The sequence below is a fragment of the Sesamum indicum genome, linkage group LG2, assembly GCF_000512975.1.
Source record: "Sesamum indicum cultivar Zhongzhi No. 13 linkage group LG2, S_indicum_v1.0, whole genome shotgun sequence".
NCBI classification, from domain to species: Eukaryota; Viridiplantae; Streptophyta; class Magnoliopsida; order Lamiales; family Pedaliaceae; genus Sesamum; species Sesamum indicum.
This window is the reverse complement of record NC_026146.1, coordinates 8,142,398-8,205,879: the sequence shown is the minus strand read 5'-3', so window position 1 is coordinate 8,205,879 and position 63,482 is coordinate 8,142,398. Positions and strand designations below refer to the sequence as shown.

Below are 63,482 nucleotides of genomic sequence, written 5' to 3'. Positions count from 1 at the left end.
TTTTTTTAATTTCCAAAAATATTCCTTATGTATTTTTCCATCACTCCTACTCAAATTCTTCTTCTTATCTATATATTTATATTGTCTATCTATACTAATCTATATCTATACTTCTATACTAATAAAAAAAACTTCATTTTTACTCACAAATAGCGGTTATTTACACTGTGCCACTAACTTTTTAGATAATCTTAAAAATGAATTGAATTATTTTTTCTTTTCTTTTTAGAAAAGAGATACCATTATTTTAATACCACTACACCAATTTAGTTATTGTGCCAATGATACATTAAGTTTTTTTTCTTTTGTTTTTTTGGGTAAAATGTGATTTGTTGGTTTATATGTTTTATTCTTATTTATAATATATTTTAAAGTGTTGAAAATTATTTATTATATGCACGTAGGGATGGCGTGCTGCGACAACTAGTATATAAAACTATTTCAATAGTCCTCATTACTCTAAACTACTTAGAGAATACTTAGCTTATCCAACTAAAAATAAATAAATATGCAAACAATATTTCAACGCAATTATATTGCTAGAAAAAATCTTGAATATTTAAAGAAAAATTAATTTATCATGGCGCAGTAATATTTAAAATAAAAACACATAAAATAATATATAGAATATTAAATTTAAATTTAAAAACTCTTACATAAATACTCCTTTTGATAATATATAAATATTAGTTATAAAATAAAAAAATTCTATCAAAAAAGACACCTATATTTAGTAGTCCTAATTTTCTAATTTCTCTAAACTACTTAGATAATGTATAACACATCCAATTAAAAATAAATATGCAAATAATATCTTAGATGAAATATTAATTGTATATTTAAAAAAGATAATTTTCTATAGCACATAAATAAATAACACATGAATAATATATAAATATTAATCGAAACTTTTATCTATATATGTGATGTCGCTCAAATATTTTCCTTCAAAACCCAAGAAAATAAGTAATATGCCCTACTGAGTAGCCCAGTAGGCCGAGCTTGGCAAGGCCAAGAGTCAAGTTGCACAGCCGGCTGAGCCCAGGACCACCAAAGACCGGTCTAAGAACAACCCGAAAAAACCTGACCTAGGAACATCCCACTACTGCTCATGGCCGATCTTAGGGCAGCCCTGAGCCTCTGAGTGGACCCTAATTAGGTCCATTTCTAAATCAAAGCCCAGCCCATGCACCGGCACAATTGAGGCCCAGACCAGAACCACATCAAGCCAAGATGTACTTATTTTATTTATCTTATCAAATAAATAAGCAATTATTAAATCAAACAAATATAATGAACTTAAATAATAATTTGACTAACAAGCTCACAACGATAAACTTAGATGATAATAAATTAAAAAAGGACTTAAAATAAATTTGAAAGAAAAGAATAAAACAAAGAGTATTAATGAATTAAAGTACCAAAACTTTAGAAGTAGAACAATAAAGATAAAAATTTTAGAGTTTCAAAAATCCAAAAAAAAAAACTAAAAATCTTAGAATAGTCAACTCAAAAGAATAAAATAAAAATTATATGTCATACATTATTAAAAAGAGAAGGCCCAATAGGTCTGATTTAGGACGAAGTGGTCTTGGGCCACTGAGCTGGAATGGTCCTAGGTATTGAATTTTGGGACCAGCTCAAGACCGGCCCAATTGGAAGTGAGCTTGGTCTGGACCAGCATAGTTTTTTATTCAATTCGGTCCTAAGTTGGGTTAGTCCAATCTGGCCTATTGTGCATCTTGAGCCAAGAACAATGTATAAAGCTCATATATTGCTTCTTCTTTCTAATCTGGTAGGCTCGAGAAGCTAACCCAATCCAGAGTCAGCGTACAACAAGAACGACACACTATACTAAAAATCTTCGACTAGCTACAACTAATCCAGCTGAAATCAACTCTTGATGCAACATTTAACAAATTTCTGGATTCTTTGGCAGGTTGGACCGGTAAAATGATCATATCTTCATCTAGATAATTTTAAATCGCGACCGAATTTTTTTGTTAAGTAGCTAACACTTTCAGCTTTCCAACGGTGTATGATTTAACGTAACCACCTTCCGGATCTTGCTTCACAGTCACCTATAAATGGACTATTTGTGTAGTCATTTTGGAGAGACAAGCTATCCACTCACACTCTCTCTCCCTTGATTTTTAGACTATTTTTCTGCATATTTTTACACTTCACATGAATTACATCACATTAACATCATTTTCAACCATTATTCTTGTAACATCCATAATTTTTTTTTATTATGACATAATTGAGAGCCTAATTGATAAATAATAAAAAAATCTGTATTAAGTAGTAAATAAGTTATAAACTGAAGTTTGAATATATTAAAGTTTTAAAACACTACATTGAAATTTTATAAAGTTTTTGGGGTTGAACTACTTAGATTTAAAAGTTTGGGGGCCAAATTACAATTTTAACAAAGTTATTAATTATGAATACCCCTCGTTGTTTAAAAAATTACAAATTCCCCATAATGTTTGATAAAATTATGTAATCCTTGGATTGAGGTATGAAATTATCAACTATGCCCTTATTGTATTTTTTCTTTTTTTATAAAAATAAAAGTTTGTAAAAAAATCTAATAGAGTGGATGAAATTTTTTTAAAAATTATAAAAAAATTATCCACTTGATCCATAAAAAATTAATTTTTTTTAAAAAACAAATAAAATTATAATCCTTAGGCCATAAGGATATTTTGATCAATTTATCAAAAATAGATTAAAAAACTAATAAAACTAACGGGATATGCTAACTGTTAGACAATCATTAAAATTAGGGGATATTAATAATTTTTTAAATAACGACGGAGTATTTATAATTATGCAAAATCTTAGGGAAGATCATTGTAATTTTACCATATATATAAAAACAAGGATAAAAATGAATTTGTGGTGATATGTGTCGCACGTGTCATCCATGTAAGAAAGCAAACTCATCTTTGTTATGCTGACAAGAGTTATGTGTTGTAACTATATATATATATATGTATATATACACACACATATAGAATTAATTAAGGCATATATATCTTTTAAACTATTAGGTATTATCTATATAATTAAGCTTTCTTTCCTTGTGATAGTATTTTTATGAAGGTCTGTGATTTGTGCTGAAACTAAATTATTTGTAATTGTATGTCAGGTAGATGATTTGATTTGAATGATTATGTTATGAAAGAGAGTAATGAGGAAATGCATTGAAATATTTCTATTATTGAATAATATATTGTTAGTATTTGCAAATAAATATACTTGGGCATGTTCTCAATAAAATTAATAAAATTTAATTTAATTAATTAATTTTTATTATCACATAACTAGAAATACACGTTGCCCTGAGCGGCCGTCTAACAACAGTCCACGATATTAGAGACTAGGTGAATAATAGCATGAACATTTAGGCTCCTGAATTCATACGATAATGATCCTTCTATCAACCGTCTCCCCGCCTTAGCTTAGGACATGAAATTAGGCATTGGTTCTTATCCTAGACTAGGCATCTATACTCACTTACTCGAGGCATTTCATTACCCTCCTGAATAATCACGTGAAAACTTATTCCATCCATTCAGTCACATGGCCACAGATTCTAAGGGATTAAACGAGTCTTTGAGCGTATAGGAGATACTGCTATCACAATACTGACACGGGATGCATTCGTTCTTGGAACCCACCATCCTTACTACACATTCTAACTGCACTAAATAAAAATTACTACATCTCATGACATAGTCATTGTTTGCTAAATCTAAGCTATAGACATCATATGCATGCGACTTCCATGGTTTCTCAAGTCTGAAGACTAATCTCGTACCATCGGAGTTGGGAATCCTAGTCATACTGACCAAGCCTTGAAGGCTTCTATATTCCCACGAGTTAGTCCACTCAATCGACTACTTTGCCAACCAACCCACTTAAATTGCATAAACAGTCTGCATCTCCCACCGATGAAGCGACTACATTAGATAGTGCAACTCTCTATAGGATACTCGATGCCTAGTCTCGAAGTCCTTGACTTGAAATATTTCAAATCAATCCACAAAAATTGGTTTTATTGTTGTCAACCTATGTGCAACCCAGCTTTTTGGATTAACTGTTTGGTCTGTGGGCTTTGTCATGAAGTTAAGATCATTTTAACATAAAGAAGTAAACATAACAAGGTATAATGTCATTAATTGAATATTTACTTTTATTCAAAACAATATTACATTACATCAAAAGTTGTGAAATAGATTACAAAAAAGTCCAATCAAATTGCCTTTCCGATCACCTATTCTAACAAAACATACATAAAATGGCATGTAAATCATGCTTTAACAATTAAATGTAGATTCGCATCAAGTTCCACATGCTTTAACAGTTAAAACATGTAAAATTACGATTCACGAGAGAATATTTTTCAAAATATTATCAATACACAAAATAAAAAATTCATCAAGAAACGACTAGTGTTTTGTTCATCAAGGATATGAAAACAGTTGGGGCATTTATTAACCCAAACGGCATATATAATAATAAGGATTCATAACGCTCATACCTTGTATTAAAAGTTTTCTTTGAAATAGACCTTTCTTCAATTAGTAGTTTCTAATATACTAATCTCAGATAAATTGTAGTGAACATAGTTGCACCCTTCAATTGATCAAGTAGATCTAAAGGATATTTGTTTTAACTATGATCCTATTCAGTTGCCTACAATCAAGACATAATCGCATATTGTCATTTTCAACTTTATAAATAACCACTCCTATTCTTCATCCTCAGCTGGTGGAGAAGCCTTAAGCAAACACCACACCTAACTCTTATTACTAGGTAATAATTTTAGAAATGAAATCAACTATGACCCATTTGATCATTGTTCCTAAGGATTTGTCAAAAGGGATAATTACTATCGGGTGGAGAGAAAGTATGGTTGCAGCTTAAATGTTGTTACCACTAGAGCATATCCCAGTTTTTCTATTTCTAGGTACCTCAGCTCACTTCCATGTGTATATAGACTTGTACAAGCATTTCACCTCCTTGAGTAGCACTGAGCTGACTGTGTGCATCATTCCATTATCATGTAGCTAAGGAAACTTCCACTTGATGCCTTGAGGAAACTTGCACTTGGTACCTTGAATGCGCATTTAGGGGTTCAAAACTTCAAAAGTTTTAGCTAGGTTGATATTGTGATCCTTAGCAAATCATGTCCACCAACCTCTGCTATGTAGCTACTGCATTTTTTGGCATAATAGGTTGTTACCATATATCAGTACATCCTTAAGGAGGTGATAATGTTAATTCTTCTTTTTATCAACAAGGTTTAGGAGATCTGATCATACTTTTATGATGTGTCATTAAGCTTAGAAGCTCGTGCCCTGACGTAGAATCCACTAGTTAAATCACCTAATATCCTTCTACTCACCTCTTTCAGCTCCTGACCCATGTCAGCTACATTATCATTGAGATCAGTGCTGGTCTGAATAGTTCACGTGGGGGTGTTCAATATCCTCAATGTTAGAATAGGTGACAAAAAAAATCAATTATATTGACTATTTTGGAAAGTATTCGTCGCCCTTTATCAGTAAATGGTCTTGAGTGTTGAAATATAGAGATCTGTTAGTATAGGTGATTGCTAAAATATGTTTAGGTCCCTAGCAAGTGTACTAGCTATCAAATAGTATAATAAATATTGTTCTCACGAGGATTTAAATGAAATAGTTATCAAAACTATAATTAATCTAGGATTATTCGGACGATCGTAAAACATGTGATAGACTACTATTACGAAAAATAACTACTAACGAAAATAAATCAAACCAATGTGTTGGAGAAGATTTATGAGTGAGAAAGATGCTAAGGCTATAGGTCCACCTAATTGATGCAATGAATGCTGAATTTCACAAATTAATTTAGTAGGCAAATTTTCATACATTGCGTCTTTCTCAAGTTAATATAATAGATTCTCTCCAGTTATATCAAACCTATTATTATCAAAGAAATAGTATATTTCTCCAATTTAAAATTCGTGACAATAATGCATTAAGATCTGTGAGAAACCTTTATACTAGATGAATCACATTTATGTATGTCTATATATCATTTAATTTACACCATAATTATGTTTTCCACTATGTCGAATTCCTCTCTGTTCATCATCATAATTAATTAAATCTAAAAGTGTATCAGACTCTCAAATTATAAAAACAAGCACAGTAATACATGGATATATATGAAAACAACGTTGTGGATTAATTCAATAAAATACTCAAAATATTTTCTCAATTAGTTTTCCAAAAGCCCTAGTAAAAAGTAAATTAATTCATCCTAACTAAATAAAACACAAAGAAGAAAGATAGAGAGAGGAGGGTGAGAGGAGGCATGGCGCAGGGCGGTGGACGAGAGAGGATGGCCTGGGAGAGAGTGAGGGAGGAGAAGAAGCCACATCATTAGCCACGCAAGCTCTTAGGTGTTTAAATTGCGCACATAGACATCGGAACCCTAAGCCCCAAATCTCTCTGCCGCGTTTTTAGACAATTTTGGTCGGAAGGACCAAAATTACTAAAAAATCAATACTTATGGTACTAAAATTGCCAGTTCTGTAGCTATGGTCCCAATTTTTCCAACCTCCCCCCATACTTACGGGACCAATTTTGCAATTTTGCCTTTATGTAGGCTTAACAAAATGTTTTGGTTAAATCCTAATGCCCTTATCACTCTCACCACACCCAACTCAACAATGCAGCCTCAACATGTATAATCGAGCAAGTTCTAAAAAATCAAACCAGAGATGACAATCACACAACTAAAAAGAATATTAGAGCAATAAGATGTGCTCATAAGGCCCAAAAGCTCACAAAATTTTGGCTCGTGTGTTACTCACAGGCATTCATCATTCATAACAATTATCAAGACAATCAAAACAAGTGCTGCAAGTTTGAATTAGTTCCTATTTATCTCCATTATCTCTTGCAATCCTAATAGTATATTCACTTATCATGTCAGGAAAGGTCAAAATTAGGGTGTAGCATACAAGACTCAACGCATAAGTAAAAAAAAGGATTCACCACATCATGCTGACTAATATAATCATGAAAGCATAGAATTTCAACTTCCCACACTTAAAAATGACATTGGCCTCAATATTTTATATCCCAGGAAGAATAATGAAAATGAAGGAGTAGAAAACTTCACTGAGTGTGCGGGCTGGGAAATGCCTAACGAGGAGCGGAGAAGGGTGGCTAAAACTATCTTGATGTCGCTAAAATGAGAGAGCATGGTGGAGTCCATATGGCAAGGTAGTTGACTGACTGAACTAACTTGCTGGAACCATCATATGGAAGCCTTGAGGGCTTGCTAAGTATGACTGAAATTCTCGATTCCGATAGTACGATGGTAGTCCTTGGACTTTAGAAATCATGACAATCACAATTCATACGAAAATTGTATCTTGGATATGACGAGTAGTGACTATGTCGTGAGGCATAGTCATTATAAGCTTTGTCCAGTGTAGTTTGTGTATGTAGTGAGTATGGTAGATTCCAAGATAGAATCCATCCTCTATTAGTATTATGACAGTACTACCTCCTAAACTCTCTGAGATCCGTTTATATCCTGAATTTGTGGCCACAATGACTGAATAAATGGGATTTTCCAGTTCAATCTACAGGGTAAACGAGAACTCGGATTATAAGTATAGATGATTAGTCCAAGATGACAATCGATGCCCTAAATTAAAGTCCGGAGATGGTTGATGGAAGGACCGTACTCGCACGGAATTTGGAGCTTAAATGTTACGCCACAATTCACCTAATCTCTAGTGCATGTACTGTTGTTATACAGTCACCTATGGTAATGAGTTATTTCTGGTTATTGGTTAATCAAAAATAAATTAATTAATTGTGTTGGTTACACATGCTCAAGTCGGGTGAACCTAAAGAGTCACTCACTCATCACTCAAATGTGATGGAATTAATTTTGAAAGAAATGGATTAATTAAAATTTTTTAATGTTGATTTTACTAATTTTGCTTTCATTGAGAGTCGAACTCAAGACCTCCCGCTTACTAAACGGGTGCTCTAACCAACTGAGCTACAAAAGCAGATATAATATAAAATTACCTCAAGTTTATTTGTGCAAATATAAGGGAAACTAAAGTACAAATTCATTAGGATTGGTGTACTTGATATACAGTATAATTTGCCTTTCAATATCTATATATACTAGTCATTGTGATACGTGGTTTTTATGTACAAATAAAAATAGTATTTCATATTTTAAAATATATTATAAATAAGAATAAAATATATAAAACAGTACATTACATTAATAAAAAGAAAGAAATAAAAACATAATAACTATCAATTAATGTAAATTAAAGTTTTGCATTTTCTATTCACTAATGATTATATTTTATTATCCTGTATCAAATCAATTAATATAAAAATAAAAATAATAACATCAAAAAATCCAATCTTAAAATAAAATTAATTAGTCAAGCCCCGCATTTTGAATTGTTTTAGAAATTTATCAATTTTTATTTTTAAATTTTATTATACCTATTTACTGCTCTTTTAATTTTGTTTTAGTTTTTATTATATTATGTCTATATATGTTATAGTTTTTCTTGAACTACTATATCTTGAATATTATTTATTTTTAATTTATTGACATTGAATGATTTTAAATTAATTATTTATTAACTATTGTTAATCAAAATGTAATCTAATTGAATCATATATAGTATCAGAATTTGTATCTCAAGTATATTTTGGTACCAACCTTAATTTAAATATAGCCAAAGTATAGTTTACATGTTTTACTAACTTCTAACTTTTTAAATATTATTGCATAAAATTTTATTTTTCATCTTTATATTGAAAACTTTAATTTCGTAATTTTAATTTTATTCATAGGCATCTATTGATAGAATATATTTCTTACTCAAGAGTATATTATGTTACAATTTAATTTTTTATATCATATTTGTTGTTGTAATACTTGTATGCTGGTAATATTAAAAGCAATAGATGTAAAAATAATGTGCATCCAAATTATCTAATACTAAAAAAATCAAAAAGTAAGAGATTCACTAATATTGAATTTTCATAAGTAATTTTAATTTAATAAAATTAGTGTTTTTATTTTCATATATCAATTTTTATTCCTAGTACTCACACTATTTTGAAGTTTTAAGTATATAAAGATAGACGAGTAGAAAACAACCAATTTAATTGGCTTTATGGTCTCAATTGGATAAGTGATCAGAAAACCAATTAGATTGAGGTCTTGTATAAATAATTTGAAAATTTTGATGTAATGTAATATTATTTTGAATAAAAGTAAATATTAATTTAATGGCATTGGACTTTGTAGTGTTCACTTATTTATGTTAAAATAATCTTAACTTCACAACAAACTCCACAGACTACATGGTTAATCTAAGAAGTTGGATTTAGAGGTTGGCGGCCATGAAATCAATTTCTGTCAATTGATCTAAAATGTTCCAAGTCGAGTACCTTGAAATAGGACATCGAGTGTTATATAGAGACTTGTACTAAATATTGTAACCTTGTTTTATCGACAAGAACATATGTCGTCTATGCAATTTTAGTGGGTTAGTAAGATAGTCGACTGATTGAACCGACTTGTAGGAATAATCATATAGAAGCCTTGAAAGGTTGGTCGATATGACTGAGATTTTTTAGGCTCTGATAGTACGAGATTAGTCCTTGGACTTGAGAAACCATGGCAGTCACTTATATACGAAAACTATATTTTGGAATATCTAGCGAGTAGTGTGTGTCATAAGATATGGTCAATATATGCCTTGTTTAGTGTATGTAGCGAGGAAGGTGGATTTCAAGAGAGAATCTGCTCCCTGTCAGTATTTGACTGTAGTTCTCCTATGTGTTCTGAGATGATTTAGACTCTCACCAAAGCAATTGACCAATTATGGATGGGTTCCCTAAATCGAATCAATAGAACAAACATATTTAGAGTATGAAGCAAGTTTCCTAATCAAGAATAGAAAACGACGCTCAATTTTATGCTCTATATGAAGGCTGTGAAACAGTCGACAGAAGGACCATACCTATAAGGAACTTGGAGCCTAAATGTTTACACTAAATTTCATCTAGTCTCTAGTGATATGGACAATTGCTAGACAACCACCTATTGTGACGGGTTTTTCTAGTTATTGGATAATCAGAAATAACTGATTAAATTAGATTTAATTAATTATATGAGACACAAGCTCAAATCTAGCTGGGAGTGGACACAAATCATTGTGAATGATGGAATTAATTTAAAATTAATCTCAAAAGAAACAAATTAATTTAATTGAATTAAATTAATTCATGGGGAACAATAAATAATTGGATCATTTATTTGGGACAATCTATTGTATGGATGACCAAAATATTTAATTAATTGAATTAATTAAATTTTGGATTCAGCCAAAGAGACTTGGATTAATTAATTGGTTGGATTAATTGTTTAGTAGATGAGTTTGTTTAATCAATGGATTGAATTCATTATTTAGTGGAGATGGGCTAGAAATTAAATAATTAGACTAATTAATAATTTAAGTTTGATTAATAGATTACATTTATTAATTAAATATATTTGGGCGTGTGTATATTTAATTAGATTAAATATTAACATAAATTTTCTATTGGGTTTATTTAATTGGATTAAATAGTACCCTAATAAATAAATTAATTAATTATTGGGTTTGAATTAATTTATTGAACAAATTAATATAATTCCGGTTCAAATGCGGAAACCCTAGCCACCACTTGGTTGACTCCAAGTCAACAATTGAGAGAGAATAATTGAAATTAGAGGCCGAGACCCTTAATAGTGTATTTGGAAATTGGTTTCTTTCGTCGATCTACTCCTTTATAGCAAGAGGATTAAATCCATCTTTTCGGTGTGGTGCGGATTAGCTTTAAAGGAGTTCTGCACTTTACTATCAATTTTTTTTTTGTGTCAACTTATTATCTCAATTTTATGAAATTTGCACTGTACCATATATGATCGATTTTTTGTTGATTTTCTACCGGAAAAAAACATAACATATTGTGCATATGTGAAAATATCAAATCGCATAACCCTTAAATATCACATTTGCACTGCATGCAATATTTTTTCGACAAAAAACATATATAAATGGCAAAATGTAAAATTTCATAAAGTTGAGATGATAAGTTGATATAAAGAAAAAATTTAAATGTCAAATTGTAAAAGTAATTATAGTTCGAATAATAAAATATAATTAACCCCTTATATTATATAGTTTAATTAGCCGGTAGTTGCACCACTGGGGTAAGGGTAACCCGTGGGCGACTACCCGAACATTAACTCAGCAGCATCTCTTGGTTGTCTCGCTAACCATCGTATAGGATAATTAGGTACTACGGATGTTTTATTTTCTCCAACGGGTTCGTTTCCTTTTTTATTTTCAAGATTCGTCAATCTCATACCTCGATACGATTTTCCAGTAGATAGCGTCAATCATATGAAAAATGTATCGCAAAAATCATTGCAAAATTTGCGATTGGGATATTGCAAAGGAAAGTTTGTCGCGTTTCATCAAAATTAAAATTGTTTATAGTAGATGGCTTTTGCTAATTTTGTTTTCGTTGAGAGTCGAATTCAAAAGCCTCCCGCTTACCAAATGAGTGCTCTAACCAACTGAGCTACGAAAACAGTTGTTAAATAAAATTATCTCAAGTTTTAATGTAAAAGAATAAGGGAAATTAAAGTACAAATTCATTACTATTGGTGTATTTTGTATACTGTATAGTTTCTCTTTCAATATATATATACATATTAGCCGTTGTGGCACGTTGTTTTTTACATGCAAATAATAAATATTTTTTTATATTTTAAAATATAAATAAAAATAAAATATATAAATTAGTACATTGCATTAATAAAAAAAATAATTTATCATAAATTTGGATATTTAAAATTCGTAGGATAAAAAGGTTTCTTTTTATATAATAATTAATCGTTATGGCATGTTGTTTCTGAGTGCATATAACAAATAATCTTTCATATTTTAAAATATATTATAAATAATAATAAAATATATAAATCAGTATATTATATTAATACAAAGAAAAAAATTAATTTATCAATTAACGTAAAATTTAAAAAATTGAATAAGTTAGTTATTTTATCATGAAGGGCATTTTTTACTTTATAAAAAATTGGTACAGTGGTGTCATTAATCGTTATTTGTGAGTGTGGAGGGACTTTTCTTTTTATATTACTACGTGTATATATATATATATATATATTATGAAGTTTGATGTATGTTTCTTTCCTTAAACATTAATTAGTTCTACAATTATATTTTCAAATAAATTAATATTAATTTAATTGATAAGAGAACTACTTAATTCTGTTGTTTGTAATTCACTTTTTAAATTAATTGGTACAATTAAATAAAATCAATATTACCCAAAGTTCAAATTTTGCATTTCCTTTTCACTATGGATTATATTTCATTATCCTGTATCAAATCAATTAATATGAAAATAAAAATAATAACATTGTTCAATTTTTATTTGTAGGTTTTATTTATACCTATTTGCTATTTTTTTTGTAATTTTGTTTTAGTTTTTGTTATATTAACTCTGTATATGTGATATTATCTTGAATATTACTCTTTTTAATTTATTGACATTGAATAATTTTAAATTAATTATTTATTAAACTATTGTTGATAAAAAATTAATCTAATTGAATCATATATAGTATCAGTACTTGTATTATTGAATCATATATAGTATCAGTACTTGTATTGCAAGTGCTATAAAATCTGCTAAGTATATTTTAGCATCAACCTTTAAATATTTTTTAGATGTTTTATTATCAACTTCTAAATATTCAAATATTATTGCATAAAATTATACTTTTTGTCTTTATATTGAAATTTTTACTTTCTTAATTTTAGTACGCATTAATTTGATATAATCTATTTCTTCTTCAAGAATATATTATGTTACAACTTAATCTTTTATGTCATATTTTGTTGTTGTAATAATTTTAAGTTGGTAATATTAAAAGCAATAGATGTAAAAATACTAATGTGCATTCAGAATTATCTAATACTAAAAAAATGAAATTGTAAGAGATCCACTCAATAGTTGAATTTCATATGCAATAATTAATAAAAATTAGTACTTTTTATTTTCATATATCAATTTTTATTATTAGTATTCACACTTTTTAAACTTTTAAGTTACTTATAAAAAATTATCCTAAAAAAAATATATTTATCTTAGGTTTATTTATTTATCATCATTTATTTCTAGTTTCAATGTAATTAACTTATTTTTTATCTACTATTTTGTTGTTACTATGTTGATTCTCAAAATTTATTAATTTTCTTAATACGAATATAATGATACTTAATCTATAACTAATGTGTTAGTAAACATTAATTATTTTAAAAATCGTACTTTTAGTTGTTATTATTTTAATATATTTTGCACCATTTGACTTTTCTTATTTTTTTTAACATAAATTATATGCTATATATTTTACTTTTGGTTTTGTATAAAAATATTTATGTTTCAAAATATTTTTTAAAAGCCATTGATATACAAATTGTTAGTTATATATAAGAAAAAATAATTCAAATTGATTAAACCCTTAGTATCAAAATAATAATAGTTTACATCTAGAGGCTCAATAGTTATGTTCATTATTCTTCAATAGAACTACAATATTTAGATTTTAAATTTAGTTATTTTATTGTAATATTGTTTAAACTATTATTCTACCTCTACCCATTTAAATATTTTTTTCATTATTTTACTTATATAATTGTGAAGAGATAAACAAAACTAATTTATACTTTTATGATCTTAGAGAAAGAACTTTATTAACTTATATTCTATCCTTTAGTTCCAATTAAAATAAAATAAAAAAAGCTAATTCATGTGGGAATTCGATCTTAATAATAGAATAGAAAATTCATAAATTTATGGTACTATTTTTTTTTATTGTTATTAAGTCAAATTTAAAATGTAAACAGAACTTTGAGGTAAAAGGGAGAAAAAATTCCATGAATCCTGTGTGTTGACGGCAGTTGCACAACCCATTTAATTATTCTACATAAAGCTTCAAATTTCCCTAGCATTTGTCGCAGGAAAGTGTTGGTACGTACAATAATAGAATGAGATACAAAGTAAGGATATAATTTTCTAGCTGTTGTTACTAGCGCTAAGGCTAGCATTTGAATTTTCGGGTAGCATTGTTATCCATCGTGGGATACCTGATTAACATGATAGAAAGGTTTGTGTGTCCCATCCTCCTCTTTGATTAGCATGAGACTTACTCTTTGATTAGCATGAGACTTACTGTGTGCTTACTTATAAAGGGTATAGTGAGCCAGGTTTAGTGAGCAAAAGGAGTGTATATACTTTCTAGTCTTGGAATGCTTGCTAACAGTTTTCATCCCAAGTGGAATTTTTTATTTCTGTAACACTTCGAATTGTTGGAGTAAAATCATATTCTTTAATGTGAAGTTTGAATGTATCTTTTTTTGTTTGTGTTGGTCAAAGTATCTCTTAGAATTTCTTGCTGTCCTTCAAAATACTAGTACTATAAATAAGTGATGTATTGTAAAGCTTTAGATAACAAATAAAAAAATGAAAACAGAAAAATTCTAAATCCCAACAAACTGGTACTAGAGCAAGGTTGAAAAAAAAAATGGCTAACAACCTTGTTTGTCTTGTTCCTAAATTCAATGGTGAAATGTACGATTATTGGAGAAACAGAGGCCGTGGTTCTTATCGTGGACGTGGCAGAGGTCGTAGTGGAAGCGGTGCTAGACAATCTGGGCATTCTCAAGATAGAAGAAATAATGAATCAAAAAAGGAAGAAAGAGCTCCCTTCCAAAACTCTCAAAGAGGAAGTGGTCGGGAAACGTATAAAGGTACAAAACCTTACTTCAAATGCAATTATTGCCACAAGCCGGGTCATAAAGAAAGTGATTGTTTGGAGAAACATCCTGAAAAGAAACCAGTTGTTGGGTTCATGCATGAAAATAAAGGTGAGTGTTCGAAAACATTGTTGATAGCCTCGGATGGAAATGTTGAAAATATTTAGTATTTAGATAGTAGTGCAAGTAAACACATGACAGGAAACAAAATTCTATTTTCTACTCTTAAAGAAGCTAACCATGGGCAGGTGACTATTGGGGATGCAAAATCCTACAAAATTGAAGGTGTTGGTGAAATAGCTTTCAAAACAAAAGCAGGAAAAAATGAAGAAGATGGTTGAGGTATTCTATGTACCTGGTTTACAAAGTAATCTCTTGAGTGTTGGTCACTTGGTAAGAAAGGATTTTGATATCAAATTTTTTAGAGATAAGTGTATCATAAAAAAAAAAATCTGCATGATGCAAACATTGCTTTTGGGTCAAATAATTGTTCCCTATCAAGCTAAATGTTGTTAATGATTCATGTTATCTTTCTACTTCTAATGACAAAGTCTCGAAGTTGTGGCACGATTGGTATGGTCATTTGAATTATCGAAGTTTGAAAGAATTGTCCAACAAAAGCATTGTTCAAGGATTGCCAAGAATTAATGCTAGCTATGAAGTATGTGAGGAATGTCAATTGGGAAAGCATCATGGTGACTCTTTTCTATCAAAATCAAAATGGCAAGCACAATCACCTTTGGAAGTTGTTCATACAGATCTTTGTGGACCTATGCAAGTATCATCACTTGGAGGAAACAAATACTTTTTGCTATTTGTTGATAATTATACAAGGAAGATTTAGATTCATTGTGTGAAAGAAATCAGAAGCACTTATACATTTCAAAGAATTCAAGTTGCAAGTTAAAAAGTCATCTGGGTTTCAAATAAAGAATTTGCGTAGCGATCGTGGAGGAGAATACATGTCTTCTTTATTTGGAGATTTTTCTCGAAACCAAGGAATTCAGCATGAAGTTACAACACTCTATTCGCCATATCAAAATGGTGTTGCAGCATGAAAGAATCAAACAATTATCGAGATGGTTCGATGCATGTTGAAAAAGAAAAATCTTCCATTGAATTTTTCGGCTGAAGCAGTTTCTTATGTTGTTTATTTGATCAACAGATAACATACAAAGAAGCTGGATGATGCCACGCCAAATGAGGTTTGGTATGGTAAAAATCTAAATGTTAATCATTTGAAAATTTTTAATGTCTTGCATATTCTCACATTCCTGATGCATTAAGATCAAAGTTTGATGATAAATTCGAAAAGTGCATATTTATTGGCTACAACCAAATAACTAAAGCTTAGAAGCTTTGCAATCCAAGAACAAAGAAAATTATGATAAGTAGGGATGTTTGCTTTGATAAAAAGACTTGCTATGATTTTTCAGAATCTATTAGAGTGCAAGAATCGAAGACTCTTTGCAGCAGGATTCTAATACAGTTGTTGAAGATTCTAATATAGTTGTTGAAGAGTTGCAAAATTCCCCGGCTTCGCCGAAAAGAAGAACGAGATCGTTGCAGGAAATATATTATACAACTGAAGAAATGAGTATTGGAGATCAAGTATACTTTGCTTTTTTATTGGAGAGGATCCTGTTAGTTATGAAGATGCATCATCTGATGAAAAATGGGTTCATGCTATGAAGGAAGAATTTAACTCAATAGAAAAGAATGAAACATGGGAGCTTATTATGTTGCCTCCGCACAAATCTGCCATTGGTGTAAAGTGGATTTTCAAAACGAAAAACCAATTTGGATGGCACAATAAATAAATATAAAGCTTGATTGGTTTCAAAGGGATACAAACAAAAGGAAGGAGAAGATTTCAGTGAAGTGTTTGCTCTTGTTTCAAGACTTGATACAGTTCAACTGGTGATTTCAATTGCTGCTCAAATTGGTTGGAAATTATTCCAAATGGATGTAAAATCGGCATTCTTAAACGGTTTTCTTCAAGATGAAAATTTATCTTAAGCAGCCTCTCGGGTTCATAAGAAAAGGAGAAGAAGAAAAGGTGTACAAACCCGGGCTAAAGCAATCACCCCATGCGTGGTGTGATCGAATCAATGATCATTTTCTAAAGAATGGCTTTGATAGGTGTCCATATGAGCACATTCTTTACATAAAAAACGGTTCCAGAGGAGATATTATGTTTGTGAGTTTATATGTTGATGATCTCTTTTTCACAAGAAATAATATGGAGATGCTAACAGATTTTAAGAAATCTATGATGAATAAATTTGAGATGACTAATTTGGGAGAGTTGTACCACTTTGTTGGTATAAATATTCAACAATCAAATAGAGAAATTTTCATTTCTCAAGAAAAATATGCTGCTGAATTATTGAGAAAATTCAAAATGAAAAATGCAAATCCAGTTACAACTCCATGTGTTGCAGGTTTAAAGTTGTGCAAGAAGGGTGAAGGAAAGCCAGTTGATACAACAATGTTCTAAAGTCTTGTTGGGAACTTGATGTACCTCACAGCAACAAGACCCATCTAATTTTGCATTAAGTTTGCTCAGCAGATTTATGGAGAAACCATATTCAAATCATTGGGAAGATGCAAAAAGGATATTGCGATATATCAAAGAAATGGTGAATTACGGTATTTTCTACAAAACTCATGAACCGGTAAAATTTGCTGGATATACTGATAGTGAACTTGGTGGAAGTATTGATGATTCAAGGAGTACATCTGGTTATGTGTTCAATCTTGGAAGTGGAGTAATTCCACGGAGTTCCAAGAAATAACCAACTGTGACACTTTCCACCACCGATTTTTCAAAATTTTAAATTTATATTTGATGAAAGCAAAAAATTTGTGGTTGGGTCTAATTAGGTTATAAAATAATAAAATAAAATACTAGAAAATAAAAGAGTTTAAATGAGTTAAATTGTTAGTGTATTTCCTTAATTTTGTATACAAGGAAGAGATTGACATTAAAGTAAAACTCTTAAGTACGAAATTAAATTGTTCTTTTCAGGTAAAGTTCTAGTATGAGGGTGAAATTTATAGTACGAAGATAAAACTTATAACATCAAGTTCTAGTTACCTTCTCCACTAAGGGAGCTCTCAATTTATAGACAATCATCAATCGGTTAGAGAAGACTGAATCTCCTGCATATTCAGTGGAGGACTCTCACAAATTTTATGTATAATTATCTCACAGTGGTTCGATAAGATTGAATCCTTCATGAATTTGGTAGAACGTCATCTCCCAGCAGTTAGGGAATTCCCCCGGACTCGGTGGAGGGTCATCTCCTAGCAATTGGAGGATCCCCATCCTTGGGCACAGTTGGATCCCGCTGTAGATGGGTGTATTTGAGGGTTGAGGAGACACCTTTCCCAGCTTGAGTCAAAGCTTTTAGAGTTTAAAGGTTACTTCCGACTAGGAGTGCCACATGTCCTTATGGGGCAGTTGGTCGTAATTTGATGCTGTGGAGACACCCTCACATATCCTAGGTGATATCCACCCAAGCCACCCATGAATACCATGTGATATTGGTTTTGACATTATGAAAATTTCAAGTTCCTAAACTCTTTTGTGGCCCTGTAAGATCTTCTTAGATCTATGCCCCTCTTGAAAATGGACCAATTAAGTTTTTTTTGACCAATTTATTTCTTGGGTCAGCTCCTAGCTAACTCCCTTGGGGCTCTACCCAAATTGGACTTCCTAGGGCCACCATAGGCCCTTACATGAACTGGCCCTCCTCAAGTGAACATTGGGTCTTGCATTCCTTTAGAATCTTGCAATTTTTTTCTTCCTTTAGGATCATTTAGCCTTTTTGGTCAATCCATTTTATAAACATCACTATTATATGTATAATATATAAACTAAACAAAATAATATAATTATTTCTAAAAAACAAATCTAATAAAATTAAATCCCCAGCCTCCACCTCCCCCCGCCCCAAACCGCCAGCCTCCAATTCCCCATTGCAATCCGTCCCCCCACTCCAGCCCACGCCCGGCCCGATCTACGATGATGGCTACAGTTTGTCAAAGCTCTCAATCTTGGCTACCGTATATTCATATAAATATTTAAAGTTTATATATATTATATTTTGATATTTAATTGAATATTTTAGAAAAAAAATTATTTAAATTTTTTATAAGATGAAGAAAAATAAAAAAGGAAGTTCAAAACAGTAATTTGATGATGCCATCAAATGAACATTTAGTCAACAAAGGGCAAAAAATGAGTCCAAACACGTCAAAAAAAATGTCAAATCACACTAAGGGTGCATGTTTCCTATCTTCCTTTTGTTTCTAATAGAAGGAGGATTTCGCACAGAGTTTTGTAGAATGTAAGTTGTATAATCTTAGTTGAACTCTTCTGTTTTTTGGCTATTACAGACATGTCCCAGAAATAGTCTCAAGTCACAACAAAACAAAATTACGGGTAAAGTTGCATTAACACCACCTTATTTACCATAAAATTTTATGTTATTTTGCAAACTTATAAGTATACTTTTGATATTATAGTTATAATTACAAGTAGACTACTTATTCAATAATAGAAATTTACACAAACACCCCTTGGTATGCATTACACTAATGGGTGAACCTATAATTTTACAATGGACGGGATGGTTGTGTCAATAGACATAACACTAGGGAGTGTCGATGTAATTTATCAAAAATTAAATTATTCTCTATATTATAAATAATTACAACTTAATATTCATGATAAATAAATATTATATAGTATAAGTAAACAAAATCAATGTGAAAACCTAAGTTTTGACTATGATTGATTAAAATTTTTCATGATTTTAGTTAAGACGAAAGCATGGCTAAGGTTTTCGGGCCATAATTCATGCATTCGCCCCATTTGCGAAACTGACGACTAATAGTCATTGTTTAGTCATAATTGATTAGCATTAATTGTTCGTCAAAAATTTTAATTTCGATCATAGGTTTTAATTATGACAAAATACTGTATTTTTTTCGAGCGAGAAAAATTCATGAGAATGTATACTATATCGAATAAACATAGTTTTTCACTATAGCTAATTACTACAGTGAAAATAAAAAAAATCATGGTGAATATATATTAACTACAATCCTCCAATGACAATTAGCCGTTGTTTCTCCAAGTGTGGTATTAATTAGCTATAACTATACCCATGACAAATATTTTAGTCATAACTAAAAATCATGATAAATATCAATTAGTCATAGTAAAAAAATTTAGTTTTGCAATAATTTATGTAATTGTAATTAATAGGGATAATTACACTCCCTTCCCATTGAGATTTGGTGTATTTACGTGTAGCCCTTGAAATTTAAAAAATTACATGTAGTACCTTTAAGGTTTGTTTCTGTCTAACAAATAAGACATTTTTTTAGTCAAAATTCACTGAATTTACTAATATTAATAAAAAAATTGAAAAAAGATTATATAATCTCCCACTGGCTTATTGCAAGTCCAATAAATCTTTTTATGATCACACTACCCTCGTACATTTTCACATGTTAATGAATGTAAGCAAGTATATCTTCACCATTATAAGGGTAGTTTAGTTTGAAAAATAATTAATTAACTTGCAATAAGTCAGTAATAAGTCAATCGAAGGTACATATCAAATTTTCATTCAATTTTTAGTTTATATCAACAAAATCCAGTCAATTTTGTTCAATTAGAGGACTTATTTATTAGATAAAAATAAATTTCATAAGTCCTGTATATAATTTTTCAAACAACGGGACATTTACGTGTAATAAACCAACCTCAGGGAAGAGGAGTGTAATCATCTCTAATTCATAATATTCATTTATCATCATTTCTAAGTCGCGATCATTTATAATATAAAAAAAAATCATTTTTTTTTCCTTATAGTGCGAATTCCACCGTACCCTGTCTTCATCATGGAGATGAAATTGTTGAGTTGAATTTAAATATCTTTAAATATGTGTTTGGCTTTTAGCAAAGTGGTGTTGAAAGTGAGAATTGATTGAGGAAGCAAGTGGACAAAAAATCTGAAGCACATGGCGGGCAACAGCACACGTGTGGGGCTTGACTCAACCTATTCATAAAAGCTCTAATTCTGCTCCACCTCATCACTACTCTTACACATTTCAAATATTTGATGAGTTTAAAAATATTAATATATAAGTTTGATTGTATTATTATAATATATTTTAATAAAAGAAAGGATTTTCGAAACATTGGCCTTAATTGTTAGGTTTTGTTTTCATTCCTAATGTTTAATTTTTAATATTTTCAAATACTAAAAAAATACTTTCTATCGACCGTTACATAAAAAAGATTGATATGAAAACTTAATTTTTGAATACGGGTAATCAATATTTTCAATGGTTTTCGCTATGATCAAAAATATATTTGCTACGATTATTAAATATTGCTAATATTTTGATCTCGACTGCAGAAATAACGGCCGATAGTAATTGAGTAATCGTAATTAGTTTTACTATGAATTTTTGTATTTGGTAATAAACCATAATAGAAAGTAATACTTCTTCTAGTGTAATCAGCTCTGAATTTATACGTTTTGTGATGGTTTCTTATAAATATAAAAAAAGACATTGTAAAATAAAAATGTATTTGAATATACTTTGTGATGCTATTTTTTTATGAAAGTATTGATACTTTTTATTTATTTTTGTACGTAAAAATGTGATAGAATGATTTTTTTTAAAAAAGAATATAATCAAACATCGTCCCGTAATTTAAAATAATATAAAATTGAAAATCGACCTTGGAGAATAAATCAAAACAAGGTCTTTTTTTTTTCTGTAAAAAAATAAATTATTGAGAGAGTGAATTTAAAATACCTACTATTTCCTGGAAGAATAAATGCTCTCGATCTCTGGATGCGTAAATTTGCTAATTTTAGTGAGACAAATTGAACTACCACTCTTGCACTTGCATCTCACTGGCCTTCTCACATACTCCACTCTTAGCAAATTTTACTGTCTTTTTTTCACAACCCTTGTCATTTTTCTCTAAATTTGGAGGGGGAAATGGATAAATTATATGGATACTTTCTAACACTAGGTTTAATTATATAAATATTTTCTGACTTTTGTAAAATTGGCGTAGATACGTCCTATAAAAGAGTGTCAGTGTAATGTACCGTAGGAGGTGTTGGTATAAAATTTCGTCCCTGAATATGGAATGTATTTATAGTTACATTAACTACAACCTCAAAAGACGTACATGTATACTTTGCAATAGCCAATCACTAGAAACACCGTTGTTTGTTCTTTAAATGCTCCTTCTCTAGGAGGGTGTTTGGGGGTTTGGGGTATGAAAGTCGAGCTTCGTTGACGTTGTTTGCAATGGCAACAGGGTGTTGAATGGGCTAGTAGGAGGTGGAGAGATAAACAATTGTTGAATGCAGTAGGAAAAATTACAATTTACATCCCATAACTTATCATATTTGCAACTTTGGTTCTATCGTTTTATGACTCAGTAGATTTAGTCCCACAAATTTATAATTTACGTCCTATTATCCACCTCCATTAAATTGTTAACGGAAGAAGCACGTGCATCCATCCATTATCAATTTAACGAAAATGAGTAAGGGGACAAAAGTTGTAATTTTTCTGGACTTGTGGGATTAAATGTATTGAATGATCAAAATCTCCTTTACCATTTGAGTGGTGACCTTCAATTTAGTTTTGTATAGACTATGGAGGATAGCATGGGCTTGATGTAATAGATTGACAGGTGTTGGTTTTTTTGTGTTGCAGCCCTTGGGGTTTGGACAAGCTATAGTGTTGTACACTTTACATTTTTCTGAATGAAAAGGGGTTCTATAATTAAATCTAATTTCATGGGATGTCAATATAATTTATACAAAAATAAAATGATAAAAACCACATGTGTACGCAGTAGTTTTCTTTTTTTTTTTTTCGGGGGGATAAGTTAAAAACGATAAACTATTATTTCTTTAGTAAATCAATTATAGTTATTAACATTAAGTATAGTTTATACAAAAATAAAATGATAAAAACCACATGTATACGCAGTAGTTTTCTTTTTATTTCGGGGGATAAGTTAAAAACGATAAACTATTATTTCTTCAATAAATCGATTATAGTTATCTAACAACAACCGACAACGATAACAATCATATACTAATCATCAATATCAGATAATTATATACAATCAACAACTACTATTAAAGTAAAATAACATTCAACACGTTAGTGGGATTCGAAAAGCCAAAATTTTACTTTCCATAGAAACAAACATGTCGGTATTAATATAATTAGGGTTAATGCAAAATTACCCCATTGTGTTATATGAAATGAGCAAATACCTCTCTATAAAATAAGATTTAACAAATTAACCCCCTGTGTTTCATAAAATGAAGCAAATTACCTCCTAGCAGTGGTTTAAATAGGGGATAATTAGCTTCTTTTTCCAAAATACAGGGAATAATTTATTATTTTTTTTTATAAAAAATTATTTTACTCATTTCTCATATCACATGTAAATTGCATAGTTCATGTTTACGAATATCAAGACTAATGTTTTGATAGCAAGTGTGTTGTAGTGGTACTAGAAAACACAGCACTATAGGGGCCAAGATATTAAAGTGGGAAAACAGTATAAATATATTAGTAGATGGAATTTAACGTTACCTTTGGGCATTGTCAGTTTGAAATTGACAAGGGGTCCTGCCCTTTTTTGTCCGGGCTGTTCGGCTGAGTTTATAATTTTTTTTAAATATTTTAGAGCATATAAAATGTTTTAAAGTATATAATATTTTTTTTGGTAAAATGGGCTTATAAAATAAAAAAATAAAAAGAAAAATGTTCCGGGCTCATAAATTTTACGAAAAGTAAAGAATTCTCAATTTATTTTCAAAATTATAGCAAGCTACTTCGATTTTTTTCTAAATTAATTGCAAATTTGATGTTGGTAACTATTATAAGTTACGTAATTTTATTTTATCCAAATATTTTTAAAATAAATCTTTAAAACTCAAAAGAACATTAAACACACACTTATGTTTCCATGGATGCAAATTGGCTGTCACTCTGAGAATGATAGTCCTCTTTTCTGTGGTGTTTTTTTGTTAGGTCCACTCATGCATTTATTGTTCAGATGCCATTGCATTATTGAGCCCAGCCCCTTGGGGTTTTTTATCCTTTGATGTGTTGTTATTTTTCATACTGTACATTGTGGTCAGTTTACCAAAAAAAAATGGATGGAAATCTAATGGAGATAATGAAATGGGCTAATTGTTAGATGATCGTTAAAATCAAGGAAAGTATTGGTAATTTTCGAAACAACGACGGAGTATTCGTAATTCTGTTAAACTTTAGAGAAGGTCATTGTAATTTGTCCAATTCGTTTGTAAAATTATAGGTACATTTCCAAGGGGGTGTAAATATAATATATCTCAAGGAATATTTGTCTAAATTTTTATCACTGAATAGAGGATGTACTTGTAATTACAATTACAACCTCAAAAATTGTATCTGTTACTCTGTAAAAGACATAAAATCTTTGTGTATTTAAATATAATCTCAGCTGGTGTTAATATACTTAATAGTTAGACATATACAGCGAGATAGAGGCACTAAGGTTCACAACTCAAGACCAGATATATAACTTGAATAAACGGGTAAATATACATGGACACTCCATGAGGTAAGTATAATTACATGAATACCTCTCATCTTTTATAAAATTATAACTACACCTCTGAAGGGATGTCAACACAGAGTATCTCAGGGTGTGTTTGTGTAATTATTTCCCCTTAAAAATGTACTGTTGCAAATTATAATTATGAATGAATGTATTTATAATTTTGCAAAGAGCAAGGTGTATTTGTATAACTAGACCTAACCTAAGGGGGTGATATAATTCACCTTAAATAAAATTATTACGTTAAGGCTCCAAGAATCTAACGTTATACATTCACTATAAGAAAATATGAAATTTATCGAGTATAAATTTAAAATTATCACTGAAAATATATATTAAGAGACAATAATTTTTTTCTTGTCACTATATAATTATTATAACGAAAATTGTGCATAATGTTGTCACTAAATGCAACAATGACACGTCTATAGTGACAACTATTATTTGTTGTCATTAGGTTGTCATTATACATGTGTTATTAATTGTATTTAGTGACAACTTTGTGCACATTTTTTGTCACAATTCTTGCTAATAGCAATTTTTACAATAATAAAAATTATTAAAATGATGAAATTCATTATTGTGATAAAATAAACATCTTATCACTAAATGTATATAATAAGTGACAATATTAAAATTATCACTTTATTTTTGTCGTAATGTTCTATTTTTTGTCAATGATATTAGATTTTAACTATTGAAAATGTGAATATTTATCTACTATATATTTTCATCATTGAACTAATGTCAAACTAATCATAATTCATATATATGTTATTCTTTGTGGGTAAATTAGATTGGCATCCCTGATATTAGGTCTAATTACACAAATATTTTTTATCCTTTGATAAATAAGAAATACACCTTTTAAAATTAGAGTTTTTTACACCCCCCATTTAGCGGTAAACTTTTATATAAATACCCCCTAAAATACATATATTATGACAATACCTCCTCAAGGAATGTACTAATAATCCTACAAATGGCATGTGGTATTTATATAATTAAGGGTTAATTACATTTAGATCCTCTCTAAAAATGCTAAATTACACTAGAAATTTTTATAATGATACTTGCATCCCCTACAAAAATTCTTGGTTTACACCTGACCTCCTTCCGTGAAGGTTTGGATAGAAAATGCTGACATAAGGAACAAAATTACATAAATTTTCAATTATGTCCATCATTTAACATTTTCATATATATTTTTGTACTTATAAAGGAATAAATATAATATATAGAGCGAGGTTAACATTCTTACAATTTTTCCTTCGTAAGTACAAAGACATAAAAATATTAAATAAGGGGTAAAATTAAAAATTTATGTCTTTTTTTTGCTTAACTTCAATATTTTCCATCCAAATCCTAACAAAAGGGATCAGGTTTAAACAATGAATTTTCGAAAGGGGTATAAGTGTAATTTCAAATTTTTTGAAGAAAAAATATAATTTCATATTTTTAGAGTGAATTTAAATATAATTAACCTTATAATTAAATCTAACATCAAAAAGCATCAATATAATTTATTTTTTTTTTATTTTTTTTATTTCTTTGGGTATTTGGTCTTACTCACGTGGAATTTATGCAATGGAAAGCTCTTTGCTAGCCGTGTAATTATAGGAGGCGGTCTGAATTATTTTGTGACATGAAATTATTCCCCGTGTGATGTTACGTTTGATTTGATGGTAATACATTGCATGTAAACGTTAATTAGTTATATCCACAAGATTTCGAATTCTATGTTAAGATAAGTAGCTTGATGTTGTCTGTAAGATGACTTTAAGTCACGTAAAGACATAATTGGAATGGGACAAATCAGGGACTATTGGTTAATTAATATATGTATATATGGTGAGCTAGCTGTTGAGGGTTCTAAATTGGTGACAAAATGAAAAGGGACCACCTAGGATCATGTTAACATGTAGTCACATAATGGGGGGAAATAGGGTTTACAAGATAGGCCGGAAGAACACCAGAACAAATATATTTTTAAATAGGGTTGATTATTTTCGTTAAAAGTAAAAAAAAAATTATTTAGTCACGTTGCACAAACGGCTATTATTAGCTGTTGTTTTTGTAAACTAGGTCACATATATATTTGCTTTCATATAAATCATAGCAAATGATGATCAACCATGGTTCAAACTTAAGTTTTTGTATTAATTTTATAAGGGTACATTACAACGACCTCCCCTGAGTTTGGCGCAATTACGAATACCCCCTTGTTATTTGAAAAATTACAAATACCCTCCCGATATTTGATGAAATTATGTAATCCTTGGATGCAATTATGAAATTGTCGACTTTGTCCTTACTGTATTTTTATTTTTTTAAAAAAAATTAAAAGACTTATAAAAATATTCGAACAGAGTGGATCGAAGAATTTAAAAAATTATCGGCTCAGTCCAAAAAAATCACAAAAATTTAAAAAATAAATAATATTATAGTTCTTAATCCACAAGACATTTGGTCAGTTCACCACAAAAAAATGGATGAAAACATAACAGCTCCCGCTAATTGTTAGACGGTTGTTATAATTAGGGAAGTATTGGTAATTTTTCAAACAATATGGGAGTATTCATAATTATGCTAAATCTTATAAGAGGCAGTTATAATTTACTCTTAATTTTATTTAATCATAGTAAATAGTATAATTAAGTCATAGCGATTTATAGTATAGAGAATAATTAAATTTTTTTTAATGTAATATGGAAAGAAGGGTTAGATTTTGATGCGAGATCTTTTGCATGGTGACTTGTCCTTTTTCAATGTATGGAGGGAGAGGTTCAAGAGATTATTATCATAATCTCGGCAAGGATGGAAGACTTTTGATGCATAATAGTGAGAGAGACACTTAAGAGTCGAGTGATGATGTAGACATGAGTTCTTGTTTGTCACTAAGTTGATCAACGAATAAGATGGTAAAAACGTCCTGTCATGAGATGATACTAAAAGAAAATCTCAATTTTCTTTTTTTGAAAAAAAAAATCGATTTCATCTGTGGTTTTGATCTTTACATTTTTCCGCGGGGACCATATGTGATGGAAAAAGCCCGTAATGTCATATGCGAAGCAAAGACGTTAAACGACCACATCAGCTAAAATTTAAATTATTAAATAGAAGGATCGTTTGATATTTAATACATTTATGAAGCTCTCTTCATCACGTGCAAACCATGCACGTAAAACGTTTCTTTTATAAATAGGTAATAATGAAATTCCGACTCAAAACCTTTTTTTAGCCCGACTCCGATGCATATTAATTTTGAAAAAAATACAAACAACCACCCGATGGTATTAAAAATGAGCAAACTACCCGTATGAAAAAACAAAAATAGCAATTTACCTCCCTGTTTATCCCCCTGTATTTTTTAAAATGAAGCAATTTACCTCCTTAGATATGGAGTTAAATTGCTTCATTTTAAAAATCAAAGGGAAGTGAATTTTTTTTTTTTTTTCATAACAGGGTAATTTGCTCGTTTACAATATCATAAAGGGTAAATTACATTAACCCCGTTTAATATTTAATATCATAAAATTTACCGAGAGGTTTTAATTAGCTCAACTTTGAGGGGGAAAACAAAACAATTAATCGGTACATGTGATGCGGATTCAAAAGAGGTAAGCTAAAATAAGATTTAGCATGAAAATGATGTGTTGCCATATTAAGGCATCCCGAGCGATTAATTCCAAGTTATCGTAGTTGGAAAATGAGGTGCAGATGGAGTGTGGGTTTGTCAAGCTGGGGAACGCAACTAGGCAGCAAACGGCATGTGCAAACGTAAATAGGCTCCCGGGACCAGCTGACTCAAAAGAAGCCATGTTCATCACTTGCAATTCAACTTCAATTCAGACCTATGTATCATCTACTTTTCTCCTCTCTAGCTCATCAGGAAGCTACAACTATCTTTCGATTCATCTCTTAGTACACGTGTTTGTCGTTGATCGGTCATGGCGGAGGTCGCGTGGTTGTGATTCGTTACCTCCCGGGATGGAGATAGGGTGCCGGTAGGGCAGCCGGCCCACCGGCTATAGTTATATACATATATACTTGTATTAAATTTTAAAATTTTGCACTCCCTTCGCCATAAACCTGCCCTGTTTGGTTAAACTTTGTGGCTCCATCCCTAATCACCACCAGCTTCTGAAAAACGAGCGTATAATGTAACTTAAGCATGTTTTGGAATAAATCCATATAAGGTAATTAAATTGCGTCGATACCCTTGCAATTAAATTAATTACACAACACCCATATAATCTATAAAATAATATACATTGTACACCACCTAAAATTGTAGTTGTAATTTCGTGTACGCCCTAATTTCATGGGCAAAACCTTACAGATGCATCCGCTGGATGTATACCCATCAAATGGTATACTCGTAATCTTACAGAGAGTATAGAGTGTTTGTATATTTGAATGTAATCTCAAAAGGTGCGGGACGTTATTTACCGTCGAGTATATAGTTTTACGTGTAGAAATTAGTGTTGTTGGACCTTCCCAGAGGTGACAGTACTGCTCTAAATGAGGAGTGATTGAAGCTCAAATCCAAAAGGCCAAGCAATTAATACTTGGGAAGACAAACAATTTGTTGCAAATGAGAAGGATTACATGCCCAAAAAAAGACAGTGTTGATGGGAAAGATAGGTAAGAAGAGGGAAAGTGAAGGTGTAAGTGATGCTGGTGTATTTTTGTATGAATTAAGTAGTGATGCATCATAGTGTGTATCTATCATCACCTATCTGTGCATGTGGTAGCAGAAGCACATGATGAGACTATAAATATATGTACCCTTTTAGTCTCTCTCGGCTGGCTTCTGCGCGTCCTTGCCCTTCACAATGGGCCAATGCTGCATTAATTCATTTTTGACAGCATCCATGCATGCTATCAACACTTCAAGAAAATTGAGGAATTTCCCAAGTGGGAACTTTATCCAAACAATGACAAGTAGGGTTAAATTGTTACACAAATACCTATTTTGGAATGGGATGATTGTAGTTCATTTTATCAATATATATGTTTTTTTTTTTAAAAAATTGAGGATGATTATACTCTTGTCCCGTGAAGTTTGGTGTAGTTAAACGTAAATCTCATGTAGTTTGGATTACATCCAGCACTCCTGAGATTTGCTTCCGTCTAATAAATAAATTTTTCATTAGTCAAGATTCATAGAATTTGTTCGTATTAACAAAAAGACTGAAAGAGAATCTACATTTACCCCCTGATTGATTTATTACTGACTTATATTAGATCAAATAAATCTTCTTATGATCATATTACCCTCGTACATCTTCACTCGTTAATGCATGTGAGGAGGTTTATTTCATCTTTATAAAGGTAATTTAGTTCGAAAAATATTGTTTGACCTGCAATAAGTCAGTAATAAGTCAATCAAGGTTAAATATCAATTTGCTTTCAGTTTTTCTTTTTGTTAATATCAGCAAATCCATCGAATTTTAACTAATGAGGGAACTTGTTTGTTAGATGGAAGCAAATCTTAAGGGTGCTAGATATAATTTTTCAAACCATAGGGGATTTACGTGTAATTACACCAAACCTCGGGAGAGAGGTGTGTAATTATCCCTTAAAATTATAGATATTCTTTAAAAAAAATACTTTATTTACAAATGCTGACCTAATGATAGGGTTTTGTATGGGAGATACTGAGGTCCGTTAAGTATTTAAATGACTTTTTTTGTAATTTTCTTGTCCCATATAATATGATAGTGTGATAGATTCGGTCTGGTGAAAAGTTAATTTGACAATTCAGTTCACTAATTTATCAATTTTCACGAATTGAGGACTTTTTTCCATTGGAAAAATTCTATAAGTTATGAAGATATTAGCAAAAAAGTTCCTCAATTCGTAGAATTGAAAAATTGGAGTAAACCAAATCAATTTTTCACAGAACCAAGCTGCCAAAGTACCGTACAGGACAAAAATTACAAGTAAAAGGACCTGAATTCTTGTGGGTGTGACATCTTTGATCCGATGAAAAGTTGACTTAACATATTAGTCCACCAATTTACCAATATTTACGGATTGAGGACTTTTTCATGGAAATTTCAACATCTCCTACTTTGTTCCTTCACTTGACATGCACATGGGAACTTTGTCGAGTTCTGAAAACTCCAAAAAACAAAGTCCTTATTTTGCAAAAATTTATATATTTGTGGACTAAATTGCAAAAATTAAGTTTTCACATGATGAGAACTACTGAACTCCATATATCCAGAAGGAAAATTTGTATATAAGCTTATTTAAACGATCTTCCATTTTTGTCTGTCACCCAATTGTCCTTGTATTTCAATGACCAAATTACCTTTGTAATGTTTTAAAACTTACAGATGTTTAGATGAAATGCATATATATGCAAAAAAATGTAATCAACCCCTGTTATATTGTAAATGGACAAATTATCCTTCTATAAAAAAATAATAGCAATTTACCCCCTATATTTTTTAAAATGCAATTTACCTCCCTGTCTAGCGAGGTAAATTGCTTCATTTTTTAAAATTCCTTTATAAAGTATGATTACATGTAAAAAGACTCGTAAGGATATTATTTTTTAAGTTATTTTTATTTTTATATTGTAACTTGTGAATGATTATAAAAAAAAAATCTCTAAATTATTTATTGAAAGAATAATTTTAAAATTAATTTTGGATCAATATTTCATTCTTTTTCTATATTAATAAGAAACAGAAGTTCTAATTAAATACACATTCAATTTGGCAACTAATAAAAACTTAAATATTTTTAAAAAAGTCCCAAAAAATAAATTAATATTTTTTATTATATTTTATTATCTAATTGTTATAATTTAAAATATAATTTTTTTAATCATTTAGAAAAAGGAAGAACTCTAAGGGTAGTTTCAAACGAGTCATCTCATATTATTCGAGGGGAGAAGAAATGAATGAAAAGAAAACGGAGGACGAGAGAGAGAGAGAGTACGGAGATTGGAAGGGGAAATGAGGAAAAGTATTTTTAATACAAGATTACAATAATTGGTAGGATTATATATTCCATCTAAGAGATGGAATTCATTATCCCATAAATCCTTATAAATAAGATCGGACCCAACACTAATATCGGATTCTAATAATACCAATCAAACGTATAATTATACAAAATTAATAATTTTATCATACTTAATCACACGAAACAAATGGCGCCCGAAAATATTGGGAACAACTTCTTAGAAGTACAGAAACCTTAAAAAAGAAACCGTTACCATTACATATAAACATCATAATCAGTTGACCATACACTAAAAGTTAATTTTGTGAGAACTTGATAGATATGTAGTAATGAAATAAATAAAGTTTTAAAAGACAGGCCAAAATGTCTCCCGCCCTCTGTGTTATTTGAAAATGGCAAAATATTCTCTTGTTAAAAAAAACCTTAATTTACCCTTATATGAAATACGGATGCAATATGAACAGTTGATTTATGCCAGATAAAATCCAACGATTGTAAAAAAAAACAATGAATGAGAACATGTGTTACACCACTCGTATGAGGGGCTTATTTTGCTCTTTTTTTCTAATAAAAAAAATAAAGTGATAAATTGAAAATTATTTTTTTATAATCGGATTTTCTACTACTTTTGAATAACACAGTGGGCTCATCAAAATAAATAAATAATATAGTGGGATAAATTGCATTTTTTCCTTAAAAGATATATACATAATTTTTACCTGTTCGTCCTAAAAAAATAAAAAATTTCAACCATTGTCTCAAACATTTAAAAGACAAAAAAATAAATAAGGGGTGGAACGGTAATTTAATAGCATGATTATTCATTCTTTTGAAATCAAGGCTAAATAGGTAATTTCATAATTTCTATATGTTTGGGTTTGTAGAGGAAGTATTCTCAACGAGGTTCTAGGAAAAATTCTAGTTTGGATCCGACTCGATTAAATTTGAACAAATTATATGACAAAATACAATACATTTGTCGTGTAATTGGTATATAGTTTAGGGAAAATAAATTGATTTAATTTGATCTAACTTGATCGAAGCAAGAATTTTCCGAGGTTTAGATGTGTTTTCAAAATTAAAGTTAGATAAAGTGTAATAAAGCTATTTCGAGTGATGTAATTAAGCGAAAGTCTTGTGTTTGGTTTGGGCAGAATAAACAAAGGAAAAGTAAAAGTAGATGAATATGAAATTCCTCTCGAGTCCAATTTTGTTTCCATCCAAAATTGGGTGGAAAAATCAAAGTATAAGGGAAAAAAGATAAAACAAAAAATACATTTTATTTTTATTTACTCTATTACCCGTTCATATAATTTTTTTCAACTTTTTTCCTTTGTGGCTAATGATATTTGTATATAAAAGTACTTTTGTTCTTGTCTGATGAATATTTTTATTAATAATTTTTAAAATTTTTAATAACTTAAAATTATTTTAGTATAATATTAACTTGTATATTTTCTAGTACAAAATAAAAAGAAAGGTCTACTCAGTAAATCATAAAAATTAATCATTCCTTCTCAATTTATTTTTCTAGTAGAAAATATTTGAGATTTACTGTCATTTCAAAACCAAACAGTTTAAAGAAAAACTGTTGTTTTTTTTCCAGTCCCTCGCTTCCCCTTTCCCTTTCCTCTCATCGAAACAAACGGACTCTTAGTCTAGTAGTTAAGGTTGAGATCCATGTATAAGTTTGAAATCGTGGGTTAGATTACCACCAGATATATGGTTAGATTTGTCTCTCTTAAGGTGAGTTTATTCTAATTTTTCTCTCAATTTATTATAACGTGAGTTTATTGATTGAATCGATAAATAGTTAGTTGAAATGGGTATTTATCTCACAAAAAAAAAAAAAAATTACATTAGCAGTCCATAAGGTTAGGCCTAAATTAGGGATTAATCGACAGAAAACCGGTCGAATCGAAATTTTGGTTTGATTTTAATTGGTTGATTATTTTTCTAGATTTGGTGCCCGAATCGGACAAAAAATTGAATTTTATTTTATTAATTATATTAAAATATATTATTATATAATATATAATGTATAATATATTATATATTTTACTTTTAACTTTACTCTTTCTCTTCTCTCTCTTAAAACTCTTTGCAATCGTCAATCTTCATTCTTCAAATATCTAAAATATGCTATTTTAGTTTATATTATCTAATAACAAGCTTAATCAACAATTTAATATATTTTAATATTTTTTATAAATAAATATTTAATATAATGTATATGAATTTTATCATTATAATTTCGATCTATTACTATAAAATTGAATTCGTAAATATTTTAGTCATTAAACATTTTAGTTTTTTAGATAATTTTGATACTTTTATATAGATATTTTTGGACAAAATTGAAAAAATACTAAAATTATTTATATATTTTTTTTTATAAATAAATTGATTTTTTCAGTTAAAAAATCGAAAATAACCAAAAAGAAACGATTATAACAGAACTAGACCGACCATGTCCGGTTTGGTATCGGTTTTTGAAAACGGTGAATAGTTTATATGTAATAGTTTGTCCCTAGATAGAGAGTGTATCTATAATTACAACTGTAATTTAAAAAATGTATATATAATTTTAGAAATGTAGAAAGTGCTTATATAATTATACCTAATCGCACATGGCATACATCTAATTTACCCAAGGTATTTCGAAAAAGTTTTACTCAAATTAAGTTTGGTCGAACCAAATCAATCACAGAGTAAGTGTGACACACTCGTCATATAATTGGTTACTTTCTCCAATTCTACACAAATCACACGTCAAATATATTACACTTGTCATATAATTAATTTAAATCCAACTAAACCCAATATGGGTTGGAATTTCACTTTAGGAACTAAAACAAAGCCAAAGGGTTAGGACAAAAAGCTATTTAACAACCAATTATCCAACATGAGCTCTGAAGATTCACTAATCGGTTGTCAAAATTCAAAGGCAACCTTAACAATAAGTTAAAGGGTTAAATGCAATTTACCCTTCGTGAAATGTAAAATGAGCAAAAAATTCTTATTGAAAAAAAAAAGCAAATTATTCATTATTTTTTAGAATATGAAGCAAATTATCCCTCTATCAAGATTCGGATAGAGGGTAATTTACTTCATTTTCTAAAATATAAGAGTAATTTACTATTTTTTTTTTCACAGGATTTTTTTGCTTATTTTTCATATCACAGGGAGTAAATTGCATTTTTTTGCCTAAGTTAAGAATAATGTCGAGTACGCAGCTGTAAAACAAAAACAGGTAATGCATAAGAGAGATCTATTTACACTACAAAAAAGTTGAACTTTCGCTACATTATATACCACAGTTCAAAAATCGTGGTAAATTAATGCTATTAACCATAGTTAAATAAAATCGAAGCAAAAATTTAAAGTTTTACCACGATTAATCTATATTTCACATGGTTTTAGCATAGCTAATGGTTTGACCAGACTTGCAGAAACAATGGCTAATGGCCGTTGCAATGCCGCGGTTGATCTGTATTTGCCGCGATTTTCTTCTTTTGACTATAATAATTAACCACAGCTAACTATCATATTTTTTATAGTATTAATTACCTATCCTGCTGGTTTGATCCATTAATATTACACTCATCACATACAACAAATGTATCTTTTGCAACTTTCTTACACCAGAAACAAGTTGTAAAGATGAAATCATAGTATACATTAGTATCTTGTTGGAAAATGGGGTTGTCCAGGCTGCCTCAGGAAGCCGATGTATGTGCAGATTGTGCTGCCACTTCAATTCATAACTTAATTTGGCACGACACTAAGTGTCCGTGGAGAAAGCACGTTTCTTGCTTCTTTTTTCCCTTTTCATTCAGTTCATCGTTGTCACGATAAGATGTACATGTGAACAGTCTAATTAACTAACTATCAACAATCCGCATATGACTTCCCTTTTCATGTTCCACACAAGAATGGTACCTCACATTCTAGTCTAAACCCCTCACGGGGTTTGCGCGCGGCTATGCCCTAAACTTCTATCGATCGATCAAGTTTCTCATTTTTAACCATCGAGCTTTTGCTACTCTTGTGGAGAAGTAGGGTGTGTAAAATCGTGGGAGATGAACTGGCCCTTGTATTTACTGATGTGGGGACCGTATCAAATTGTCCCGAAAAATGACTAAAATACCCTTGTTTCATCTGGTGATGTACATGATATTCATGACTGTCTAGTTATCACTGGATAACAGTTATTTTACCCGCAGTTGATACTCTATAACTATTTTTCTCATAACAAACACACTGCCTTGAGTATATTGGAGAGTTATAACTACTGGGGCCTATCCAATGGTATTCTTATCGTGTATGTGTACCAAATTAGGTACGACCTGATACCAAATAAAGAACGTAAAACACCTTAGCCAACACTTAATTCGAACCCGAGATGACTCACCATGTGTTACAACTATCATCACTTGCCAATATGGACCTCTCCTTCTCTCTCCCACCCAACCCCAAAGTAACTAGGACAACTGGCAAGTTTGATTCTTCTTCAAACAGATCCATGTATATTAAGGCAAAGGATAGAGCCAAGCACAAGTATAGCCTAGGATTTTGAGGGAGATTTACTTGGTCTCATTACATACTTGTGCTCTCTTTTTTTCCCTCTTCTTCTTATAAATAGAAACATACAAGGAGGAAACAGGCCATACATCCTACTTTCCAACTCTCCACACCTCTCTCCCTCTACTCTACAAGAAAGAAGTCCTGCACCCAAGTGTGCAGAAACGTCGACTCAATGAATACATCAACGTCTGGATGTAGTAGCGGATGTGAATCGGGATGGACCATGTACTTAGATCAACTCTCGAATTCCACTGATCCATACAGAAGGGCTTTTGTGCAGAACTATAAAGAGAAAGGAGAACGCGTAAACCGGCAGGACGAAGAGGCCGAGGATCTGTCCATGGTCTCGGATGCATCGTCAGGGCCGCCTCATCTGCACGAACACTACACGGGCGAGAATCAGTACTATGGCGGCTACGCGTGTTCCGTTCCAGAAAACAAAACGGCCAAGAGTAAAACAAAAGAGCCAAGGATCAAGAAGCAGCACAACCTGTGTCTTGACGACACTGCTAGCTCCTCAGTCTTTCATTTCTCTCAGGCAAGTTCAGGAAACCCGAACAGAAGAATTGGTTTTCGTTATGTCTATGAGTATTTTTTGTTAAATTCTCATCAATTTGTACGTCACCGATGAATTTCAGGACAATGTAGCTCCTCCGGAGAACCATAATTCGGTCAAGCATGTTCCTACCTTCTCACAGGTTTGTTTTACTTCCTCCTACGGTTAAATGTAAGAACCCCCGTGAAAACATTAATGATAGACCAAAAACCAAAAAAAAAAAAAAAAAAAAAAAAAATAGGACAACGTGACCCTCTAATGAGGGAGAATACAATTTTTTATTTCCTTCAGACTTTAGGAGGTCGGTACAGTTTAATTTACTCTCCCTATAAATGAGCAAATTATTTTTTTATGAAAAAAAATAACAATTTTTTCTCTAAATTTTTTAAAATGAAGTAATTTACCTCCTCAGACAGGGGTAAAATGCAATTAATCCTTTGTTGTGATATATTTAGGCGATGTTGTTATACAGGGTGAATCTGTACCAAGGAAGCAGTTTGGTTTCTTCACATCATCCAAAAAAGGGAAATCATCAGGTGAGTATTTTTGTGAGGGTCAAGAAATTGTTGAATGGAAAAAAACAATGGTTTGAGGGCCTAATTTTTGCCTATTCTGCTGCCGCTGTGTTTTGCCATACGTGCGTTTTTGTCAGGAGGTTTGCTGGGGAGAAAGAGGCAGTAAGAGTGCAGCTTTCTGTCTATATATTGTGCTGCAAATTGCAATTGCCCCAAGAGATTATGGGATTCTTCAAGTAAAAGCAAAATGGCTGTTTCAATTTTGAACATCTTTCTTAATTTGTATCTCTTTTATCATCTATTTGTTTAATCTTTCTTTCTCATCTTATTTGTTCCTGTCCATGCACTAGGGAACAAAACACACACCATAAATGTAAAAAAATTGAAGTAAAAATTTAATTTTAAAAGAAAAAAGAAAAAAGATCAAAGCAATTTTTCTTTTTCTTCTTCTTTTTTCACCGATTTGTTTTCTCCCCTCTCGTTTGGAGTAGCTTTTGCAGAACCACTATTGGAAAAAAAATGCAAGCAGTTCCCTGTGATATGAAAAAATAAATAGCAAATTTGCCTTTTTGTATTTTTCTAAAATGCAGCAATTTACCCTGTGGAGATAAATTGCTTCATTTTGAAAAATTACCTTGAGAGGTAAATTGCTATTTTTTTTTATAAAAGAATTAATAATTTGCTCATTTGCAATATTATAGGAAGATAAATTGGTTTAAACCCAACCAATATGCTACAATGTCAGCTTAGCAACTCCCTTAGTTTAGCATAAATGAAATCTATTATAAATGGAAAATATAGTATAGGAATTCTATATACTTTTTGGCTTAATTGTTTATGTCCTGTGGGGGTGTGGTAGTTAATTTTGGTCCTACCAAAAATGGATTTGGCAATTTAGAGGGTGTTTGGCTCTATTTATTTAAAAGATTTTATAAATTTATATATTTGATAATGTACTTTTAAAGCTTATAAAATGCTAAATTTTATTTTAAAATAAGTTCATGAAATTTTGAACAAAAATTAGGGATAATTACACTCCCTTCTCTTGAGGTTTGGAGTAATTATGTGTAGACCCCCTATGGTTTGACAAATTATATCTAGCACCCCTGCAGTTTGCTTACGTCTAACAAATAAATTCCCTAATTAGTCGAAATTCACTGAATTCACTGATACTAATAAAAAAATTGAATGAAAATTGATATTTACCATGGATTGACTTATTACTGACTTATTGCAGGTCAAATAATTTTTTTGGACTAAAATATTATTATAATGGTGAAGATATACCTCATCACATGCATTAACCCGTAAAAACATATGAGGGTAATTTGGTAATAGAAATTTATTTGATCTGCAGTAAGTCAGTAATAAGTCAATTAGAGGTAAATATATATTTTTTAATTAATATCAGCAATTCAGTGAACTTTGACTAACGACGCGACTTATTTGTTAGATGTAAACAAACCTCGCAGGTGTTAAATGTAATTTCTCAAACCACATAGAATTTACGTATAATTATACCAAACCTCATGAAAGAAGAGTGTAATTATCCTAAAATTATAGAACTTATAAAATGTTATAAAGAGCTTATAAATGGACCTAAAACACCCTATTATATAGTCCACTAATTTATCAATATTAATTAGGACAAAATGCATAAAACCCTCCTGTGTTTTAGAAAGTATGCAATAAACACCCTCTTGTTTTCAAAACAGGCTAAAACCCCCATTTTGTTTTGTTTTAGTCAGGAAAAAACCCACATTCTGTTAGCAACTAACGGGAAGTGGAGGAGACGCACGTCTGCTGCGTTTGGTAGACATATTTTGCGTTTAGGTTCATATTTCATGATATTTTGGACTAAAATACCCCTCTATGGGTTTATATAATACATAAAGGGCTTTTTGGCTTGTTTTGTATCTTTCTTTTGCCATTTCTCACCCTAAAAAATAAGTATTAAATTTTGCCATATTAAATTTTGCCAGTCGGCGTGTCTGGAGGAATTTCATGACACGGGCACTATGGCTGAACCGGTCGTGAGAGGTGAGTCGAACGGTAGTAGTTGTGCCGGGAGACGCGCCGACTTTCTCCGGCGACCGGCCGGTAGCTGCGGCGGAAAGGGGTGGGGTGAGGTAGTTAGTTTTTATATATATATATATATATATATATATATATAATAATGATATATTTTTTAATTTTAAATTATTTTTTTAAAATCTAACGATTGAGATTAATTGATTAGATCTGACAATCAGTATTACGGTCATTAAAATAAGAAATAATATATATTAAGTAAGGGTACAACGATCATTTTCTAAAAAATTAACACCGTTAGTTGGATTTAACGGAGAGGGGATGATTGAGCTGAGTTTTACAAAATACAAGGAGGCTTTTAGCCTATTTTCATAACAAGTGGGTGTTTTTTGCATACTTTTTAAAACACATGGGGATTTTATGCATTTTGTCCATATTAATTATGTGGGTTTAGGACTTTTTGGATAGAATTTTCAAAATCTCCAATAATATGACCTCATATGACGCGCATATGGAAAATCCAACAACTATCTTTGGTTTTATTTTTAATTTATTTTGGTGTGTTCTGTGGAGATAGAGAGAAAAAAAAAAGATAAATAAGTATGTGTTAGAGATAATATGTATGTTTGGATTTATTTTTGAGATAATATAAAATAAGTATGGTATGGTTGATGTTGTTTAGTGGGAGACATAAACTACTGTTCATTATCAAATCATGTCTCTTTTATATATTTATATATATATGAGTATGTATATAATTTTTTTAGTTGTATGGCTTATAATTAGTGTAGACTTATTTTTATAAAAAACAAATGAGGGACTGTTTTAAAACATCTCCAAAATTTTCAAATAAATCAAAACAAATATTTACCATGTTTTGGTCCATCTAAAAAATGGGTTAAAAATGAAATCAAACACTATGAAGGGTTTTTAAAAGTTTCAACAATGAAGTTCCTAACATCTGAGAAAACTAATAAATGAATAAAATTGTCAAATTAAATTTTATAGGATCAAAATTGTCAAATTCTAAAGCCTATACTTTTAATTAGTACTAATAAAGAAAAATGCCCACTCAATGTTTGTGCAATTTCAATAATGCTTTTATTAAACTAATAATTTATTATTAAAATAGAATTGAGTAAAATAAAATGGAGAGAATGAATGGATGAAAGAGTGGAGGAGAAGTAGTTACTTGACATGAAAAGTGAAAAACAAAATACATAAATAAATTTTAAAATAAAAAGAAAAATAACACAGAGGGGGATTGGGGGGGGGGAGGTTTAAATTGCAGTAAATCAAAAATGGTAAAAGGAAAAACTGTATTTTTCTTAAAAAAATAAGTGAAGAAAATGTAAAATAAAATGTACATTGTTGAAGTTTTTTTTTTTTTTAATACGAATTTACCCTCATGTGATATTAGAAATGAGTAAATTACTCCCTTATAAAAAATAAATAATAATTTACCCCCTATAAATTGCTTCATTTTTTAAAACACAAGGGAGTAAATAGCTATATCTTGAGAAACACAGGAATTGCTATTGTTTTTATTAGGGGGCTATTTGACTATTTTTCATATAGGTCGACTACAATTTATCCCTTTCTTTTAATACTCTGCTTTGTTTCTGTGCAGAATTAGATGGAAAAGTATAAATATGAGATTCAAAGACAAAAAGTTTCTTATTATGAATTTTTATTTACCATATTACTCGTAATACAGTTTCTCTTTAAAGATAACTTTTTTTTTTATTCATCTTAATTTCTACTTAATTCAATGAATCCTTTCTTTCATATATATATATATATATATATTATCATTTTTCATGCCGTCATCCCCACCATAAAAGATAATAATAGACAGAGATAATTATACTGCCCTCCTCTAAGGTTTGGTGTAACTATACGTAAATTCTCTATGGAATAAAAAATTATATCTACCACCCCTAAGGTTTGCTTCTGTCTAACAAATAAGTCCATCCATTAGTCAAAATTCACCAAATTTGCTAATATTAACAAAAAAATTAGATAAAAACTTATATTTATCCCTGATTGATTTATTGTTGGTCAAAAAATAAATCTTTTTACTATCAAATTGCTCTCATATGTCATTACATGTTAATGAATGTAAGAAGATATATCTTCACCGTTATAAGGATAGTTTAATTTAAAAAAAATTATTTGACTTGCAATAAGTCAGTAATTGACTAGAGCAAATATCAATTTTTATTTCTATTTTTTGTTGAGATCAATAAATTCAGTGAATTTTGACTAACGGAGGGAATTAGTTGTTAGATGGAAGAAACCTAAGGGAACTAAATATAATTTTTCAAACCACAAGAAAATTACGTGTAATTACACAAAATCTCGAAAGGGAAAAGTGTAATTATTCCTAATATATATAATTTTTTTCCCTTGGAATTTGCTTGCTAGTACTGAAGAGCTTTCAAGTTATTTACTTTATAAATTCATTATGGGTAATTTAAAAATTACTCTAGTCGTATGTTATTCATTAACTAAAATAAAGTAAAAAGGGTAATTTGGTAAAAGTACGTCTCACTTTAATTTTATTTTGCCAAATAAGGGGGATTTGATGTAATATTCTTTCATTTATCGAACAACTTAAAGAAAAATTATTATAATCAGTCTATGTAAGAGCAAATTCCACTTAATTATTCTCCCTTTTTATTTCATCTTTCGTATCACTAGAAAATACGAAATTAGGAAGAAAAAAGAAAAACTTAAAAACTTAACTCCATCACATTTTTCCTCTAAAATTTTTTAAACGACTCGTGCATCGAGGATCGAGCATCATGAATAACCACAAGAAAAATATAAGAACAGGGCTGTAAATCGATTTAGTCGAGTCGAACACATTATTATTCAGAATAATTTTCGAATTACATTGAGCTTGAAATATTATGTTTGAATTTAATTTAATTATTAATCGAACCAAACACGAGCCCAGCTTGAACAGTTTGGTATTTTCAGGTTTATTTCATCATTAAATGTTCACATTAATTGAATCGAGCTTCTAAGCTGTCGATCAAAAGGGATTAAGCTCTTCAAGTATCAAGCAATTTAATTTATCTTTCTGCCGTACCGAAAAACGAATAAATAAATAAATAATAAAAGAGAGAAGAAATAATGAGTGGGCAATGGGCATGCAGGGGTTTCTACAAAGAGAATTGACAGGCTAGCCAAGAACTAATTCAGGTGGAGTCAAGTGAGCAAATCTGGGGAATGTTATGTGTTCCAAACTTAAAAAATGGGACAATATCTGTTATGAAAACTTAAACTCAATTCTTTTCTTTCCACCAAAGTCCTAAAGGGACATCCCACCACTTATTGACAGCTACATTTCTTCTTCTATATACATTTTTAAATAAATATTAGTTTCAATTATTGATTTTTGTTTTTCTCTATTCCACCTCTCTTGCCATCCTCACAATTTCAAGCCCATATCTTTGGGAATTACACAGATTTTGGGAATAGGACAACACATCCCAGCTGTGTCCAGTCCTTGCAATATCTCTCACTTGATGCTACCTCTAAGATTGAATCAAATGAACCAGGGAGAGGTTACTCTCCTCCTCTCGAGTCAGCTCCAGTTACACATAAATTCTCTGTGGTTTAAGAAATTATATCCAACACTCTTGAGGTTTGTTTTCGTTTAATAAATAAGTCCATTAATTAGTAAATATTCATCGAATTGGCTGGTATTAATAACAAAATCGAAAAGAATCTTTATTTACCATCGACTGACTTATTACTGAATTATTGTAGGTCAAATAAATCTTTTTATGATCAAATTGCCCCCATACGTCTTCACGGGTTAACACATGTGAGGAGGTATATTTTCGCCGTTATAAGAATAATTTAGTCCGAAAAATTCCATCAAAAAGTGATCAAATACCATACACAATGGGAATTTTAAGGGAAATTTTGGCCACATCTTTGCCCTTACAATTCCCATTCCATCACAAATTGGCCTGAGATGATCTTTAGTTCAAATCATGTACTTTAAATGATAAATCAGAGCAAAAAAAAGGAAAGAGTAGATAATAAAATTCAAAAAATGCTTACTCAATTTATAATTATAATTTAGGGAATGTATTTAAAATTTCAAAAAAAAAATAATAAAAAAAGATATATCTAAAAATTTTAATTTCAAGAGTATGCAGTTACCCTTATTTTTATTAGTATTGTGAAACACTAAGCTAAAATTCCAACAGAGTTTTGTTGTAAGGGCAGAATGATGGATGTTTTAGTGATTGCATTATTTGTAGTAAAATGTTTGTCCCATGTTGATACAAGATTTTGTCCACATTATGTTAAAAAAACCCACAAGAGCTTTGGCCATGGGATTGCATTTGCACCCCAATTATTGCTTCTATTTTTTTGTGCACCAATTATTGAATAAGTCCATGCGCACACACGTGCTGTCGTTTAACCACATAAAGAGGAAAACTAAGATAAATGAACCAAACAAATATCGGATAAATAGCAAGTGTGTCTAGTGTACATTTATAAGAGAAAAGGAATTAATTGTTAGGGATGTTAGGTTTGGTGTAATTATATGTGGATTTTTTGTGATTTAAAAAGTTACATATAATATTCTTGGGGTTTGTTTTCGTTTAACAAATAAGTTTCATCCGTTAGTCAAAATTTGTTGATATTAACAAAAAAAACTGAATGAAAATTGGTATTTACCCTCGATTGACTTATTACTGACTTATTGTAGCTTAAATAATTTTTTTGAACTAAACTACTCTTATGACGGTAAAATATACCCTCACATGCAAGAACGGGTGAAGAAGTATGATGGTAATTTGGTCATAATAATATTTATTTGACCTAAAAACGTTAGCAATAAGTTAATGGGGGGTGATTATAGATATTTTTTCTGATTTTTTTTGTTAATAGCAACAAATTTGATGAATTTTGACTTGTGGAAGGACTTATTTGTTGGACAGAATCAAATATCATGGGTGCTAAATGTAATTTTTTAATTTACAGAGAATGTCTGTGTAATTATACAAATCTCATGAGAGGGGAGTGTAATTATCCCTAATTGTTAAACCACCACGTAATTTAAGAAAATACTTTTTTAAATTTAATATTTTATATTTTGATATGCTCCATCACTTTCAAACTTTACACATGAAGCATATATATATATATGTATTGATATAAATAAACGATAATAAAATTTAGACATAAAATATTTTATTTAGCTTGACTTTAATACTATATTAGAGAGAAGAATAATTCAATATTATATATTTAATAAAAGAATTTTTTTAAAAAATATAAGGCATAGAAAAAGAAATTATGGGCTCACTGCAATCCGTGAAAAAAGGAATCATTTAAACTCAGTATATAAAAGTATGTTCACCATACTATGGTTGAATTCATAAATTAATTTAATTAAAAAACTTATGAAAGAGGTTGAAAAATACTATAAAAAAAACATTATATTACAAAGTACAATAATTTAAAAATTATAATAAATTAATATTATGAACCACAAGAGATTAATTAATGTGCAAATTTAAATTTTTACTAATACCTAATCAATATCTGGATATTATGACCTAAATATTCATGATGATTGGTCATGGACAAAGCATTTGTTGTGGTTTGTACTTATGATTAATGTTTTGATCTTTCTATTGCAACAACAACTAGTAGTCGTTTTAATAACTGTGATAATAATTATTCGTCATGATTTTTGCTTATAGTTTTGATAATTAGCATGATTTAATAAATCGTCTCTCATCTTTAGTTTAGGGCATAGGATTAGGCGTCGGTTCCTATTCTTGACTAGGCAACTATGCTTCACACATAATAATTTGTGTGTGATTCTTTAGGTACACATGTAGCTAGCCTTGGGCTTCTGACCAACAAAATTAATTTAATTTAATTTAATTAATTATTTTTTTACTATTCCATAACCCAAAATGTCCTTAACAATGGGTGGCCATCTAGCTAAGGTTCCGTGACACTATAGACTCAGTGAATGTTGGCGTGAACATTTAGGCTCCAAATTCTATATGGGTATAGTCCTACTGTCAACCGTCCCCTGGACTTAATTTAGGACATGGAATTGGGCGTCGATTCCCATTCTTGACTAGGCAACAATGCATTATACTCGATATGTATTTACTCTATTGATTCGTTTAAAGAACCCATCCCTAATCGAAGAACAATCACTTTGGCCAAGACTTTGAGAGCTTAAATCTTCTCAAATCGCATAAGAGATCTCACTGTCTCATATTGACAGGGGACAGATCCTTTTTTGGAATCTATTATCCTCGCTACGTACTCCAATTGTACTGGATAAGACTTATAATGATCATGTTTTATGACATAGTCACTGTTCACTAGATCCAAGATACAATCTTTGTATACATGCGACTGCCATGAATTTTCAAGTTCGAGGACAAATCTCGTACAAACAAAATCGGGATTTGGAGTCATACCGACCAATCTTTTAAGGTTTTCATATGACGATTCCCGTTAGTCAGTTCAGTAACTCGACTACCTTGCCGACTAACCCACTAAAATTGTATAGACGACCTACATCTCCCGCCAATGAAACACGACACCACAATACTTAGAGTAAGTCACTATGGGACTCTCGATGCCCAATCTCTAGGTTCTTGACTTGGAATATTTCTAATCGATCCTTTAAAAGTTGGCTTCATAGCTGCAAATCTATGCGCAGCCTAATTCCACAGATTTAATTTTTTGATACGTGAGGATTCGTTATGATATTGAAACACCGTTCAATATAAGGAGTAAGCACAATAAACACATGAGCCAATTATGAATACTTAATGGACAAGGTAGTCGACTAACTAAACTAACTCGCGGGAAGCATAAAGCTTTGAGTCCTTGGCCAGTATGACTGGGATTCTCGATCCCGATAATACGATATTAGTCCTTAGACTTGAGGAATCATGACAGTCATGTGCATACGAACAACGTATCTTGGATATGGCGAGTAGTGACTGTGTCATGAGGTATGATCATCACAAGCCTTGTCTAGTGCAATTGGAGTATGTAGTGAGGATGGTGAGTTCCAAGATAGAACCCGTCCCCTGTCAGTATTGTGACAGCGGTGTCTCTTATACACTCGAGACCTGTTTAGCCCTTAGAATTTGTGGCCACAATGACTCAATGAATAGGATAGGTTTCCCGTGTTAATTAGCGGGGAAACAAGGACTCGGGTTTTGAGTATAGATGCTTTGTCTAGGATGGGGACCAACGCCCAATTTCATGCCCTAGAATAGGGTCCGGGAATAGTTGATGGAAGGACTGTATTCGTATGAAGCTTGGAGCATAAATTATACTCCACTATTCACCTAATATCTAGTCCCATGAACTGTTGCTAGATGATCACCTATGCTAATGACTTATTTCTGTTTATTGGTTAATTGAAAATAATTTAATTAATTTGACTAATTAATTGTTGGTCACATAGGCTAAATTCTAATTGAGGGTGAACCTGAAAAGTCAGACTTTAATCACCGAAGTATGATAGAATTAATTTAGAATTAATTCTGAAAGAAAGAGACTAATTTAACTAGACCAAATTAATTTCTTGGAGAGAATAAATTATTGCTTTATTTATATAAAAATCCATTCATTGGATTCTCAAAGATTAATTAATTGGATTAGTTAATTTTGGATTTAGGCCTTTTAGAATTAATTGAATTAATTTTGTTGGGCTTATTTCAATTTATAAATTTGATTTATAAATTGAAAGAGGGAGAAGAGGCTTGGGTCTGTTAAATGGATTTAAAGAAGTAAACTTTAAAATGGACTTATACATAAATTGAATTTAATTTAAAGTCCATTAGACATAGACTTGATTTTTCAAAGCCTAATCCATTTAAATACAAGACCATGATCCTATTTAACTTAGTCTAGGTGATGGCCAAATTTTTCAACTCTTGGAGAGGCGAAAATCAGCCATGATTAGTGGAATTAGGGTTAAGGTGAACCACCTTGAATAAGATCAAGTTCATACGAAAGATTAGGTCTTCTGATACACTTGTATCTCTCATTCCCTAGCCCTAAGCACATAATCTAGTCCTCTACCCTCCATACACTTGGTTTCTATCTCTGTCCAATCACTCCAATCTTGTTCTTCTTAATTTTCTTGAATCAAAGAAGAAACGAGAAGAGAATCAAATTCGTTGATTCATAACGTGTGTTGATTCTCCCTTTTCGCTTCTTATCTTGCTAGCATGAGCAGGCGGCGCCCCGCAGTGATTGGATTGGACTCTTTTAGTGGATTTCAACTTTGAAATCTTGAGGAGAACGATTTGGTTGAAGAGGAACCACGCACGAAGCTGATTGAAGAAAACGACGAGGGTGAAGGTTCTGTTTATATCATTGCCCTTGGTTTTCTTATTTTAATGCTTGGCCTGTAATTAGATTAATTTTTAATACACCGAACACCAAGGATAGATCAAGGATACATCCTTTAATCGGGTTTATTATTTCTTTAATTTCCATAATTTTGATTTTTCGTGCTTCCACCATGCTTACCGGCCGATTCGCTTGCTACATAAGACTATAGTGTCGGATTCAAGTATCGATTGCACGAGGCTATCGCCAGTCTCTAATGAAACGAAAATAATTGGATCACAGGAAGTGCAAACTCCTGATGATGTAAGTAACCCCAACACTTCTAGGGTTAAAGAGGGAGAGATAGCCTTAGGCCAATGACAAACATCTCTAGGACTAATACTAATGAGTTAATATCTTCTTTTGTTTGGTAGGTTTATCAAAAAACGTGGAAAAAAAATTAATTCTCATGTAGGAGTAAACCCAGACAAAACTATAATCGAAACATCTAAAAATATAACAGTCTAGATGGTAGAAGGGTTTAAACCAAAAGATGTTTGGGAATGGTATGATTTTGGAGCTTTGACTTTAGTCATACTATGTCATCAAGTTTTTGAAAATTTCAAAACTTTTGGAGTGGATTAGTGGGGAGTGGGGGGGGAGGGTGGGGTTATGATTCATTGCAACAAAAAAAAAACTCACTTCAAATGAGGAGATATTTTGGAGTTAAAATTCACCTCAGCGGCTCCAGAAACTGCAGGAAAAAGGGTCCCATCTGACATTCTATTTTATTAAACTGCAAAAAAACCAGATATAGTAGCTATCAACAAAATCAAAACTGCTTTAGGAGAAGCACCGCTGGTATGATCCATAAGTGAAGATGACATTTCTATCAAAAGAGCTTGGGGATTGTAGGTGTGTCTCATAGAGATGGACAAAGTCAACTATCCATTTAAAAATTTCTCAAACAAATTAAATGGATCATACTTTTTAAAATTCATGATAGGGAAAAGTAGAAAGCCTGTTTGAGAAAAAAAAAATGCTTATATGGGAGAACAAGCTGTCTGCAACCGAGGCCATGAAGATGAAGTCACTAAATATGTTGTATGTTGGGCAATGACATAACCATGTATACCTTGCTATGATGAACAAGAAATGCCCTTGTTCAGGACTAAAATTAGGGTCACCAAAAAGAAACCCAAACCGAAACAAGATAAGGGTAAAAGAAAATTTTTTTACAAGGTGAAGTAAGGCATGCAGAATGTAAAAAAATTCAAAAGTGAGACTGTCGGCAAAAGATGACAAAGGCCAATAGTATCAAAAAATAAGAAAGTTAGCTAGCAATCACACGGCTCACAAGCCATTAAGGCCAACAGCTGGAAAAGACGCAGGATGATGAACGCAATGACATAATCCGAAAGAGACAAGGAGATGACGAACACAATAATATCATCAAAAAATAAGTTTGAAGTTTGTGTTTGAAGTCTGCAGACGACTATAAGTAAAGGGGCAATGAAGCAGATGGGAATGACCGAAAATTTTCTCCAAAAAGTTAGAGGACCAAATCGAGAAAATCCTAAAGATATAGGACCAAAATTGCTTTAAAGCCTTTTTTTTAGCTGGAAAACGAACTTTCCAAGAAAACCTATTCCAAACAATCCTTAAACCGAGAGCGAGCCATGATCCACAGGCTTGGCTTGGCTCAGCTCGGCTCGGCTCGACTTGGCGGCTCACAAGCTAACCAAGAGATCTTGTGCTGCTTTGCCCAATGGGTACCAAGTCAATGCCTTATTGGCTCCAAATTAGTACCTAATCAGTGCTTAGTCAGTCATTATGTGGCCCATGTTTAGTTGGTGCAACATCAGCTACCAGTTAGCTCGTTTTTGGCGACCACGACGCTTTTCCAGCGACACCGGCCAAATTCCTACAAATGTGTTTTACGGTAAAAATTTCAAAAGTCATATCTTATTCATTTTAAATCAATTTACAATGATTCACACACCATTTAGAACCTCTTTTCATGCTTTAGAAGATGGCCCAAAAATATTTCGATAAAAATAGTAAAATCAGGTCCAATTTTCTACTAAAAAAAAAATAGATCTAAAACTAGGGTTAGATTTTTCTCACAAGCCACTCATTCGATTTTCACCAAATTTTTAACAACATGATCCACATATTAAGATCCACATATGATGACAAAATCAATGAAACATTCCATGCTTTCATGATTAAAACGAATTTTGGTGTGGTTCATTTGTGATACTCCCCTTAGTGCAATCTTACTATCAACAACACCAAGTGCTTGAAATTTGGATTAGACAACTACTTGGTCTCTTGTTTTTAATTTTTAATAGCTTAGTGTCTTTGATTTAGCACATTCTCTCGAAAGAAATATGTCTCTTGAGCCATAGACATTCTTTAGTAGCTGATGAAGGGGGATAGAGAAAGACTAATATACCCTTCGTAGGAGGGACAGAGATAAAAAGAGTTAGACCTAGTATTCCACACTAACTTGGTAGACGGTTAAAGGCAATCTTAAGCCCGTAAAAAGTGGGCCACGATAGTAGGACGAGTGGTCGTGGGAGCGGGCATGAAGATCGTGCAGAGGACACGTAAGAATATGGAGGTAACCAGTATAAAGAGGAGAAGGAAAAAAGGTGCAAAGGTTGGTCTATTTTGAATTTCACTTTCATAAGATTAAGAAAACATATTTTTATTAGAGCTAATTCTCAGTACTGACTTGAGCGTCGGAGCATCTGTGCCGGTATCCACCCCGGCTAGGTGACGTTTGTTCTATTGTCAGGTTATTAAGGATCCGGAGCTGAAGGGGACGACTTAGAGTGCGACCCGCGATCTCAGTCGGATCATGTAGCGCCGTCTGTGGGAACGTCAGGTGACGGATAGGAACACGTTCGGGAAATGGAGACTCCGGCAGAAGATCAAGCACCAGTTATACATTTATCACGACAAGAAATGGATACCCCCATGACCGATCGGGAAGGAACTGTACAATTGACACGACGGGAACTGCAACAAATGATGGAAGAAGCGGGGAGAAAGGCCCTGGTAGCATATGAGAGGAGAACAGCAACTCCGTTAGAAAGGGAGGTGGCGGGAAAAAGGTTGTTTCAGGAAGGAGTCGATGGGCGAGATAACGAGGGAATGAGTAGACCGGGAGCGAATAAGAAGGGCCCACTGCCTTCTGATGTTGGGTCCAGCAGCAGGGCTTTAAGTCGCCCCAGAGGGCCAGCCATATCTCGAGCTGAGGTAGATAACGTTAGTAAGCAGATAGCCTTGCTAGGAAAGCAAATTGATGAACTCAAGAAGAGGGGAGAAATAGTAGCCCACAATCGTAATTCACCCTTCGCTAACCGGATACTTATAGAAATGGTTAATCCGAGTTTTAGGATGCCCGATCTCTCAAAGTATGATGGAACACGGGATCCTCAAGAACATCTAGCCGCTTTTGATATGGTAATGAATTTGTATGGACAGTCAAGTTCCATAGTCGCCAAATTGTTTGTTACCACGCTGACAGGAAAGGCCCAAGAATGGTTTACGAATTTGCCCCCAGGCAGTATAGATTCGTATGAGCAACTGGTACAAAAATTTGCATTTCACTTTGCAAGTAAGAGAAAACAAAAAAGATCTGCTACGCACTTGTTTACTATTCGGCAAGGGGAAAACGAAAGTTTAAAAAGTTTTATGGGACGCTTTAATAACGAAACGTTGGAGGTGCAGGATCTTAGGATAGATATGATGACTAGTATCCTTATTCATGGGTTGAAGAAAGGGGTTTTTGCATCTGCTTTAGCGAGGGACCCGCCGATAGATACGGAGCAGTTGATGGCGATGGCACAGAAATACATCGACGAAGAGGAGATGAATGCTATGAAAGATGAGGAATGGAGAGTTACATCAGAACGAGCCAGGGATGGAAGATACAGCAGAGATCGTGACAGGCGACCCAAAAATGAGAAAGAAAAGGAGCCACCTTATCAGTCGAAATATAGTAAGTATACTCTTTTAAACATGACTAGGGCTAAAGCTCTCATGTTGGTAAAAAAAGATAATGTATTGATCTGGCCGAAGCACACCAGGATTACTCCAGCTAAAAGGTACTCGAACAAATATTGTCGTTTCCATCGGGAAAAAGGACATGATACAGAGGAATGCTATCAGTTGAAAGACGAGATAGAGCGATTGGTCCGACAGGGGTACTTCAGAAGACAGAATTTTCATAATTTCGAAGAGAGGAGGCGTGATCGAAGAGGTAGGTCGAGAAGTCGGGAACGCCGACCGAATTGGGCAACTGAAAGAGAGAACCGGACAGTGGGAGGAAACGCGCCTGTGAAAGGCATTATCCACACTATCGCGGGTGGATCGGAGGGATGGTCGAGAAGGGCTAGAAGGAGGTTTGAAAGAGAGAATAGGCAGGAACGACGCAAGCAAGGTGTAAATATGACAGATAACCCAGAGATCGTGTTTGGAGATCGGGATGCGGGTGCAAGGCTAGTGACAGACAATGATCCGATGGTAATAAGAATGGATATAGCAAATTTCACAGTACACAAGGTTTTAATAGACAATGGAAGTTCCGCAGACATAATTTTCAAAGGAGTGCTGGATAAGATGGGACTGGATAATGTACGACTGGAATCAGCAAGCACACCGTTGGTCGGGTTTGGAGGAGGTGAGGTCGCGTCACTGGGGACGGTGGATTTACCTGCATCCTTGGGTGAGGAGCCAAATCGTAGAACGTTGATGGTAAAATTTTTAGTTGTTGATATGCCTTTTGCGTATAACGTTATCTTGGGGAGACCTGGACTTAATTCTTTCAGGGTCATTGTGTCAACATATCACCTCAAAATGAAGTTCCCTACGCAATCGAGAATAGGAGAGGTCATGTGCGACCAAATTGAGGCTAAAAGATGCTATAATCTGTCTCTGGGAAAGAGCGAGAATAAAGAAAAGAGAAAACTCCATGGAGTAAAGAAAGAAGAATGGCACGCATTGAAGGCAGGGCGGTTAGAACCTGTTGGACATAAAGAAGTGGAATTGATACAAGAAGACCCATCGAAGACCACAAAGATAGGGCCCAGCTTAGGTCAGTTCGAAGGGGTCATGATCGCCTTCTTGAGAAGCAATGTCGATATTTTTGCGTGGGATCCATCAGACTTCCAGGGTATAAATCCAGAGGTGATAGTACACAGGCTAAACGTTGACCCTTCCATGCGACTTGTTCAACAGAAGAAACGAACCTTTGGAGGTGAGAAAAATGCCATCATCGAGGGAGAGGTAAGTAAGTTACTTAGAGCAGGATATGTGTCCGAAGTTCAGTACACGGATTGGCTAGCTAATGTGGTGCTGGTTCCAAAGCCGGGAGGTAAATGGAGGATGTGCACAGACTTCACAGATCTTAATAAGGCGTGCCCAAAAGACCCATATCCCTTGCCGAGGATTGATATTCTAGTGGATTCAACAGCTGGGTATAAAATCTTTTCTATGATGGATGCGTATCAGGGGTATCATCAAATTTATATGGCTACAGAAGATCGAATAAAGACCTCTTTTGTGACTGATCGCGGTATTTTTTGCTATAATGTTATGCTTTTTGGATTGAAAAATGCAGGGGCTACATATCAGAGATTGGTGAACAAGATGTTCGCTTATCAAATCGGAAAAACCATGGAAGTGTATGTGAACGACATGCTGGTTAAAAGTCATAAACCTGATGAACACTTGGAGCATCTGAAGATAGCCTTTGCGATCATGAGAGAACATGGGATGAAGCTCAATCCCAACAAATGCACATTCGGCGTTGCGGGAGGCAAATTTTTAGGTTATATGGTGAGCGAGAGGGGAATAGAGGCAAACCCCGAGAAGATAGAGGCCATATTGAACCTGAAATCACCCACATCCATCAGAGAGGTCCAGAAATTGACAGGTAGGATCGCATCTCTTAATCGCTTTATTTCTAGATCTGCAGACCGCAATTTACATTTCTTTAAGATATTGAGAAAAGTTAAAGGGTTTGAGTGGACCGAGGAAAGCGAGCAAGCCTTCCAAGAATTAAAAAGTTATTTAAAGTCCCCACCTCTATTAGCTAATCCCAGAGAAGGAGATATATTGTATCTCTATTTGGCTATTTCGGATAATGCGGTCAGTTCTGTATTGGTAAAAGAAAAAGGGAAAATTCAGAACCCTGTATATTATGTGAGCAAAATGCTACAAGGTGCAGAAACCAGGTATGCTGAGATAGAAAAGTTGGCACTAGCTGTAGTCGTGACTGCCAGGAAATTGAGGCCGTATTTCCAATCGCATCAAATAGTGGTAAGGACAAATCATCCCCTCAGAAATATCCTGACGCGACCAGAAGCCTCTGGTAGAATGATAAAATGGGCGGTCGAACTGGGGGAGTTCGACATCTCTTATCAGAGTCGCACAGCGGAAAAAGCTCAGATTTTAGCTGACTTTATGATAGAAATATCTGGAACACCAGAGGATCCAGGAACATGGATGTTGCACGTGGATGGATCCTCTACTGCTAACAATGGAGGAGCAGGTATACTCATAGAGGGGCCAGGAGCTACAACAAATAATGAAGCTGAGTACGAAGCTTTGGTCTTGGGATTAGAGCTGGCATCTGAAGCAGGAGCCCAAGTCTTGGAAGTCTACACAGATTCGCAGCTAGTGGCTATGCAAATTGAAGGGACGTATGAAACTAGGGAAAAATCTATGACGGAATATTTGAAGAAAACAAAGGAACGGATGCAGAAGTTCTCTAAATGCACTATCCAACAAATTCCGAGGAATGAAAATGAAAGAGCCGATGCCTTATCGAAGCTGGGAGCCACATTGGCAGGGATAAAAGACAGAAAGATAACAGTAATGATAAAGGAGCGATCTGCGATCTCAAAAGGGACTGAAGCTAATATGGTTACCTTAAAGTGCTTGTGGATTGAAGAAATCACAGCATATCTCAAAGAAGGGGTATTACCTACTGACCCCGGGCATGCACGACGTATAAAGTTCAAAGCTCCGAGATTCGCATTAGTAGGTACGCAGTTGTATAAAAGGACAGTAGAAGGACCTCTACTCAAATGTTTGGAAGATCCTCAGGCTAGATATGTTCTGCAAGAAGTTCACGAAGGTAGTTGTGGGAATCATTCTGGGGCCAGATCGTTGGCTCAAAAAATATCCAGGCAGGGCTATTTTTGGCCAACGTTGATGAAGGATTGCAAGGAATTTGTACGAAGGTGTGAGAAGTGCCAGAAGTTTGCTTCACAGATTCACACTCAGGCAGTACCAATGACCCCTGTTTCCATTACTTGCCCATTCGACCAGTGGGGTATAGACATATTAGGACCCTTCCCTCAAGCTCGAGGCCAAAAGAAGTTTGTAATAGTGGCAGTAGAGTATTTTTCTAAGTGGGTGGAAGCAGAGGCTGTCTCAAGAATCACTGAAAGGGAAGCCATAAACTTCATATGGAAAAACATAGTGTGCAGGTTCGGAATACCCAGGGTATTGATATCTGATAATGGGACACAATTCCAGGGCAGACAGATAACTGCATGGCTTCGAGAATTAAAGATACGGCAAAACTTCACAGAAGTAGGGCATCCCCAGTCGAATGGCCAAACAGAGGTAACGAACAGAATTATATTACAACACTTGAAGGCCAGGTTGAGCTCGAAGAAAGACTGGAGTGATGAACTTCCAAGAGTATTATGGGCATATAGAACGACTCCTAGAACTTCAACAGGTGAAACCCCTTTTTCTTTAGTTTATGGTTCTGAAGCTGTAATTCCTGCAGAAATAGGAGAAGAATCACAGAGGATCGAGAGCTTTGACCTTGTGAAGAACAAAGAACAGCGAGCATTCGACCTGGACATAGTAGAAGAAAAAAGGGATGCAGCACGGATGAAGATGTTGCATCACAAAAGCTTGATGCTGAGAGGTCATGACAAGAATGTCAAACCCAGGTCGTTGCAGGTCGGGGACCTAGTATTGAGAAAGGTCGAGGTGTCAAAACATGTTGGGAAGCTCGACCCCAACTGGGAGGGACCTTTCAAAGTCATTGAGATCGTTGGAAAAGGGACATACAAGTTGCAGGACGCTCAAGGCAAGGAATTACCACGACCGTGGAATATTCAAAATCTTAAGAGATTCTGTGTTTAGAATTTTCGTCCACAAATCAAACGCCTGAAGCTACGGAAAAGGGCGCTACGATCGAATAGAACGACCTTAGGAAGATTGATCTGGGAAAGATTATGGATGTCTAGTCTGAAAAAGACCAATGTAAATAATAACCTGTGAAAGGTTAAGTCATGACCTGAAAAAGGCCACTGAAGTTAATTTTCCTTCTTTATTTGTGAAAGATCATTTAACTTTAAGGAACAGTCTATCTCAAGTTTTTTTTACAAGCAGCAAGTCGATCACATTAAATTGTATCTGAGAAAGATCAATTATCATTACCATAAACAGTAAATCCTAAAAGAAAGACGGTAAATGAAAGAGGAAGTTACAGATTTTCAATTTCATCCAAAAGAACAGAAAATTCATCATTTTCGGTGGAGGGCGTGTCATCTTCCTCAGGCAAGGGGCGAAGATCAGCATCAAGACTGGGATTAAGGCGAGATATATCAAAGTTGGGAGCAAATCCTTGAAGGTGAGAGATTTGGGATTTGCAGCGATCAAAATCCTGTAGCAGGTAGTCAGCGGCTTTAATTTCAGCAGAGTCAAAGGTTAGGGTTTTTAAAAAATCCCGAACACCTTGAAGGCGAATCCCTCGAACTTGTTGTGCGAACTCCTCCGATTTCAAAAAGATCTCGCGACCTTCGGAAACGCCTACGATCTTTCCTGCCGCATGACCCGCTTCAAAACCTCGCTTTTCCCCATCGGCTGCTGCTTTGGAAGCTTCAGAGACCACTTGTGCCTCAAGTTCCTTGATTCGAGCCTCTTGTGTCGACCTCGATCTAGACCATTCTTCTTCCTTGGAAGAAAAAGTGGCGAGTTGGGCCCTCAAATCACGGATCGTACGATCCGCTGCCATTTGATTGTGGCGAAAACCAGCACACTTCAGACTAAGACCTCGAACGAAGTTGGCCGCCTAAACAGAAACAGTTAGAAAAATCCAGGGTCAAGCAAAAATAATGAGAGATAAGATACCTGGACAAGTGAGTGGGCACAATGTTCTTCCATTCGGGTGAATGAGGTTTGCAAGAGAGCTGCCTGGTCGAGAGGAAGGCAGCTAGCATCATACAGTTCCCAGGAGTCTTGACCCGAACGAGTTCGGAACACCGAGCTGTGGGGGGAAATTTGCCAGTCGGGGATCCACTTATCTCCTTCCATATGGGCCACAGGGTGATCGGGGCCTCGGAGGTCTGATCGAGCAGTCCTCCAATAGTCTGTGAGGCCTCGTAGAACATCCATATTTCGCATAGTCTCTGACCCGGTCCCCTCCGAAGGTAATCCTCCTCCACCAGATTGAGACTGAGTAGTCCCCATTAGGTTAGGACGGAGGGGTGATTTGCCGCGGGATTTCCTCTTCCGTGAGGATTCAGCAAAATCCCCATCATCTAAGGCATGATCCTGTAATCTCCAGCTATGAGATTGAACGGTAGGGTGATTAGGGGGAAGGAGGCTACGTGGTTGAGTCTCCTCACTGCCTACTTCGATGGGAATTGGACAAGGAGATGTATCAGCATCTGGTGTTGAAGAAGCAGCTGGAACAGGTTGAGAAGAGGCGATTTGCATAGTAGCTCGGGCTTGAGATTGAGCTTGAATCTGGGCTCGAAGACGCTTGTTAATGCGAGCTTGGCTCACCATGGAAACTGCAGAGATAAGAAAAGGGGGGGGGGGGTCCGTTAAACGTCGTAGGATAAAATAAGAAGAAAGGATAGGAAGTCGGATCACCTAAGGTACCCTCCACCTGGAGGGGAGCAGGAGTTAGATGGGCGAGCCAGAGTATCTCTTCAACTAGAATCTTCTTGGGATTATACCGGTAGGTAGTAATGCTGCTTATCTGATCCCCATCTAAACCCTCACCTTCGGTAAGAGGGGTAGGCTTATCTACCTTCCAATCAAGGGAGAAGGGCCATTCGCGACCAGGAGGGGGTCTAACAAAGATAAAATTGGATTTCCAAGGACCAACATTGGAGGTTAGGGGGTCGAGGAACCTACATTCTTTCCGGGAGGTTAGGTAGAAGAAGCCGTTATCTCCAGATCGTACTGAGGTCGTGAAAGAATATAACGACCAAAAATTTTCGAAGTTGGGTTCAAACCTATGTACGCGCATAATAATGATGAACAGAATAATGTGACGTATAGAGTTGGGGGATAATTGCATAGGGCATAGATTCAAACGGCGAAGGATCAATGCTACGCTAGGGGGCAAGGGAAAGCGTAATCCTGCCTTAAAGTGTTGCAAAGAGAAAGAACAAAACCCAGGGGGAGGCCGGTGCATACGATCGGAGGATCGAGGAATTACTATCTCATAGCTAGAACGAATGAAGAATTTTTCTTTTATCTTCTGCATTTGTAATTTCACGGTGCTAACTATTTTGGCCCAGGGAGTAGGTTGTAAAACTGGCTGGGAATCCTCAAGAGCAGGATTCAGGTTTAAATCAGGGTTATTAACACGATTAGTACGGAGTCTACGCCTAGGAGGAACTAAATCTCTAAGGAGCATATTGGAAGGAGCGGACGAAGAGATATCAGCAGAATTAGAACCTATGTTAGAGGTGTTAGAAGAAGACATGGTACCTGGAGGTATCCGAGAAGAGGAGTTGAAGGAGGAACAGCCAGCTAGAGGAAGAAAAGCACTCGAAGATAAAACGCTTCGCAGCAACAGTTCTCGAGTAAAAGGCGGAAGGAAGAGCACAATTTGAAATGGTTTCGTATATATATATTTGGGAAGGCGGTGTAGATGTGACCGTTGCCCAATCAGCATACAACAGCTGCCCCCTAAAAGAGCGTAAATCGAGGTATAGCTTGATAAGAGACACGTGGACAATCGCAGGGATACCGAGAGCGTTAAGCAAGCCGTCGGACAGAGCTGTTTGACTTCTTGAAGTGACAACATTTCAAGAAGTGGGGGAGTAATGATGAAGGGGGATAGAGAAAGACTATATACCCTTCGTAGGAGGGACAGAGATAAAAAGAGTTAGACCTAGTATTCCACACTAACTTGGTAGATGGTTAAAGGCAATCTTAAGCTCGTAAAAAGTGGGCCACGATAGCAGGACGAGTGGTCGTGGGAGCGGGCATGAAGATCGTGCAGAGGACACATAAGAATATGGAGGTAAACAGTATAAAGAGGAGAAGGAAAAAAAGGTGCAAAGGTTGGTCTATTTTGAATTTCACTTTCATAAGATTAAGAAAACATATTTTTATTAGAGCTAATTCTCAGTACTGACTTGAGCGTCGGAGCATCTGTGCCGGTATCCACCCCGGCTAAGTGACGTTTGTTCTATTGTCAGGTTATTAAGGATCGGGAGCTGAAGGGGACGACTTAGAGTGCGACCCGCGATCTCAGTCGGATCAGTAGCCATAGTGAATACTGCATAATCTGCTTTTCATAGCTTGAAAGAGCCACCGCCATTTGCTTTCTACTACACCATCAAATTGCAGTTGATCCTATAGTGAAACATTAACCTATTGTTAAAAAGTCTATCGTTCACGTCAACGACCCAATCTTTATCTACAAACCCACTTAAAGATAAAGACGGAACGTGCTTATAACATAATCTATAATTGTGGGTCCCTTTAGCGTAATTGAAAATTCTTTTTAAATTAATTTTAGAAAATATCAAATTTCAATCGAAATTAAATTCACAAAAATTAATCATTTTAATGTAACACAAAAAGATAATTTTTTAAAAAACAAAAAAAAAATGGTCCAACTGACTGGCAGCCACCCACACAAGCAAGAGCGTGGGCGATGGCGTGCTGCCAGGGCTGTGAACGTTTGCTCTTGCCCCACCGCGCGTACACTCGGGCCCATGCCTGCTAGCCAGTACCGATCAGTAGGGCAGCAATTATGCCTGCTGCTCTTATTGTTTTTTCCCAGAAACTCTTTTTTTTTTTTTTTTTTTATTTTCTACTAATTTCTGAAACCTTAAAAATCATTAATTTATAGAAAAACAATTTCAAAATTCTCATGTCCAGGATTTAGAAATGAAAAATTGAACATGTAGAACCCTAGCACATAGATATGCAATAAAAGCAATAAACTACACATTCTTTGAAAGCCGATTGAACATATTTGAAACATGCAACACATGTAGAATTCTAGGCTTATACACCGAATCGGGCTTGATACCACTTGAACGAAGTGATTGAGCCGGGAAGAACAATAGAAGAGCGAAAAATAGATATAACGATAAATCAAAGCATAAATAAGCAAATTAAGGGGTTATTTTTTATTTATCCCGTGAGTTTGGTATACAATACGTAATAAAATCTAGGCCAAGAATTAGGAGAAAAATCGAGAGGTACATTTATTTAAATAGAAACCTCACCCCGCCCTCATAGTTATTTTTTCGATTAGCTTCAAGCGTTGTTCCGCTTCTTCAATTGAATCATTCTCCTCAAGATTTCAAACTTGAAATCCTCCAAACAAGTCCACTACAATCATGGGGAACCACTTCTTTCTCGTGCCAGCAAGACAAGAAATTGGAAGGAGAGAATCAAACACATGCTATGAATTAGTGCTTTTGATTTTTCTTTCGTCCTTTTCAATTCAAGAGAAACTAGATGGAGACAGTAATAAGAGAGAGAGAGGGCGAGGGAAGAGGGGAGAAACTAGCGTGCAAGTGTATCTTGAGAATGACAGAGGATATGTGTTACGACCTATAGTCTCAACACTCTAGAAAAATCCTAATTTATCCAAACTCTCTTTTTCCCGCGACTAACTCAACTTGGCTGAATTTTAGGACTTTTTGAAGGAAAAATTCGGCCATCTCACCCTTCAACAAGAGAAATCATCTTTTATTTAACTTAAACTAGGTCAAACTAGGTCATGGGTTTGGACTTAAAATTGACTAGACTTTAAAATATCAAGTCCATGTCAATGATCCTAAGTCAAATCTAATTTAAGATAAGCCCATCATTTTAAGGTTTATGTCTTTAAATCCAATTAAAAGACCTAAGTCCAGTCTCTCTTTTAATTTATAAATTAAATCAAGTCCAATTAAATTAATTTAATTAATTTAAAAGGCCTAAAATTCAAAATTAACTAATTCAATTAATTAATCTTTGAGAAAATACAACCCATGAATTTTATATATAAATGATCCAATCATTTATTCTCTCCACAAATTAATTTTATCCAATTAAACCAATCTCTTTCTTCAAGAATTAATTTCAAATTAATTTCACTATACTTCGGTGATTAGAGTGTGACTCTTTAGATTTTCCTTCGACTAGACCTGGACGAGTTGGCCAATAAAATTAATTAAATTTAATTTGATTAATTATTTTTTATTAATGATAATCGAAAATAGCTCGTTACCATGAGTGACTGTCTAGCAATAGTCCATGACACTAGAGGCTAGGTGAATAGTGGCATGAACATTTAGGCTCCGAGTTTCATACAGGCAGGGTCCTTCCATCAGCGGTCCTCAGTTTTAGTTTAGGGCATAGAATTAGGCGTTAGTTTTCATCCTGAACTAGGCATTTATACTCATAACTCGAGTCATCATTTACCTTTCTGATTGACATAAGAAACCTATCGCATCCATCCAATCACTTTGACCACAGATTCAAAGGGTTTAAACGGGACTTAGAGCATATAGGAAACACAACTATCACAATACTAATAGGGGAAGGGTTCTATCATGGAATCTGCCGTTCTAGCTACATACTCTAATTGCACTGAACAATCTTTGTATGCACATGACTGTCATAATTCTTCAAGTTCAAGGACTAATCCTGTATTGTCATAATTAGAAATTTCAGTCATATCAAACAAGCCCTCAAGGCTTTTATGTAACAATTCCCACGAGTCAGTTGACTAACAACTAACCATATAAAATTGCATAGATGACCTATGTTTCCTGAAAACAAAACACAACTTCAATATTTAGTACAAATCTCTATAGGATAGTCGATGCTCGGTCTCAAGTTCTTCGACTTGGAACATTTCAAACTGGCCCTTAGAAATTGTTTTCAAGTTGCCAAACCTATCTGACAACCTAACTCCATAGATTTAACCTTTTGATTTATGGATATTTTGTTGTAATATTGAAATACAGTTCAATATAAATTAGTGAGTATGTTATGATATTGAAACACCATTCAACGTATGGTAAACAAAACAAAACACTAAATCACTAATGTCTTTTGATGAACTCTTACTATATTTATCATTACAATATTATTTTTAATAAATATATTTATCATTACAATATTATTTTGATAACCATTTACGAATAGTATAACAGAGAATCTAATTCACTTTCTAACCATCTATTCTTACACAAATTTCTCAATTTCCAAACCAACAAAACGCAAAGCTTCACTTAAAATAATGTCAAAGGTGCATTAATTTCGACATTATCATCACCCATGACAATAATATAAGCCATATACAACAAGAGTAAGGTGCACATATTGATGTCCTTTCAATAAATAAATCAGATCAGTATTTAAAGAGTTAAAGCCACCAAAAGAAAGATATTGCATAATCTCACCATACCAAGCACGTGGACCTTGCTTGAGATCATATAATGTCTTTTTGAGTCAGCATACATGATTAGGAATTCCTTGGAGACAAACCATGGTGTTGTTCGATGAAGATATCACAATCAAACTCCATGTGAAGAAAAGCAATTTTTGGCTAATTGCAATTTCTAGCCTCTGTTGGCAGCCAAGCAAATTATTGTTTGAAGAGTCACCATTTCTGGGATAGGTTTGAAATATTCATCATAATCTTGACCATATTATTGGGTAAATTATATTTTTGGTCTCATAAGTGAACCCGATTCCAATTTTAGTCCCATACTAAGGGCAATTCGCACATTTGGTCCCGTAAGTGAATTTTTTTTCCAATTTCAGTCCCGGTTGGGGATTTCCGTTAAAACTTAACGGCATCTGCTGAAATCCGTTAGGTACTGTTAAATATGAAGGGAAAGCATGTAGAATTGGAGGGAAAATCAACAACTTGGTGGAAATTACACTATACCCTCTTCCTTCTATTTAAATGTAATTTTTCAAAAGAAATATTGGGATCTATTTTTATGTAATTTGTGCAATTTTATTTTTGAAGGGACAAAATGCATAAAACCCCCCTGTGTTTTAAAAAGTCCGCAAAAACAACCCTCTTGTTATGAGAATAGGCTAAAAGCCCCCTCCTGTTTTGTTTTAGTCAGCAAAAAACCCCCATTCTGTTAGAAACTAACGGGAGGTGAAGAAGACGCGCGTCTGCTGCGTTTGGTAGTGTTTTTCTGCGATTTAAGTTGATATTTAATGACTTTTTGGACCAAAATACCCTTTTATGGGTCTACATAATATGCAAAGGGATTTTTTGCTTGTTTTGTGTCTTCTTTTGCCATTTCTCACCCTAAAAAAAATAAGTGTTAAATTTTTCCATATTAAATTTAAGTTTAAATTCAAAGAATTTTATTTTTGTTATTTGTTAAATCCAAAATTATTTTAATTAATTAAAATATATGTTTAAATTACAGTAATTATCATTGTAATGTATTCTTAATTAGTTAAAATAATTAATTATTGTAATTATTTAAATATTCTTAATTAACTAAAATATATTTTAATTAATATAATTAAAATTAATTAAAAAAATTAAAAAAAAAAAAG

At 33.0% G+C, this 63,482-nt stretch overlaps 2 protein-coding genes and 1 non-coding gene across 4 annotated transcripts; 2 read left to right on the top strand and 1 right to left on the bottom strand.

The window, feature by feature from the left end:
- On the bottom strand, positions 8,022 to 8,095 carry TRNAT-AGU. Its single transcript has one exon. It is a non-coding gene; the product is annotated as a tRNA-Thr (tRNA).
- Positions 36,060 to 37,573, top strand: LOC105155598. 2 transcript variants are annotated; one of them, XM_011071493.2, is made up of 4 exons: positions 36,061 to 36,741; positions 36,842 to 36,901; positions 37,232 to 37,295; positions 37,412 to 37,573. In XM_011071493.2, exons 1-4 carry the CDS (start codon positions 36,376 to 36,378, stop codon positions 37,438 to 37,440), a joined length of 519 nt encoding a protein of 172 aa, XP_011069795.1. In that variant the 5' UTR covers positions 36,061 to 36,375; the 3' UTR covers positions 37,441 to 37,573. The 2 variants fall into 2 exon arrangements, with proteins under 2 accessions (XP_011069794.1, XP_011069795.1); XM_011071492.2 differs by having other exon boundaries at positions 36,060 to 36,741; positions 37,232 to 37,573.
- LOC105155862 lies at positions 50,580 to 55,841 on the top strand. The gene has a single exon (XM_011071847.1). The coding sequence runs from the start codon at positions 50,580 to 50,582 to the stop codon at positions 55,839 to 55,841; it is 5,262 nt and encodes a 1,753-aa protein (XP_011070149.1).

What these genes read in the sequence shown, in the direction of transcription:
- LOC105155598 (XM_011071492.2), top strand. Translation starts at nt 36,376, where the DNA reads ATGAATACATCAACGTCTGGATGTAGTAGCGGATGTGAATCGGGATGG. An exon ending in CAGTCTTTCATTTCTCTCAG is followed by an intron (nt 36,742 to 36,841) that starts GCAAGTTCAGGA and finishes GATGAATTTCAG; the next exon opens with GACAATGTAGCTCCTCCGGA. An exon ending in ATGTTCCTACCTTCTCACAG is followed by an intron (nt 36,902 to 37,231) that starts GTTTGTTTTACT and finishes GTTGTTATACAG; the next exon opens with GGTGAATCTGTACCAAGGAA.
- LOC105155862 (XM_011071847.1), top strand. Translation starts at nt 50,580, where the DNA reads ATGGAGACTCCGGCAGAAGATCAAGCACCAGTTATACATTTATCACGA.